Raw genomic sequence first — 72,089 nt, 5'->3', positions numbered from 1 at the left:
ACATGCTTATCAAATTTTCTAACCCGTATATCCTTGGCATACTGGTCCATCGCCTGGGCGAGCCCGCCTTGAGCAGCTCGGATGTATGCATCCCCCGAATTGAAAGCATTAAATGCCTCTTCGGAAAAGATGTTATTGCGAAGTACGACCCGTCGGCGTCGGCGATTCATAGCACTCTCTACTTATCAATTCGTGGCAGAAAGCATATCCGCATCCTCTGTCGGAGGACAATCCGGCATCGGCCCCGGATCGGCCTCCTCTCCCGAAGCCGGTTCTGGAATCTGGCTGGTGGAGGCGTGATCAGCAGGATCTCCGGATATAGTCCGGCAACTCCTCTTTCTGCCATAACACAAAGGGCGCTGTTACATTTCAAACACAATAATTATAGAGAAGGTTTTTACCATACCTCTGTAACGGTGTTTCGGCCCTAACCGCCATCCTCTTAAGCCTGCCTGATTCAGATGCCCTTTGCCGACGAGCCCCCAGGGGCTCGGCGCCGCGTTTCGATGGTCGTCTCTGCAAATATGATATTTTAGGCATAAGGCATGGTATGAGAAAGGAGTCCTCTTCGGAGGACAAGGTTTCGCCTTTGCTTACACGCGATGCAGGTAGCAGTCCGGGATAATCGGCGACAATAGCCAACGAGGCGTCATCACAGCTGGCCTGATAAAATGTCCCGTTGACGAGCTCCATAGTAATATCCGGATCTTCTTAAAGTCTTGGATCGAAGGCCCTTTCGGGGTCCTCTGGCTGCGGGGAGGGGCTGTTGAATCCTTCTACGACCCTCCTTGGTTCCTGCTCAGAAATATCGAGATAAATAATCGTGACAAAGGACGCCAGAATGAATGGAGCGGGGGGAAGAGTGATGACTTACCCAGCTTGGGGGGGTTGCACATAGAAAACCCATCCCGCGGTTTAATATGAAGAAATTCTTCTTCTTCTCATTTATACAAATCGGACAATATCCTCGCCAGAGCAGTGGCAGAGTCCGGACCTTTACGACTGCAGTGGGTGGCATCATCTTCCCCGTTGTAATTCCACATGGGCTTCCGCCGATATTGAAGCGGTTGCACTCCCCGCATTATGCATATTGCTATAACTTCGACTATTGTCAGCCCTGATTTGGCCAGTATCTTTATCCTGCTCATCAGGAAGTGTACTTCTCTGGTATCCTCCTCTTTGGGGCCCTGAGGGCGCCAACTTTGGCGTGCCTTCGGCGGAGCATTACTGAACTCAGGGAGACCCGTCCAGACTGGGTCCGGAAGGGGAACGTCGTCAACATAAAACCACTCCGAAGGTGAGTTTTCAGGTGCCTTCTTAGGAGTACCGGACAGGTATCCGGTCTCGGCGACGCGCCATACTTCGGCTCTGCCCACTTGACATATGGATCCCCCCTAGTTGTGAGGGACGAGGCAGAACAACTTTTTCCATAACCCGAAGTGAGCCTCGCAGCCCAGAAATAGTTCACAAAGGGCAACGTATCCCGCTATGTGCAGCACGAAGGCAGGGGTAAAGTTGTGCAGCTGGAGGCCATAGAACTCCAGGAGCCCGCGAAGAAATGGGTGGATTGGAAACCCGACGCCTCTTAACAGATGCGGGATGAGGCATATTCGCTCCCCCGGGGATGGATTAGGAGATCTCTCCGCTTGCTCCCCGCCATTATAGGTGGCTAGTCCGGCTCGGATAGGAACCATGAACGCCAGTGGAACAAACCCTTGGGTCTGTAAATCTATCAAATGGCTTTGAGGAACTGAACACTCTTCCCAGTCGCCTGGCTTGGAGCGAAGGGAACGGGAAGAGGAGCTGCGGCGACCGGCCATGTTGGAATGGTTTTTTCCGAAGCGCTTTGTTGGATGCTTGCTCGAGGGAAGAAGGTGAGGTTTGGATCTGAGGATCCCCGTCCCTTCAAATAGACGGTTTGCTTGCAGGGCTGGGGTGGCAAATGCAAAAATGCCTCAGCTCCTCGTATTCGCTCAACACGTGGAGATGGCCATTATTGAAGCACAGAAGCCGAGGAGTACAACATTGATGGGAAGTCGGGCACTGTTCGTTGTGATAGGTACTTTGGATTATTCGGAGATGGAACCCGCCTTGCAATGTCGAAGACAAACTGCGCACTGGACTCATCGTCATTGAAGCCTGGTTCAGGGGCTACTGAGGGAGTCCTGGATTAGGGGGTATCCGGACAGCCGGACTATATACTTTGTCCGGACTATTGGAGCGTGAAGATACAAGACTCAAGACTTCGTCCCGTGTTCGGATGGGACTCTCCTTTGCGTGGAAGACAAGCTTGGCGATCCGGGTAATAGATCTCCTTCTTTGTAACCAACTCTGTGTAAACCCTAGCCCCCTCCGGTGTCTATATAAACCAGAGGGTTTAGCCCTTAGAGGCACAATCATAATCATCATAGGCTAGCTCTTAGGGTTTAGCCTCTACGATCTCGTGGTAGATCAACTCTTGTAATACCCATATCATCAATATCAATCAAGCAGAAAGTAGGGTTTACCTCCGGCAAGAGGGCCCGAACCTAGGTAAAACATCATGTCCCTTGCCTCCTGTCACCATTGGCCTTAGACGTACAGATCGGGACCCCCTACCCGAGATCCGCCGGTTTTGACACCGACAGTAACCTCATAGAATCGAGAACTTGTCAAGAGCACATTGGTTTGTGGTCTTTCAATTCAGCTAGGAACTTCTGTCATAAGCAGTTCACGGTACTTGGAAGAAGGATATACTACGATCCTCGAGGACTAATGCAAAGGTTACTAATATCTTAAAGGAACGATCAAACACTATCAACATAAAGTAAGTAGGGTGAATCTCGGGTTCAAAACCCCAGGAATAGAATACTTACTAACTAAATTGCATCACGAGATGCTTTCGAGTAAGATGGCCAGAATGATCACACCGGGAACACAAAACATGGCTAGATTGCTAGGTGATACTCTAGACACCTAGGGTCATAATAATAGCTCCAACATAAATGCCGAGGCAGTAAAGTACCTCAACTCAGCAATTAGTGTGATAAACCTAGCCTAAAGGAGCATCAAAACCAGAGGGAAATGATTTTGCAAATGCATCAGATTGTTTAGAAACCTAGGATGACTTGGACAGCATAACGACTGTAAATGCTCAAAAAGATTTGAAACATACTGCAAGAATGGTGGCATAACCACTCAATCATCATAATATCAAGGTTTTGAGATCAACTATCAATACACGGAGATAGTAGGAAATGAACTGAGGCTTGAATTCATCATTCCTATAAGTCTACAGATTAGTAACACGTGATCCTGATAGAAAGAAGAGAAACTCTAGTTCCTTAACCCGGTAGGAAAGATAGGATGACTCGGATCAGAAGGCATAAGGTATAAGGAGTAAAAAGAGCCTTACGTTCCATCCCACAATCAATTCCCATATATAACTAAAGAGTTTCTAGACTCAACTTCGACCAGTTTGGCTTGGTAATCCGACAGGCAGTCAGGCTCTGATACCAAAGCTGTCAAGACCCCGATCCTAAGCCACATCGATCTAGCATGTAACACATCATATGACTTTGCAGCCTCACGCACGGTATTCCCATGGGTGCCACCTTACCTAGCCCGGGACCATTTGCACCTTTTGGCTCACGTATATGATAGTGTTGCTAGCATCCATATGTCAGAAAACCCGGGCCGACATGACTAGTCGTGAACCCAAAGTGGCACCAACTTACAGGGAAAGACATACATGACCCAGCAACGAACGTGTCGGTCACCAGCGAGTGAATTAGGGCTGTAGAAACTGGGCTAGCAGGACTCCGGGAATTCGAGCTGTAGCAGGCTAAGAGGACTCCGAAAGACACCGCGCGACATTTCCCTGAAGAGACAGACATAGGATCGAAGAAGGACACATGCCGACCAGTCTAAGTGTTCTGGAGTAGTAACAACTGGGCTAATAGGACTCCGGTAAACCGGGCTGTAGCAGGCTACCATGGCTCGGTGGAAGCACTAGACTACATTTCCCCAGAAGAGAGGCTACCAAGGATAAACAACTAGATTGTCAGATCCCACACATACCAAGCATTTCAAATCATACACACAATATGCTCGATATGTCCAAATACAACATGGCATCACAACATAACTCTATGACTCAAGTATTTATTCATTAGGCTCCGAGGAGCCAAGTATTACAAACATGGGTCTGATGACCCAGCATTCAAGTCATACAAGCGACAAGCACAAGCGGAAGCTTAACTTGTCTGAGTACAGACAACTACAAAAGAAAAGGCTAAGAAGCCTGACTATCTACAAGACCCTGCCGAGGGCACAAGATCGTAGCTGAGGTATCAAGCTAAACATCGGAGTCCACTCGGAACTACTAGTGACACCGAGGTCTCTGCAAAAACATAAAATAAGAAAACGTGAGTACAAATGTACCCAGCAAGACTTACATCGGAACTAACTACATATGCACCGGTATCAACAAAAGGGGTGGTGGAGTTTAACTGCAGCAAGCCAGCTTTAACTCGGTGGTTATCCTAACTACAACTGCTTGTAACTCTTTTGAGGTGGCACACACGAGTCCACATATTCACCATATCAGTACACCACTATGGATCCGCTCCCGTCTCCCTAAGATAATGCCATCCATAGAACTCACGCTTATCTGCGCATTTTAGAGTATCCACTTTCACTTGTGTATGAACTATTATAGGCAACCTAGAAGTCCTTTACCACAGACACGGCTATTCGAATAGATCATTTATAACCCTGCAGGGGTGTACTTCTTCACACATGCTCTCACCACTTACCGTTGTTTACACGACATGTACTCGGCAACCTTCAAGCGGAAGCCCAGCGAGGGTGTCGGCCACGGCCTACCTAAACACTCGAGTGTCTAGTCCAGGTTTATGGCCTATTCAAGTTCCATCTGCAGGGAGTCTTGCCGAGGTTTTCACATACGGCCCCGAACAATGTGTATAGGGTTCCGCGACACCAAACGGGCGCCCGACATACCCGGCCACGAGCCTACTGCATCACAGCCCACCCCTCGATCAGCGCTGCGCATGGCCTCCAGCATGCTACAAACACCAGAAACTACTTGCAACTCCTAGACAGAGGACAAGGGTGGTTAAGAAGCCGAGAGAGTCAATTAAGGAGCCCAATGCGTGGTAGTAGCTGTTCATGGATCACAAACACAAAACTCAGTTCCTAAGGACGGCTTCAATGAGCCAACCCACCATGTACTCCTACATGGCCTCTCACCGCTACCTTTATCAAATCGTGTTCACACACTTTGCTCACACATAGTAGGACATATTTACACACCTACGATTCAACCCGATGAATCAGACCTGACTCAACTCTAAGTTGTAGCAGGCATGACAAACAAGCATGAATGAGTAGGCACATCAGGGCTCAAACAACTCCTACTCATGCTAGTGGGTTTCATCTATTTACTGTGGCAATGACAGGTCATTGTCGTGGGGAACGAGCACCTATGGGGCAGGGCCCCTTTTCGGTCCGGCAGGGAGCGGAGGGCGCACGAAGAGCAGATCGAGGTCGAGCACGCGAGGGATTTTACCCAGCTTCGGAGCTCTCCGGAGAGATAAAACTCCTACTGCTGCTTTGTGTTATTATTCTGTTCTTGCATGGGTGTGTTGTAGTTTCGAATGAGTCGAACCCCTTCTACGTCCGCATGGGCCTCCTTTTTATAGTCTAAAGGGGTCACCGACAGGTGGCAACGCAGAGAGAGGGGTAAAAAAGTAAAAACGTGGGTTGGTACAACCGCTATCAATAGTGCCCCCTACCTAACTCTGACGGCAGGGGACAAGGGCATTTAATGCCCGTCCGGTCGCTCCAACAGTGCCGGAAGCGACCGTTAGGGGCGCCACCGATCGCCACGATGGCCTTCTAGTCATCTTCACTTGCCACCTCGCACCGTTGGGCTTCACAGCTACCCGCCACGTGCACCAGGAGCGATCCTGCGGCGACACGTCGTCGGATGTGCTGGAGCGTGGGCGCAGAGCGGTGGCTTCACCGCGGCAAGTGCCTTGCCGCGGTCGTTGACTTGTCGCACTCGGAAGCTCGTCGCTCGCTGGGTCTTGCCGGGACGCGCAGCGCGTCGTGGCAAGTCTCTTGCAATGCCTTGGTTGGCCTTCCCGGCAAGCTCCTCTTGCCGGGGTCTTGTCTTTCCCGGCAAACTCCTCTTGCCGGGGCCTTGTCTTCATAGTTAACACTTTGTTCTTGAATGGCAGAAAATAGGAATGACGAAGGGTCTTGGTGGACGCCCGGCAAGCCTTGCCGCGGGACGCTGCGACTGCCCGTGCACAAGTTCGGGGTACTAAGGTACCCCTACTTTAGTACACCGACAGGAGCCCCCGGGCCTGGGCCATACACGGTGCCGAGCGCTGTTGGGCCAGGCCCAAAACTGGGCACGAGCACACGCGGCCTGGGTCCAAACCAAATCCACTCCGTATCCACCGCGTCCTCCCGTAACGGCACGCGTCAATCGCGGCGTCGTGGGAGAGATCGTGGGCTATATTTTAATCCAGGAAATGCGTAACGTTCGCCTCCCCTGTTTATAAGCAGAGGAAACAGGGCCATTCCCCCACCTTCGCCACTTGCAGTTCCTTCCTCCGAAAGCTCCGCCGCTCCCCTCCGCTCCTCAAGTCGAAAGAGAGCAGCGCTCCGCCGCCCGTCGCCGCCGTCGCCGTCGTCCCCAACACCTCCGCGCTCTCTCGCCGCTTCCGCCATGGCTCCGAAGACCAGCAAGGCCACGAAGTCGGCCGAGGCGTTGCGGCTTGAGGCGCTGCGCAAGGAGCGAGTGCTTTTTCCCCCCGAGCTCACCCCGAAGGCGCTGCGGGAGGAGTTCTACCTCTTCTGGTCGACGGAGACGTGGGCGCATCCGCGCACACCGGTGCTCTCCGCCGAAGCTTCCAAATCGAAGCGGTGCCCAAAAGGGTACTATTTCTTCCCGGTGTTCTTCTATTGCGGGCTCTGCCCACCTTTTTCTGATTTCTTCTGCGACATCATGAATACCTACGGGTTTCACCTTCTTGACTTCACCCCCAACACCGTTCTGACAATGGCGGTTTTCGCACACCTCTGCGAGAACTTCGTTGGCATCCACCCCAATGTTGCTCTCGCCACTATTTTACCCCCCGAGCCGAGAAAGGAGAGCCACTGGCTGGCGGAATCGCCTGGACCTCACGAATCGGCATGAAGGAGGTGTATCTGGATGGCGAGCTTCGCAGCAAGTGGGATGAGTGGAGGGCGGAGTGGTGCTGGATCTGTGATGCCAATCCGCAGCCATTCACCAACCTGCGCCAGACTCTGGTAGTTCGCGGCGGTGACTGCAGCGCTCTGTCGCCGGACGAGGCCAAGCTGAAGATTGCCACCACCCGAATCCTCCGGCTCAGGCTTGCCGGGCTCACAGCAGGGGCGGTTGGCGCGGATTTCCTTCGCCGTCGCATCACCCCTCTGCAGAAGAGGGGGAGGCCCGCCTGGCTGTTTGGCGGCCCGGCTGATATCATGAGGCTGCGTCCAGGCCTCAACTTCAACTTCACAGTTCTGGAGCTTGACGGGATGCTGAAGGAGCTGTTCAAGCGTGACGCCTACCATCCAGAGTGGTTCAGGTTGCCGCAGGGCGTCATCCCATTGTGCAACAACTCCCAGCGCGACCGCATCTGCGCAATGATGCCAGAGTGCGACTCGCACGGGATAAGCCCAACTTGGATGGAGCCCGCCGACAACGTCGTGCAGCAATTCTTCGATGGCTTGACGGAGGTAGCAGTCAATGCCGATGAGAAGAAGCTCCTCACCCGCGACACCACCGACGATGAGATGCGCTATATCGCCACCAGGGCCGAAGAGGCGGCAGCAGCCGCCGCCGCGGGTGAGTTCGGCTTCATGTTGGAGGAGGCAGAGGTGGCCGAGGAGGCAAGCCTTGCCGACAGGGAGGACCTTGCCGGAGAGGTCGTTGGCGAGGGGGAGCCCGAGGCCGAAGCGAGCGAGCCCGCCGAGGGCGTGAGCGGCCAACCGTCTTCGAGCAGCTTGCCGCAGGTTGAGCCCCCAGCACAGCCCCAATTTCAACCAAGAAGCTGCCTCCGTCGAGTTAGAGATACAGCAGGGCGGCAAGCAGGCTAGCAGCCGCAGCGCCGCGGGACGCGCTCTACCGCGGCAAGTACCGTTGCCGCGGGAGCGTCTCAGGCCGTGCCGGCAACTGAGGCGGGGTCTTCCCAGGCTGCTACGCCCGATCCTGCCGCAGCTCCCGACAAACGTCCAAGGGAGCCCAGTCCTCTGCCTCGCCGCGCAGAAAGGGTGCCGGACTTCGACCTCTCTGCGCTGAGCTCCGACGAGGATGAAGAAGAGGAGGAGGAGTAAGGCTTTCTCCTTTCTGTATTTGTTTTTCTTTGATCTTTGTTGTTTCTTGTCTTGCATCTGATCTGCTTCTTTCCGAATCCCTGTTCCATTTCAGGACTCTTGCCGAGAGAGCGGCGAAGAGGGCCAAGGTCCCTGTGGCCGTCATCGAGGACGATCCTGCTGTGATGGCAGAAGACACGTCCGAGACCACCTTGACGGACCCGGTTCCTTCTCCTCGCAGCAGCCCCCAGCATAGCCCCCAGCGTAAGTGTTTGGTTCACTTCCTGTTGTGGGGAGCGCATGGGTGTTTTTTCTCTTTTGCTGAAATCTTGTTTGCTGATTTGTTTGTGTAGGAGCAGAACAGGCCCATCAGGAGCAAGCAGAAACCGCCCCGGAGGTGCTGTCTGCTTCGACTACGCCGCCAAGAGGCGATTCCCCGACAAGGGAGCGCTCCCCGGCAAGGGAGAGGTCCCCGGCAAGGGAAGGAACCAGTGAGCCCCCAGTAGTGGAGCCCATGGTCACGGAGCCCAGCACAGGTAACCCTCCTTGTCGGGAATCTTCCCTTGGGTTCTTCTTTCTGGATCTTTTCTTGACTTCTTCCTTCCTTAGATCCCCCTCTCGCAGACCCGATGGAGACTGAGGCCACCGGCGAGGAAGGCGCACGCGGCAATACTGTAGAGGCCGCCACTGACGAGGAAGAGGCCGGCGCTGATGAACCCGCCGATGAAGAGGCCGCCAAGGCTGCTGGCGCAGGAGCTGGCGAGGAGTCCGGCGACCGTACTGACGACCCGGAGGGCACAGGAGCGCAAGGCGCTGCACCGACCGCCGACTCCTCCACCACTGATGCAGCGCCGGGCTCCGAGGAGCCCCAGCCAGGCGCTTACTTGAAGGCCGGCGAGGGCGTATACATCAAGCTTCCCTGGGCGTCGAGCTCCAGGGCGCCGGTCGAAGGGGAGGAGTTTGATGGAGAAGTACTCGCCTCTGCTAGGTTGGCGGTGGTTGACGCGCCAAGCAGCAGCAGTGTCGAGTCCGAGGAGGAGCAACTGCTCCGGAAACTGGTGTCACTCTACCGCGCCCGTCAGGCGAAGCTTGAGTCCCGGGAAGCACTTGTCGCGCGGGCGGGAGTTGACATAGAGAGGCATGCGGAGGAGCTCAAGAGCCGCAACCAGGAGGCCCTCCGATCCATTGCGGAGGAGAGGGCGCAACTTGACGAAGCGAAGAAGGCGTTCATCCTAGAAAAGGCTGAAGCCGAGGAGCACCAGAGGCTCGCCGCCGAGGAGATGTCCAGGCGTGAAGGTGAGCTGACACAGAAGAAGGTCAATCTGGACAGCCACGAGGAAGAGCTCACCGCACGGGAGCAATCACTTGGCGGGGCACTCAAGGAGGCGAAGGATGTCGCCGCGGCTGCCGAGGCCGCCAAGAAGGAGTTAGAGATGAAGGTGGCGCAGCTGGAGGCGGATGCGGGAAAGAAGAATGAAGAGCTTGCCGCACTCCAGCGCGAACGCGAGAAGGATGCCCTTGCCGATGGCGATCTGCAAGTTCAACTTGCCGACAAGATCAAGGAACTGAATGCCGCCAAGGACTCGAGTGCTGATCTAGAGCTGAAGCTGGCCACCTTGACGGAGACGCTGGACGCCGCCAAGAGGCGAGAGGATGCCTTGAAGAAAGAGATCAAGGGCAATGAGGAGCTGCTGACGAGGGCCACCGAGACTCAGAACACTTTCAAGGCCACGGTGGAGCTCTGGACGGAGGGCCTCGTCAACATTGCCGCATCCATCGACGAGGAGCTGGCGGAGCTGGACTTGGCAGGCTTCGGGTACTCCATCGAGGAAAACCTCCAGCCCAGCGCCAAGCTTACTCTCTTCTTCAAGGGCGTGGTGACGGCCCTCCAGCAACTCCGGGAAAGGATCCCGAAGAAGCTGGCAGACGAGTCGCGCGCAATCTGCGCCAGGGTCTTGGAGAAGGTGCTGGTGAAGATACTCTTCCGCAATCCAGGCCTCGACCTCTCCCGCGTCCTCAAGAAGCTGTCGGCGGGTGCTGATCTTGAAGAACTCAAAGCCATTGTCGCACCCATTGTGGACAAGGTGAATGAGGTCAGGAGGGTTGACGGCGAGCGCGTGGATTAGGCCACTCTTCTTCTCCCTTCCTTCTTCTTGCCGCTGCTAGATATGTCATAGAAACAATCTCTTAGAGCGCGGCAAGTTATTTATTGTAATATAACTTTATTCTGGGTACTGCTTGCTATGTTACATCCTTTATTTGATTCCATTCTTTGTATGTTTTTACCCTTACGCTTTTAGGTAACTTGTCGGTGCAAACACGCTTGCCGCGAGCGCTGAGTGCGGAACATCAGCAGCCTGCCGGCGGTGTTGCCTCCGGCAAGAAACCTTGTCGGGGCTAGTTGCAGCACACTTTCATTGTTGAGCGGACTCGAAACAAAGTAAGGGCTCAACTTAGCTACGAGCCGGTTCCTCCACTCACAGGTTTTCCATACAAGGCACGGTCGCTCAAGGAATATAACTTAAAAAAATTTAAAACTGACTATGCTCAAACTTTGGCAACTTAGCTTTCTGTCGTCCGTGTCCCGGCAAGGCTATGCTTCTTTGAACGACGCTTAGTCCACTTCATTATCTTCTTCTCCCCCCGGTGAACTTGTGTGCGGAGGAATCTTCTTTTTGTGCAAAAGAAAGAAGAGAAAATAAAGATGTGGAGCCCTGAGGCTCGTTATTGCTTACCGGGGGCAAATGCTGCACAAAGTGTCAGTGTATACATGCTAAAAAGAGAAAGGCATGAAATTTGACAACTTTTGCATGGCATATGATCTTTATTTATGCACGGGATCTGCGCCCGGCTTTGTACAAAGGGTTATATGCAATAGCGGTAAGGCTTGTACAAAAGGTGGTTGCCGGGACAGCAGGTTCCGGCAACCGCGCCTTATGGGTAAAACTTACGAAGATGCTCTATGTTCCAGGAGTTGCTCACCGGAATGCCATCTTCGGTCTCAAGGCGGACAGCGCCAGGCCTAGTGACTCGCTTTACCCTATAAGGGCCTTCCCACCTCGGCATCAACTTGTTGGAATTCTTGGCGGATTGAACGCGCCGAAGAACAAGGTCGCCTTCCTCGAAGCTTCTGGCTCTAACTTTGCGGCTATGGTAGCGGCGCAAAGCTTGCTGGTAGCGAGCAGCTCGTACAGCAGCCTGAAGACGATCCTCCTCGAGGAGCAGCGCGTCATCTTGCCGCAGCTGCTCTTGCTCAAGCTCATCATAAGCGAGCACTCGAGGCGATCCGTATACGAGTTCCGTGGGGAGAACTGCCTCTGCTCCGTAGACAAGAGCAAAAGGTGTCTGGCCAGTGGCTCGATTTGGCGTCGTCCTGATCGACCAAAGAACCACCGACAGCTCCTCGATCCAATTTCTTCCGCACTTGTGTAGCCTGTCGAAAGTTCTGGTATTGAGCCCGCGCAACACTTCAGCGTTTGCCCTCTCCGCTTGACCGTTGCTTCTCGGGTGAGCAACAGAAGCGAAGCAGATCTTGGCGCCAAGATCTTGGACGTACTGCATGAAGGTGCGGCTCGTGAATTGTGTGCTGTTGTCAGTGATGATCCTGTTAGGGACTCCGAAACGGCAAACAATTGACCCGAAGAACCTGACTGCTGACTGTGTTGTCACCTTCCTCACTGCTTCCACTTCCGGCCACTTCGTGAACTTGTCGATTGCGACGTACAAGTACTCGAAGCCCCCGACAGCTCGGGGAAAGGGGCCAAGGATGTCGAGCCCCCAGACCGAAAATGGCCAGGATAAAGGGATTGTTTGGAGAGCTTGAGCTGGTTGATGTATATGTTTGGAGTGGAACTGGCACGCTTCACACTTGGTTACTTGTGCAGTTGCATCCTGGAGGGCTGTCGGCCAAAATAAACCTTGCCGGAAGGCTTTGCCGGCAAGTGCTCTTGCGCCAATGTGGTGACCACATATGCCTCCGTGTATCTCCGCCAACAGCTCCTGTCCTTCTTCCCGGGAAATGCACTTCAATTTCACTCCGTTGAATCTTCTTCTGTACAATATGTCATCGACAAACTGGTACATACTTGATTGCCGGGCTACTCTCTCTGCTTCTTCTTGCTCTTCGGGAAGTTCTCCTGTTTGAAGGAAATGGACGATCTGCTGTGCCCATGCCGGAGCTTGTGGCTCGACGACAAGGACTAAAGGCGCAAATGCTGCTGCAGGAACATCTGCTTCCACGGCAAGAATCTGGGATCCTGCCGGAGCATGATGCTCCCCGGCAAGCGTGTCGGGACACAACTTGTCGGGAGCGTATGCTTCAACGAAACAAACCCTAGGGCTTGTCGGAGCAGACTGCCCCTCAGCACTCTTCGTGTTGATCCTGGGGACCTTTTTGGCGGCGGCTTCGGGGAGCTCTACCGGAAAGTAGTCGCCAGTAACCAACTTTCTCTTCTTGCTCTGTCCAGTTGATGGTGTTACAGATGGCTGAGTCAGCTTGAGCACAAAAATACCTGGTTCCACAGGTAACTTGAGTGCGGCGCACTTTGACAGGCCGTCTACAATGTCATTCTGAGCTCTTGGAACATGTTCCATCTGCAGGCCGTCAAAATGCTCTTCCAGCTTCCTCACTTCATCAATGTAAGCTTCCATCAGCGGACTCTGATAATCTTTGTTAACTTGGCGGATGACAAGCTGTGAGTCACCCCTGACAATAAGCTTCTTGATCCCAAGTTCTGCCGCAATCCTGAGTCTGGCAAGCAGGCCCTCATACTCTGCAGTATTGTTTGTTGCTTCCTCCTTGGGAAAGTGCATTTGGATCAGGTACTTGAGGTGCTCTCCGGTGGGTGCGACAAGTAACACACCCGCACCGGCGCCTTGCAGCGAGAAAGCACCATCAAAGTACATGATCCATTCCTTGTTTGCTTCCTTGACGGGGATCCTTGTCTCCGAAGTTTCTTTATATGGTGTTGGCGTCCACTCTGCTATGAATTCTGCCAATGCTCGGCTCTGGATAGTTGAAGTACTTTCAAACTTGAGGCCAAAGCTTGACAGTTCTAGTGCCCACTCGACAATCCTGCCTGTTGCTTCTGGATTATGCAATATCCTTTTCAACGGAAAGCGAGTGACAACTGTGATCTCATGTGCTTGAAAATAATGGCACAGCTTCCTCGAGGCCATGAGAAGGCCGAAAAGCAACTTTTGCACTCCAGAGTATCTTGATCTAGCCCCCTGTAGAAGAGAGCTGACAAAATAAACTGGGCGCTGCACCATCTTCTTCTGTTTCTCTGCTTGCGGCTGCACAGATTCATCCTTGTCGGGACCAGAGCTTGACGGGGAAGCCCCTTGCTTGTCACTGGACCCGCTTGCCGTGTTCGCTGGCTCATCATCCGCCTCCCTCTCCGCTACTAACGCAGCACTAACTATTTGATTGGTTGCCGCTAGATACAGCAGCAACTTCTCTTGTGGCTTAGGTGCGACAAGTACTGGAGTGGAGGATAGGTATCTCTTTAAGTCCTGTAGCGCAGCCTCCACTTCCGGAGTCCATTTCATTGGACCTGCCTTTTTCAAAATTTTGAAAAATGGCAGGGCGCGCTCACCAGACTTAGAGATGAACCTACTGAGAGCAGCAACACAGCCGGCAAGCCTCCGCAGATCCTTGACGCGCTTCGGCGCTTCAATCTGCTCGATGGCTTTGATCTTATCGGGGTTGGCTTCAATCCCTCTCTGGGACACAAAGAACCCGAGAAGCTTGCCAGAAGGAACTCCAAACACGCACTTCTCGGGGTTCAACTTGAGATTGATTTTGCGCAGATTTGCAAAAGTCTCTTCCAAATCTTGAACCAAAGTTTCTTTGTCCTTGCTTTTGACCACTATGTCATCCATGTAAGCTTCTACATTTCTGTGCAGCTGTGGCTCAAAAGCATGACTGACTACTCTTGCAAACGTTGAACCGGCATTCTTTAGTCCGAAAGGCATTCGTACAAAGCAGTATGTGCCACATGGAGTAATGAATGTGGTTTTCTCTTCATCCTCTTCTGCCATGAAGATTTGGTGGTATCCGGAGTATGCATCAAGAAACGAAAGCAGGTCACATCCTGCCGTGGACTCGACAATCTGGTCAATGCGCGGCAAGGGAAATGGATCTTTGGGACAAGCATTATTAACATCCGTGAAGTCAATACAAAGCCTCCACTTCCCGTTCTCCTTGCGCACGACTACTGGATTGGCCAACCACATTGGATGGAGTACTCCTCGGACGAGGCCTCCTGCTTCCAACTTCTTGATCTCTTCTGCTATGAACTCTTGGCGTTCCACCGCTTGTTTCCTGACTCTCTGCTTGACGGGCCGTGCGTGAGGGCAGACGACAAGGTGGTGCTCAGTTACTTTCCTGGGAACACCGGGGATGTCAGATGGTTGCCATGCAAACACATCGACATTCGCCTGCAGGAAAGCAACGAGCGCGCTTTCCTATTTAGGATCAAGCGTGGCACTGATGGTGAAGGTACCACCAGTGCCGTCCTCCTTGGTGGCCACTTTCTTGGTCTCTGGTGCAGCTGTCTTCGCCTTCTTGCACTTGCCGGTGGAGCTCGATGATGCGTCCTCGACGGTAGCGCAGCACTCCGAAGAGGTGCGTTTGCCGGAGTGGGCATCAGAGCTACTCTTGCCTGACTTGGTCTTCTTCTTCTTCCCCCCGGGAGCTTCAGCGGCAAGTGGTTTGCGTTCTGCTACGGCTACTGCTTCCCGGTAGATCTTGTCGGTATAGATAAGTGCATCCTTCTTGTCGCCATGGACAGAAATAACACTTATCGGACCAGGCATCTTGAGCACATTGTAGGTGTAGTGAGAGGCTGCCATGAACTTGGCAAGCGCTGGACGGCCGAGTATCCCATTGTAGGGCAATGGGAAATCAGCAACGTCGAATGTGACTCTCTCTGTCCTGAAATTCAGCTCACTGCCAAATGTCACTGGCAGCATGATCTTCCCCTTCGGCTTGCTCCTTCCCGGATTAATTCCTTGAAAAGTGCCAGTCTCTTCGAGCTCGCTGTCGGGGATCTGGAGCTTGTTGAGCACCGCGGAAGAGATCAGGTTCAGGCCGGCCCCGCCGTCAACCAACATCTTTGTGACCTTGAGGTTGCGGATGGTTGGCGAGACCAACATTGGCAAGCACCCGACCGCAGTGATGCGATCAGGGTGATCCTCAACATCAAAGATGATGGGCATGCTGGACCACTTCAGGGGCTTGCGCGATTCGATCGATGGTTCCGCTGCATTTACCTCCCGCACCCACTGTTTGAGTTGGCGGTGCGAGGTGTGCAGAGAAGCACCGCCGTCAACACACAAAACCTCCATCGCCTTCTGAAACTCCTGCTCATCGGTCTCTCCTCCTCCATCTCATCATCTTCATCCTCATCCTCATCCTTGTCGCGGCCGCGTGGAGGTCTGTCTCCTTGCCACTGCTTGGCCTTGCCGCGGCGCCCTTCCCGGGCGGGACGCTTCTTGCCGGATCCTCCGCCACCTTCCCGGGCCTTCTCCTTGTCGCGACGCTCGTATTCAGCCTTCTGCAACTCTGCCATCTTCTCAACCTTCTTGCAGGCTTGGAGGTCATGTCCCTTGGTGCGGTGGATCTTGCAGTACTGCTTGCCGGAGCCGTCCTGCTTGTCGGCGGCCACCACAGCCTCGCCGGAGTCACCAGCTTTGGCCTTCTCGGCGCCACCTCCGTTGCCGGACTGCTCGACAACTAGCACATCCTTAGCTTTCCTCTTTCTGTTATTCCGCCTCCGGTTCTTCTTTGCCGGAGGGGCGTCCTCACTGTCAGATCCTTCTGCTCCTGCGTTCTCTCCGGGGAGTTTCCTCCCCTCTTCAGCACGTGCACACTTGTCGGCCAGAGCGTAGAGCTCGCTGACATCTCTAATTTTGCACATCGCCATCTCCTCCCTCATCCTGCGGTTACGCACGTTCTAATGGAACGCGCTGATAACCGCGGCAGGGTGGACGTCTGGGATGTTGCGCTGCACCTGGCTGAATCTCTGTATGAACTTGCGCAAGGGTTCTCCTTCCTTCTGGGCGAGCAAATAAAAGTCGCTCTCCTGGCCATGGGGCTTGTGGCCGCCTGTGAAGGCGCCAACAAACTGATGGCACAGGTCCGCCCACGAAGAGATGGAGTTATCCGGCAAGTGCATGAGCCAAGATCTGACGTTAGGCTTGAGCACCAACAGGAAATAGTTGGCGAGGATCTTCTCGTCGCGCCCCTCGACAGCCTGCACCGCAATGGTGTAGACGCTGAGGAACTCTGACGGATGTATCCTGCCATCGTACTTCTTGGGCACATCTGGCTTGAAGTTCTTGGTACTGGGCCACTGGATCTGCCGCAGCTCACGGGTAAATGCAGGGCAACCTACCGCGTACGGCAAGTCGCCTAGTTCCCCTGGCGCATGCATATCAACAGTGGGCCCAGCGCGCTGGTCTGACTGACGCCGCGCTTCTCTTCGATGCTCGATGCGAGTGCGAGCATCTTCGTGTCGTCGTTCTTGGAGAACTTGGCGTTGATCGCGGCGAGCTCGCGGGTCCAACGACGCGGTGGAGTCGGTGTCGAGGCTGGTCCGGCGAGTTGGCGATCTTGGCCTTCGGGGCGGGGAGTGCACGGTGGTGGCACCCCCAACGGTCTTGTCGGCATCGGCTCGCGCCAGGGCGTCTTGCCGGGGCTTCGATGTGCTCGGTTGCCGGGGCTTGTCGCTGGTGGCGAAGCCGATGAGGCTCTGAACGGTGGCCCTCCAGTCGTCGATCTTGTCTGGCGTTGGAGGGTAATCTAGAAGCAGCTGGGCTCGTGCCAGCGCTTCCTCCGGAGTCTTGGGCGGTGGCGGCGAACGACGCGAGGAGCGAGTTATGCTCAGACTTCTAACAGTGTTAGAAGGAGCAACATCTCGTCCAGGCGACCGTACTGCGCTCGTGCCAACGTGCTGACGCGCATGTTGACCTTGAACGTCCCGCGTTCCACCAGCTTGGCCTTGCTCCAACGCGAGTACGGTGCTAGGAGCATCATGGCGTTGTCGATTCTGCACCTCCTGAGAGGGGTGCGGTGTAAGTGCAGACGCCAAAGCTTGCGGGGCCTTGTCCTTGGACCTGGTGACGACGTGAGTCCCCCCGTCGGCGCCCGCTCCTCCGCTGGCGTCTACCCCACCGCCCGCCTGCTCTGGTGGCGGTGGGATCGACGCGGACAGGCCAGCCACCTCCGAAGTCTTCTTCTTCGGTGGCATGTCGATGAAGATGTTGATGTAGCGCGCGTGAAGACCGGATCAGGTTCGCACAAACTCGACGCCCCCCTACCTGGCGCGCCAAAGATGTCGTGGGGAACGAGCACCTATGGGGCAGGGCCCCTTTTCGGTCTGGCAGGGAGCGGAGGGCGCACGAAGAGCAGATCGAGGTCGAGCACGCGAGGGATTTTACCCAGCTTCGGAGCTCTCCGGAGAGATAAAACTCCTACTGCTGCTTTGTGTTCTTATTCTGTTCTTGCGTGGGTGTGTTGTAGTTTCGAATGAGTCGAACCCCTTCTACGTCCGCATGGGCCTCCTTTTTATAGTCTAAAGGGGTCACCGACAGGTGGCAACGCAGAGAGAGGGGTAAAAAAGTAAAAACGCGGGTTGGTACAACCGCTATCAATAGTGCCCCCTACCTAACTCTGACGGCAGGGGACAAGGGCATTTAATGCCCGTCCAATCGCTCCAACAGTGCCGGAAGCGACCGTTAGGGGCGCCACCGATCGCCACGATGGCCTCCTAGTCATCTTCACTTGCCACCTCGCACCGCTGGGCTTCACAGCTACCCGCCACGTGCACCAGGAGCGATCCTGCGGCGACACGTCGTCGGATGTGCTGGAGCGTGGGCGCAGAGCGGTGGCTTCACCGCGGCAAGCGCCTTGCCGCGGTCGTTGACTTGTCGCACCCGCAAGCTCGTCACTCGCTGGGTCTTGCCGGGACGCGCAGCGCGTCATGGCAAGTCTCTTGCAATGCCTTGGTTGGCCTTCCCGGCAAGCTCCTCTTGCCGGGGTCTTGTCTTTCCCGGCAAGCTCCTCTTGCCAGGGCCTTGTCTTCATAGTTAACACTTTGTTCTTGAATGGCAGAAAATAGGAATGACGAAGGGTCTTGGCGGACGCCCGGCAAGCCTTGCCGCGGGACGCTGCGACTGCCCGTGCACAAGTTCGGGGTACTAAGGTACCCCTACTTTAGTACACCGACAGTCATGCAGAGGAATCGTTGTCCTAATGCAGTAAGAGATGAATCGTTGTTGTCCTAATGCAGAAAAAGAGAGCAGGAGCGAGGGAGTGGGATTGTATCAGAATGAACAAGGGGGTTTTGCTTGCCTAGCAGTTCTGAAGATAGTATAGCTCTTCATCGGTGTCATTGAACTCATCATCGGAACCACGTCTATCGAGAGGGGACAAACACCGGCAAACAAGGAAGAACACAATCAATGCAATGTACAATATGATGCACGATCATGACATGGCAATGTGTTGTGGTTTGAGTTAATGCAACTAGCAGCATATTAAATGGAGTTGGTTTGAATCGAACATTCAAATTCGAACTCCATATATGACATTTCAAATGCCATTAATTCAAACTGTCATATACAGTAGCTTTAGGTTGCTCAAACATGTATGAAAGTGCCATAAACAGGTTCTTTGTATTTTTTTGATAATTTTTCATATATAATTTGTTTCATTTGGAGTTACGGTTGATTTAATATGATTTTTAGAAGTTTTGTATATTTTCTGAAATTCCTTAAAAGAATAAATATAGAAAGACCATTTATTGCGTCAGCATTGCGTCAGCAGGTCAACTGGGGCGGTCCAGGTCAAACCTGACCAGTGGGACCACAGGTCTGTGTAACAGGGCAGGGACAGAGGCTGACTAGTGGGTCCGGGTCAATGTTGACGTGGCATGGTCAAACTGACATGTGGGGCCCACTATATTAATCTAAACTAAACAGGGAATAAATCTCGGGGTTAATTAAGGCATGGGGCCCATAGTCGGTGAGAGAGGGGGTTAGTTAGTGGCATCATTAGCCACTAATGACGGCGCCAGGTCGACACGGCGGGTTAAGCCGCCGGCGACCTTCTCGTGCGGTGGAGTCCACACGGGACGGCGCTACAGGATGCGGCTGGGCGAGAGAAGGGCATAGGGAGGAGGACCTCGCTCGCGCGCATCCAACGGAGCAGGTGGGAGGTCGCGGGGTGGTCGGAGCTCGCCAGAAGTGACCTCGCAGCGGCGCCAGAGTTCGGGTGAGTGCGGGGTTGGCGCTGTGGTGCTCGGGAGGGCGAGTTAGCATGTGCGTTAGGCTCCTGGTGGCTTCCTGAGCGCGGTGACATGCTCCGAAATGAGCTCAATCATCTGCAGTGACGGTGGCGACATGGCCGGCAGCTGGGGAAGCTCGGCGATGGCAGTTGCTGATGCTAGGGGTCGAAAGGGACGAAGGTAACGAGGGAGAAAGGACGGAGATCTCACAGCGCGTCGACGGGTAGGCTCTGCGTGCTCAGGGAAGGCTGCAGGCGAGTCGGTGGCGGCAGTAGACAATGTCGACGATTCAAGGCCTCCGAGCTTGCATGCGTCAGGGTGGAGATGATACGGACGTCTGCGGGGCGTCTGGACACAACGAAGAGGCGAGGCAATGTCTATGGCCGCGGCGAATGTCGTTGGTGGCGATGGCGGCGCTCGGGTTCGGGCGAGAGAGAAGGAGCAGTGGGAAGGAGAGCCTCGGGGAAGAGTGAGAGGGGTCGGGGGTGCGTGTCGACGTCCAGGTCGTCTAGAGTGTCGAGGGGGAGCGGCAAGCAGGAGGTGGCTGGGGCGCGTGGACGCGCGCCTGGGGCACACGCTCGGCGTCCTTCTACCACGAGGAAGACGACAAGGGGAAGGCTAGTGGGCTGGGCCGCACAGTGCTGGACCAGCATAGGAGCTGGGCCGGTTGGTGGGCGCCAGGTTAGTCCTTCTCTCTCGCTTTTATTTTTATTTTCTATTTTTGTTATTTTCTTTTGATTTAGTTTAGAAACTAAACCATTTTAAAACATTCTGTAAATTTTTATCTGAGCTCAGAGAGCTAGTCCAAGGTCACATGCAAACTTACAAAATATTTGAAAATTATTTCTTATATAACAGAAATAATTCCAACCCAAATATATTATTGATTTAAATCAAAGGCCAAAAATAAATTATTTCTGTGACTCCAAAAATATTGGTTCGAATTTCACCTCATGCCAATATTTTCGCGGAATAACAGGACCATTTTCTTGGACTCATTTGGTTAGATTTAAATGTTGGATATTTTTGAACTGATTTCTGAGGGTTTGAGAATTCCTCAATTCAAATTTCATTTGAATTTAGACATGGTCCTCACAAGGAAGCTAGCCTAGATCAGACCAGAACTAGGGATGTGACATGTAGGTCATGGTAAAGTTGTGGATGAAGACATCGGCGAAGTCCAGCCAGCTATTGACGTTGTAGGGCTTGAGGTTGTTCAGCCATGTCCGGGTCATGCCCTAGAGCATGAGCGGAACGTACTTCACGGCAACATGCTTGTTGCCATCTGCTATGCTGACTGCCATCGAGTAGTCGATCAGCCAGTCCTCCGGCTTCACGGAGCCAGTGTATTTGGGAGTGTCTCGAGGGAGCGAGAACCCTTTGGGGAAGGGCTCGTCGAGGATGCAGGGCCCGAACTAGGTCGGTCCAATCGTGTCTCCCTCTTCTACCACTTGGGAATGAGCGAGTCGCTCGATCCGGTGGTGCGCGTCGTTCTCCCCGACAACTTCACAGGGGCCCAGCCGGCCTCCGAGAGTCAGATGATCCACAGGCGGCGGAGGGGCTAGCCTCCCCCTGCGAGGGGGAGGCGGACGCTCACCCCGCCGGTCATCCACTCGTGGGCGGCCGTGCTCGATGCGCACAACCGTGAGGTGAGTGCGCCGGCTGCGGCTAACAGCCGGCTCCGGCTCTTGCTGACCGCAACAGCCGCCTGTTGTGGACCGGGAGGTTGCTCCATGCTCACGGTGGGGTACTAGGTTCTCAGCTTGCCGGCCGACTGTTATCGCGCGGTGGCACACGTCTTGCTGCATAGTCGCAACGTCGAGGAGCTCCTGTAGGTGCGCCATCTAGCTGCACCGCTCATCCCCTTCCAGGTTATCCAGCTCTTCTGCTGCCGCCTGGGTGGCATGGAGGTTCTCCACTTTGGTACCGTAGACAGGGCGTCCGACTCCCAGGATGCTGGCTATGGTCCAGCCGCGTTGCCGAACTGTGTCGGCTCAGCTAGGCTTGCCAGTAGCCGGCATGTCGCCTGCGATGCGGTCGATCTCGCGCTGAAGGGCCTCAGCGCGGCGCCTCATGGCCGCCATATTGTTGGTGCTCTCAAGGAGTGTCACACGGAACGCCTCCAGTCGCCCCATCAGCGTTGACAGCAACGGGAGTGGCTAGGCCCTGCATGGCCGCAATGGGTCCTGGGCGGCCCTGCCTGTGTCTTGGTTGTCGCCAGTGACCATCACCTCTGCGATGATGCCAGCATTAGCATTGCTGGCGGCCGGAGGGAGCGGGTCGTCAACAACCACCATGTTGGCAGGGAAGGCATCGATGGAGGCTGCATCGGAGTCGATGAGCATCTCAGAGGGCTCGATGAAGGGGTTGGTGGAGCCGACGGACAGCACTTCGGAGGAGGGCTCGTTGGAGATGGCGAGCTTCTTGAAGAGCACGGAGAGGGGTTTGATGGAGCGGAGAAACTCTGCGTCGGAGGCAGGCTCGTTACAGAGGCCAACCTTGCCGAGGAGGTCGGCGAGGCAGCTCGCTGGGCAGGCTGCTCCCGCGCCGAGTGGCACGCTGGACAGAGCGCTAGAGGGCACGACGGGTTGTCTGATCAGGCCGGCCATGACGTGTGTCAGTGTCAAAACCGGCGGATCTCGGGTAGGGGGTGAGGGAGTCGTGGATTAGGGGTATCCGGACAGCCGGACTATATACTTTGGCCGGACTAATGGACCGTGAAGATACAAGACTCAAGACTTCTTACCGTGTCCGGATGGGACTCTCCTTTGCGTGGAAGACAAGCTTGGCGATCCGGATGATAGATTTCCTTCTTTGTAACCAACTCTGTGTAAACCCTAGCCCCCTCCGGTGTCTATATAAATCGGAGGGTTTAGTCCTTAGAAAAACAATCATAATCATCATAGGCTAGCTTCTAGGGTTTAGCCTCTACGATCTCTTGGTAGATCAACTCTTGTAATACTCATATCATCAATATCAATCAAGCAGGAAGTAGGGTTTTACCTCCATCGAGAGGGCTCGAACCTGGGTAAAACATCATGTCCCTTGCCTCCTGTTACCATTAGCCTTAGACACACTGATCGGGACCCCCTACCCGAGATCCGCCGGTTTTGACACTGACATTGGTGCTTTCATTGAGAGTTCCTCTGTGTCATCGCTTCAAGGCTCGATGGCTCCTTCAATCATCAACAACAACACGGTCCATGGTGAGACTTTTCTCCCCGGACAGATCTTCGTGTTTGGCGGCTTCGCACTACGGGCCAATTCGCTTGGCCATCTGGAGCAGATCGACAGCTACGCTCCTGGCCATCAAGTCAGATTCGGAAACTTGAACTACACGGCTGATATCCGCGGAGACCTGATCTTCGACAGACTTGGGCCTACGCCAGGAGCGCCGAACAGTCCCGATGAGCACGGCTTAGACCTGCTGTCTGACAATACCCGGGATATCGCACCTACAGGAGCTCCAGACCTAAATCCGGGGCAGATCACATCATCCGAGGATGGGTGGATGGAACCCACCCCGGAGGCCGCACTCTCATCAGCGGTAGAGCCGAGCACCGGCTTCACCCCCAAGGATGCCTGTGTCACCAGACCCCCGGACTAGCGTCCGGCTGTAGGTTCTAGTCTGCGCACCCTCGACCCGCCGAATCTGATTGGGCTCCGGTAATGGAGTTCACCGCTGCGGATATCTTCTGGTACTCGCCCTTTGGCGACATGCTGAACTCATTAAAATATCTCTCTTTGTCAGGAGACTCTTGGTCGAACTATGTCCGGCTCAAGGGGGAAGAAGGCGACGAAGGAATTCGTTGCCCACCCACCACCCACTTCATAGCCACTGTCGACGATGTATCAGACATGCTTGACTCCAACTCCGATGATACCAATGGTATGGACGTCAGCGCAGGAGATGATTCAGAACCACCACCAACGGGGCGCTGGACTACCACCTCATCATACGATATATACATGGTGGATATGCCTAAAGAGGACGACGACGACAAAACGGAGGATAATACCCCCGGACAAAAGCCAAAACGACGGCGCAGACGCCGCTCCAAGTCCAGCAACAGTAAAAATAGTGATAACAGGGCTAGAAAGGTCGACACCCCAGTAAACTCTGAAGGCAACAACGACCATATGGACCCAGCGATGGAGCAGGATGAGCCAGGTCACGCTGAACACAGCCCGGAGCAGACGCCCGATCATAGTGATCCCGAGGGACGAACTCATCAAACTTCCCCGGGACAAGAGCACAGTCCGGATGACGATGCATTCATCATCCCGGAAACACGTTTGGAGCGAGATAACCTCCACAGAAGGCTTATGGCCACTGCGAGAAGTCTAAAGAAGCAGAAGCAAAGGCTTAAGGCCGCAAAGGAAATGCTCAATCACAGATGGAATAAAGTGCTAGACACTGAAGAAAAGTACGGCGGCGATCGCCACACAAAGAGCTATCCAAAACGCAAGCTGCTGCCAGAATTCGACGATGAGGCTGTTCCATCGAAGAACAATGCGGCCAGCAGGCCAGACCAACCACTTCGTAACCGCAATAGAGCATCTACCGATGCCGCACACGATTTACGTGAGATCCTGGATAAAAAGGCCGATGCGACCAGGTCCATCTATGGATCTAGAGGACACGCCCAGCACAGGACTATGGCCACCAAAACAATCAGACTGATCGAGTACCAGTTCGGAATCAGCACCGGACACAACAACAGCCGTCGGCATGCCACAACACGTCCAGATACAGAGGGGCTGCTCACCCTCTGTGCTTCACCGAAGAGGTACTGGACCACGAATTTCCACAGGGTTTTAAACCTGTAAACATAGAGGCATATGACGGAACGACAGACCCCGGGGTCTGGATTGAGGATTTTATCCTGCATATCCACATGGCTCGTGGGGACGACCTCCACGCCATCAAATACCTTCCCCTCAAGTTGAAGGGACCAGATCGACACTGGTTGAAAATCCTCCCCGAAAATTCAATCGGAAGTTGGGAGGAACTCGAGGATGCTTTCAGAGCCAATTTTCAAGGGACCCATGTCCGGCCTCCGGATGCGGACGATTTAAGTCACATAATTCAACAGCCCGGAGAGTCCGCCCGCAAGCTTTGGAACAGATTCCTCACTAAGAAGAATCAAATTGTCGATTGTCCGGATGCTGAAGCCTTATCGGCCTTCAAACATAGTATCCGGGACGAGTGGCTCGCCAGACACTTCGGCCAAGAAAAGCCGAGGACAATGGCAGCCTTAACAAGCCTTATGACCCGCTTTTGCGCGGGTGAAGATAGTTGGTTGGCCCATAGAGGCACCAGCGACCCAAGTACATCCAAAATCAGGGATGGCAACGGGAAGCCACGGTGCAATAAAAACAAACGTCAAAACAAGGAAGAAAGTCCGGACAACACAACGGTCAACACCGGATTCAGGGGCTCTCGACCCGGTCAACAAAAGAAGCCATTTAAAGGAAGCAAAGAGAGACCGTCCGTCCTGAAAAAAGTCCTAGATAGACTGTGCCAAATTCATGGCACCCCCGAAAAACCTACGAACCACACTCATAGGGAATGCTGGGTCTTTAAGCAGGCCGGCAAATTAAATGCCGAACACAAGGGAAGGGAAACACCAAGTGAGGACGAGGATGAGCCTCGCCAGCCAAACACTGGGCGACACAAAAAATTCCCACCAGAGGTAAAAATAGTAAACATGATCTACGCGACGCACATACCCACGAGAAGGCGCGAACGCGCACTCAGAGACGCATACGCTATAGAGCCCGTTGCCCCCAAACTTAACCACTGGTCGGCCTGCCCGATCACCTTCGATCACAGGGACTACCCGACTAGTATGCGGCACGGAGGATCAGCTGCCTTGGTTCTCGACCTAATAATCGACGGATAACATCTCACTCGCGTCCTAATGGACGCCGGCAGTAGCCTTAACCTAATATACCAGGACACTGTCCGCAGGATGGGGATAGACCCATCCAGAATCAGCCAAAGCAACACCACCTTTGAAGGGGTGATACTAGGCGTCAAAGCCCGTTGTAGGGGCTGCCTCATACTAGAGGTGATATTCGGCTCCCCAGGCAACTTCAGAAGCAAAGAACTACTCTTCGCCATCGCCCCCCTCCAAAGTCATTATCATGCATTGCTCGGGAGAATGGCCTCCGCCCGCTTCAACGTAGTACCGCACTACGCCTACCTTAAACTCAAGATGCCCGGTCCACGTGGCATCATCACCATTAACGGAAGTACAGAGTGTTCCTTACGCACTGAAGAGTATGCGGCGGCTCTAGCAGCCGGACTCTAAGCGGCCTCTAATATATGAACGCATGATTGGTCATTAAGACCACGGGCACGGTTAGATGAGTCCGACAGCCCAGATAAACCTGAGCTGGGCGCTACACATGTAATCCCATAGAGGACACCAGGTGCTTCAAATATTCAATAAAGCCCACCTTTTGTCCTTGACCCTATTAACAGGCCAATGCCTTACACCTATGCTATTCATTGATAATAGTCAACTCTTCGCACGCTTACGTCATACTCCTCTACATGAGTTTTCCCTTTTTATAGACATCATTCGTGCGATACCCTCCCAGGACACGGCACAACGGAGACAAAGGCGCAGACGTGCAGCAGGGCCCCGCTCAAAGGTTTCTCTTTAGATTAAGCCCCTGTGTAAACCTTTTTTATTGTCTTTTGTTGCTTACACATCCCATGGGTACTACACCCATTGAGGATACTGCCGTTATTGGCATTTCGCCACGACAGACTAATGCATGTAACTGGAAATAAAGGGTTCATAATAAAGGGCGTTACTCAGCCCAGTATATGCTATAAAGCCCGAACACCTTCGGGAGTGTTCGGCGTCACGAGTTTGGCCTTATATGCATCAGCTCCGAATCATGTCTTTGGTCAAATGTTGTGTTTGCCTGGCTCTTGGGTTTGCCGCCTTACGTTTCGTTATTATCGGTTAAGGTGGCCAAAGTAGAACTACTGCAATTGTGCCCTGGTTATTCCGGATGAGCACCTCAATAGAGAAAGCCGAAAACTGATTGTCATTATATAGCGAGAGACTGTTCAACCACTCGAAGACTTATCATAATCTTTAGGATTCCTCCGCATTAACAAAGGACCGTTTCCCGGTCATGTACACACGCGCCCGTATTCGGATGCATGCGAAGGTACCAGGGGCTACATAGTAGCCCCACTGTCAAACTCCTATGGCTAAGTGAAAGTGTTAAAGCTATATAGTCTGGTTGCCTAGTTAGACGTGCGATCACCTCCTTAATGGACCAAGACGTTGGATCAAGTGTGATTATGAATATTCTCGCGAACACCCCCGCATTGCATGCGTTGGGGCTGAAGCCAACGACTGCTAACTTTCATATTACATATATACATAAAACGGTCGCACAGGAGGCACAATAACACTTTCGGGCAAAAAGTATAAACAAAGCCTTCATAATTAAAATAGCATTGTTTTTACAATGAAACGATTTATCACTCGAACATGACATTCTTTGAGCATTGAGCCTCTATTAAGCGAGCACCTTCTGTTACTTGCTCCAAGTAGTGCTCGGCCGGATCCTGGCCTCCCGCCGGATTCTGGGTCGCAATGTTGGTGGCCTCCATATCTGTCCAATATGCTTTAACGCGGGCAAGAGCCATCCGTGCACCCTCTATGCACGCCGACCTCTTCAGGGCATCGATCTGTGATACGGCACCAAGGAATTGTTGCACTAAACCAAAATAACTATCTGGCTTAGGCCCCTTCGGCCATAAATGGTCTATTACAGACCGCATTGCAAGACTGGACAGCCTATGAAGGTCAGCCACAGCAGCCATCCTCTCACCGACGGCAATGGGTGCGTGGGAGCACTGAATTGCGACCAGAACAGCTTCTCCACTTCATTATCTTTTTGATCTTCGAAAAACTTGGCCGCATCATCCGTACTCTTCGCCAAATCCGCATACGCGTTTGCAGGGCTCCAGCGTCGATCTAGGGGAGCATACTTCGGATCTAAAAACTTCATCCCTAATAAATAGGGGTTTCTAGCCGCGATTTCTCCGGCCTGTCGAAGCTCCTCCCGCGCATCCCTGATTTCGGACCGCGTCTCCTTGGCCGCATCAAGTGCCTTCTTCAGGTCACCCGAATTAGCCTGATTCTCTTTTTCAAGGAGCTCACACCGGTCGGTGGCATTTTTCAGCTCCAGAGCCCTCTCGGCTATTTTGTCTTCTCTTCGGCGATGAGCAGCCTGTTCGGCTCCAACTCTTCGACCTCCTTTAGGGCAGCCGCATTGCTAGCCCGGGCTTGTTCCTTGTCCAGGGCAAGTTCCGCCCTCAGGGCTTCCACGACAGCAGCACCGTCTGCAGTCCAAGCATATCGCATTAATATTATGCTCCTCTCAATTTTCCTATAAAAAATAAGGAAAGCAGAGCACATAACTTATGACTCGTTAAGCCGCTCGTTCACAAGTGTGATATCGGCATCAATAACTCCAATCTGCCTCCTCAGTTCGGCAACTTCAACGGACCGGTCGGCTGCCGGATCCTTAGACACCTGCACATAAATACAGCGCGATCATTACTTAACAATGTGATCCTCTGTTTGCCGCCAAGGGCTGGCGACCAGAGTCTCAGGGGCTACTATCCATATGGAGCACACCTAGCGCGTGCGTCACAGTCAAAAATTATGTATTTTCATTACATACCTCAAAGCCTCTGAGTAGGCTCGTAAAGGCTTCATTCAACCCGCTTGTGGCGGATGAAATCTTCTCAAGCACCATGCTCATTAATGAACGGTGCTCCTCCGAGAGAGCAGCTCGCTCTAGAAGGCCCGTCAGTGTGTCCGGCCGGACGCCGAACTGTGTCGGACCCTTCTTATCGCCCCCTGTGCGAGCCAAACGCTCCGGGCTCAGGGCGGCCGAAGTATTAGCTTCTGGCTTCGGCTGATCTGGACTCCTCCGTGACGACACCTCGGGGTTGCTCGCCCCATGAGGCGGAGAGGTTGGTGGGGTCTCACTCTCCATCATCTCTGGAAGGAGATCCCCCAAAGATGAACTCTGTCGAGAAGAGCTGCTAGCCGGACTGCAAAGAATGAATCCTGGTTATTGTTCTCGGAGAAGGAAGCAGTACCTTTGTATTTATGATTAACTTACAGCTCGGTTGAGGTCTGGCCCGTTGGCGGGCATGGCGCGGTGAGGACGCCCTTCGGGGCAGGGCCCCCTGGTGAAGCTTTCTTCCCTTGTCTGGGCACCTCCATCTCCAAGTCTTCGGAGGCGGCCCTCTTCTTCTCGCGATGGGAGGAGGCCTTAGATTCCCCTCCCAGACTATCCTCCTTTGGGGAGGTAGCAATTCCCCCGGTTTGGATGTGCAATGTGTGAAGTTCTGCTTCTCTGTTCTTCCCTTCTTCTTTCCCCGAGGGCACTTTATTTACCACATGACCAAGCATCTTGGCTATGGTGGGACTAGGCGAGCCTTCGGGAAGTGGCGCCGGACACCTGATTCTCTCCGCCTTGCTGAGCCATTCCTGGCCAGGGAGGATTTTCATAATAATGTTATGATAAAAATAAACAAAGTGTTTGGTTTCTCGGTTGCTTACTTGGGTATCTGGGCGATTGTAGCTCAGGCCCGCATCCTCGGTGGTGTCCGGACACTTTACTTGTGGTCCGAAGAATAACTTACACATCCCTTCAAGCGTGATGCCGAAGAAGTGCAGAATAGTCCGCGGACCTTCCGGATTGAACTCCCACATCCGGAGAGGCCAGCGTTTGCACGGCAAGATCCGTCGGAGTAGCATTACCTGAATTACACTTACAAGGCTGATGTCCCCCTCAAGAAGCTCCCGTATGCGGCTCTGCAATGTTGGTACAACATTAGCAGGCCCCCAATCCCGTCCTATGTTGGCCCATGACGCCAGTTGACGTAGAGGGCCAGAACTGAAGTCGGGGGCCACCACCCACTTTGTGCCTCTGGGAGCCGTGACGTAAAACCACCTCTGTTGCCATAGATCGGACACCTCTGGGAAGGAGCCCTCTGGCCATGGGGCGTCGGCGTTCCTGCTTATTACAGCACCTCCGCACTCCGCGTGTCGCCCCTCAATCATCTTCGGCTTCACATTGAAGGTCTTGAGCCATAAGCCGAAGTCCGGGGTGACATGGAGAAAAGCTTCGCACACAACAATGAACGACGAGATATGAAGGATGGCGCCCGAAGCTAGATCATGAAAATCTAGCCCGTAGTAGAACATGAGCCCTCTCACGAAGGGATCAAGAGTGAAGCCTAAGTCGCGAAGGAAGTGAGAAACAAATACGACGCTCTCATTGGGCTCGGGGAGTAGGGATTATCTGCCCTGGAGCAGGGAGCCTGTGCCTAATGTCGTCGGTCAGGTATCCGACCTCCCTAAGCTTCGCGGTATCCTCCTCTATGACATAGGAAGCCACCCACCGGCCTTGAAGGTTGGATCGGACATGATTGAAGATCCGGAGGGCTTAAGCTTGGGCTTCGGGTGTTGGAACTCGAGATGCGAAAAGGCGCAAGCATGGTAGAGAAGAGGGATAGGCCGCGGCCCCTCTATAAAGGGGTGAATATGAAGCATCCTCAGCATAACCGCTTGGGGCTTACCTAAGAAACACGGAGTCATACCAACAGTCGTCGTGGGGTTGCGCACGCCCGTATTGATGGAAGATCCCGCGATAAGGGGAACACGATCTCTACTTTGGCAAGGCGTGCTAATAAAACCACCTCGCAACGTGTATCGAGGCAGGCCAAGAAAAACCGGTTTGTGTTGGACCAGACCACGGCGTAAGAGCACACCATACAAAAATTGCCATAGATCAAATTCATGAAGTGCTATGCTGTCTATGGAGGTGTGCGGAAATTATCTCGCAAAGCTGGACACAATCCTTGAATCTACTTCAGAGTATTCGAAGATGGAACCCGCCTTGCAATGCCGAAGAAAATCTACGCGCCGAAATCATCATCATTGAAGCCTAGTTCACGGGCTACTGAGGGAGTCCTGGATTAGGGGGTATCCGGACAGCCAGACTATATACTTTGGCCGGACTAATGGACCGTGAAGATACAAGACTCAAGACTTCGTCCCGTGTCCGGATGGGACTCTCCTTTGCGTGGAAGACAAGCTTGGCGATCCGGATGATAGATTTCCTTCATGGCGATCCGGAGGGTTTAGTCCTTAGAAAAACAATCATAATCATCATAGGCTAGCTTCTAGGGATTAGCCTCTACGATCTCGTGGTAGATCAACACTTGTAATACTCATATCATCAATATTAATCAAGCCGGAAGTAGGGTTTTACCTCCGTTGAGAGGGCCCAAACCTGGGTAAAACATCGTGTCCGTTGCCTCATGTTACCATTAGCCTTAGACGCACAGATCGGGTCCCCCTACCCGAGATCCATCGGTTTTGACACCGACTGGGGGTCCCGAACTGTGCGTCTAAGGCTAATGGTAACAGGAGGCGGGGGACACAATGTTTACCCAGGTTTAGGCCCTCTCTATGGAGGTAATACCCTACTTCCTGCTAAATCGATCTTGATGATATGAGTATCACAAGAGCTGATCTACCACGAGATCGTAGAGGCTGAACCCTAGAAGCTAGCCTATGATTATGATTGTTGTCCTTGTCCTACGGACTAAACCCTCTGGTTTATATAGACACCGGAGGGGGCTAAGATTACACAGAGTCGGTTACAGAGAAGGGAATCTACATATCCGAATCGCCAAGCTTGCCTTCCACACAAAGGAGAGTCCCATCCGGACACGGGATGAAGTCTTCAATCTTGTATCTTCATAGTCCAACAGTCTGGCATAAGCATATAGTTCGGCCGTCCGAGGACCCCCTAACCCAGGACTCCCTCAGTAGCCCCTGAACCAGGCTTCAATGATGATGAGTCCAGCGTGCAGATTTTCTTCGGCATTGCAAGGTGGGTTCCTTCTCCGAATACTTCAAAGTAGATCTTGAACACAAGAATCGTGTCCGGCTCTGCAAAACAAATTCCACATACCATCGTAGAGAGTACAATATTCCTCAAGTCTAATCTGCTGACAACTTTTACCCAGTGTGACATCACGCGGTGACCCGGTTACTATTCGAACCTTTTTTCCAACCTGCCACTACATATTTTGCAAGGTGGTTTTATTGGCATTTCTTGTCGAAGCAGAGATCGTGTGCCCCCTATCACGGGATCCTCATCAATACGGGCGTGGGTAATCCAACTGCTCCATTAAAACGACTCCTTGGTTTAGGCAAGTTCCAAACGGCCGCACGGAGGACGCTTGACATTCAGCCTCTTTATAAAGAGGTCAAGACCTATCCTTTTCTTTCCAAGCCTGATCCTTCCCTTCTCCTACCTCGAGTTCCAACACCCGAGTTTTAGTCCAAGCGCTTTGGACCTTCAACCATGTCCGGACCCAACCTTCAAGGCCGGTGGATGGCCTCCTCCGTCACATAGGAGGACATCAAGAAGCTTAGGGACGCTAGGTATCTGACCACTGAAATCCTTCACAGGCTTCCTGCTCAAGGGCAGGTTATTCCTACTCCCAAACCCAACGGAAGCGTCGTATTCATCTCCCACTTCCTCCGAGGGCTAGGCTTCGGTATTCACCCCTTCGTTAGAGGGCTCATGTTCTTTTGCGGGCTAGATTTTCATGATCTAGCTCCAGATTCTTTCCTTCACATCTCCATGTTCATCATTGTGTGTGAGGCCTTCCTCCGCACTACTCAGCACATCGGCTTATAGCTTAAGACCTTCAATGTGAAGCCGAATATGGTCGACGGGCGACATGCGGAGTGCAGAGGTGCTATAATAAGCAAAGGTGTCGATGCTTTATGGCCAAAGGGTTCCTTCTCGAAAGTTTACGACCTATGGCAACGGGAGTGGTTCTACATCACAGCACGCCGAGGTAGGAACTGGGTGGCCGCCCCAGACTTCCGCTTCGCTCCTTCGCCACAGCTTGCATCATGGGTCAACAAGGGGCTGGACTGGGGATCAGTTGATGACATGCGGACATTGCAACGCCGCATTCTAGATCTCATCGAGAAGGACCTTAGTCTCGTCAAAGTGATTCAAGTAATGTTAGTTCGCCAAGTCCTGTTGTGCCAACGTCGACCTCTCCGTATGTGGGAGTTCAACTCGGAAGGACCGCGAACTGTTCAGCACTTCCTTGGCAGGATGCTCGAAGGAATGTATCATTTATTCTTCGGATCACGAATAAAGTGTTCGGACACAACAGAGGATGCAGGCCTCAACTGCAACCGTCCAGACACCAGGTAAGTAACTCCGTGACCGAACACATTGTTATTATATTTGTCACAATATTATTCTGAAAAACCACCCTCGGCCAGGATTGGATAAGAAAGGCGAAGACGATCAGGTGTTTGGCTCCTCTTCCCAAAGATTCGCCGGATCCTGTACTGGCCAGGATGCTGGCGTGCGCACCTTATCAAGTGCCATCAGGGGAGGACAAGGAGAGGAATGGGAAAGCCAAAAGTGGACTTCATGCTAGAGGTACGTCACGCATCCTGACTGGGGAAATTAGTAGCCCCGTCTTGGAGGATGAACGGGGAGGAGGATCTAGCATCCCTTCCCCCCACGGGCAGAAAAGGATTGCCCCCGAAGACTTGGAAGCAGAGGTCTCCAAACGAGGGAAGAAACTTTCACCAGGGGGCCCTGACCTGGAGGGTAACATCGCCACACAGCGCCTACAGAGGGCCAGCCGTTAACCGAGCCGTAAGTGAAAAAAGGTGCTTAGTAAGCATACCCCGTTCTTTTCCTGAGAATAACGATCGAGACATATGTTTTGCAGTTCTGCTGATAGCCTCCCTCAACAATCTTCGTCCTCGGGGGATCTTCTTCCGGAGATGATGGAGAGCGAAACGCCTCCTCTTACTTCTCCGCCTGATAAGGCGGACGACCCTGAGGTGTCGCTGTAGGTGTCAAAACCGGCGGATCTCGTGTAGGGGTCCCGATCTGTGCGTCTTAGGCTGATGGTAACAAGAGGCAAGGGACACAATGTTTACCCAGGTTCAGGCCCTCTCGATGGAGGTAAAACCATACTTCCTGCTTGATTGATATTTATGATATGAGTAGTACAAGAGTTGATCTACCACGAGACCGTAGAGGCTAAACCCTAGAAGCTAGCCTATGATGATTATGATTGTGAACGTCCCTCTAAGGACCAAACTCACCGGTTTATATAAACACCGGAGAGGGCTAGGGTTTACATGGAGTCGGTTACAAGGAAGGAAATATAATATCCGGATCACCAAGCTTGTCTTCCACGCAAAGGAGAGTCCCATCCGGACACGGGACAGAGTCTTGAGTCTTGTATCTTCACGCTCCAATAGTCCGGACAAAGTATATAGTCCGGCTGTCCGAATACCCCCTAATCCAGGACTCCCTTAGTAGCCACTGAACCAGGCTTCAATGACGATGAGTCCGGCGCGTAGTTTTGTCTTAGGCATTGCAAGGCGGGTTCCATCTCCGAATACTCCAAGGTAATGATCGAACACTTGAACCATGTCCGGATCTGCAAGATGATCTTCACATGCCACCATGGGGGGGCATAACATAAATCTGATCTGTTAGCAATCTTTGTGCGTCGTGTCCTTGTACCGTGGCTCGGCCCAACATGAACCGGTTTTTTTAGCCAACCTCGATACACATTGCGAGGCGGTTTTATTGGCACGCCCTGCCAAAGCAGAGATCGTGTTTCCCCTTATTACGGGATCTTCCATCAATACGGGCGTGCGCCACCCCACGACGACTGTTGGTATGACTCCGTGTTTTCAGATAAGTCTCAAGCAGTCACGCTGAGGACTCTTGATATTCACCCCCTTTATAAAGGGGCCGAGGCCTATACCTCTTTTCCACCACCCTTGCGCCCTTCGCATCTCGAGCCCTAACACCCGACACTCAAACTCAAACACCCCAAATCATCCACTATGTCCGGATCTAACCCTCAAGGCTGGTGGGTGGCTTCCTTGATCAAAGAGGAGGACAGTGCGAGGCTTAGGGAGGTCGGATATCTGACTGCCGACATCGAGCACAAGCTTCCTACTCCAGGGCAGGTCATCCCTACTCCCGAGCCTAATGATAGCGTCGTATTTGTTCCTCACTTCCTCCGCGACATGGGCCTCACCCTTGATCCCTTTGTGAGGGGGCTCATTGATACGTCTCCAACGTATCTATAATTTTTGATTGCTCCATGCTACTTTATCTACTGTTTTAGGCAATATTGGGCTTTATTATCCACTTTTATATTATTTTTGGGACTAACAATTAACCGGAGGCCCAGCCCAGATTTGTTGTTTATGCCTATTTCAGTGTTTCGAGGGAAAGGAATATCAGACGGAGTCAAAACGGAACGAAATCAACTGGAGAAGTTAATTTTGGAAGGAAACCAATCTGTTGGGCTTGGAGTGCACGTCAGGGGATTCCCGGGCTGTACATCAGGGTGGGGGGCGTGCCCCTCCCCCCTAGGCGCGCCCCCCTACCTCGTGAGCCCTCCGGAGGTCCATCGACGTACCCCTTTCACCCATATATACCCATGTACCCTAAAACTTCCAAAACAGAAGATAGATCGGGAGTTCCGCCGCCGCAGGCCTCTGTAGCCACCAAAAACCAATCGGGACCCTGTTTCGGCACCCTGCCGGAGGGGGATCCCATCACCGGTGGCCATCTTCATCATCCCGGCGCTATCCATGACGAGGAGGGAGTAGGTCACCCTCAGGGCTCAGGGTATGTACTAGTATCTATGTGTTTGATCTCTCTCTCTCTCTCTCGTGTTCTATCTATGGAACGATCTTGATGTATCCCGAGCTTTGCTATTGTAGTTGGATCTTATGATGTTTCTCCCCCTCTACTCTCTTGTGATGAATTGAGTTTCCCCTTTGAAGTTATCTTATCGGATTGAGTCTTTTATGAACACTTGATGTATGTCTTGTCGTGATTATCTGTGGTCACAATGGGATATCATGTGCCACTTGATGTATGTTTTGGTGATCAACTTGCGGGTTTCGTGACACTTGGGAACCTATGCATAGGGGTTGGCACACGTTCTTGACTCTCTGGTAGTAGCTTTGGGGCACTGTTTGAAGTACTTTTATGTTGGTTGGACGAATCTGAGATTGTGTGATGCATATCGTATAATCATGCCCACGGATACTTGAGGTGACAATGGAGTATCTAGGTGACATTAGGGTTTTGGTTGATTTGTATCTTAAGGTGTTATTCTAGTACGAACTCTTTTATAGATCGATCCGAAAGAATAGCTTTGTGGTGGTTTCGTACCCGACCATAATCTCTACGTTTGTTCTCCGCTATTAGTGGCTTCAGAGTGACTCTTTGTTGCATGTTGAGGGCTTGTCATATTATCTATCTATGTTATTATTGTTGAGAGAACTTGCACTAGTGAAAGTATGAACCCTAGGCCTTGTTTCCTATCATTGCAATACCGTTTACGCTCACTTTTACCGCTCGCTACCTTGCTGTTTTTATATTTTCAGTTTACAAAAACCAATATCTACTATCTATTTTGCACTTGTATCACCATCTCTTCGCCGAAATAGTGCACCTATACAATTTACCATTGTATTGGGTGTGTTGGGGACACAAGAGACTTTTTGTTATTTGGTTGCAGGGTTGTTTGAGAGAGACCATCTTCATCCTACGCCTCCTACGGATTGATAAACCTTAGGTCATCCACTTGAGGGAAATTTGCTACTGTCCTACAAACCTGTGCACTTGCAGGCCCAACAACGTCTACAAGAAGAAGGTTGTGTAGTAGGCATCAAGCTCTTTTCTGGCGTCGTTGCCGGGGAGGCTAGGTAAGTGAAGGTATATCTTTAGATCTTGCAATTGAATCTTTTTGTTTCTTGTTTTAGCACTAGTTTATTTTATAAAATAAAACTACAAAAAAATGGAGTTGAGTTTGTCTCATACGCTTCACATTTTTAATATCTTTCGTGAGTATGATGGAAAGGATAATTGTGCTCAAGTGCTAGAAGAAGAAATCTTTAAAATGTTTGGCACTAAATATGTGAATGATGAGCATGATGGCAATGTTGTTAGTATGAATTCCTTGAATATCCATGATGCTAATGATATGCAAAGCCACAATCTTGGGGAAGCTATGTTTGATGAATATGATATATTTTGTCCCCCAAGCTTTGATGAGAAAATTTACTATGATGAAAGCATGCCCCCTATCTATGATGATTATTGTGATGATACGTATGCTATAAAGAAGAAGTTTGCTTATGTGGAGAGTAGAAAATTTTCTATGCTTATAGATCACGAAAAGAATGCTTTAGGTGCTGGTTATATAGTTGAATTCATTCATGATGCTACTGAAAATTATTATGAGAGAGGAACATATGCTTGTAGGAATTGCGATAATATCAAGTTTCCTCTCTATGTGCTTAAATTCTTAAATCTATGCTTGTGTTACCTTCCTATGCTAGTTGATTATTGTTCTCATAAGTTGTTTGTTCACAAAATCCCTATGCATAGAAAGTGGGTTAGACTTAAATGTGCTAGTCATATGCTTCATGATGCTCCCGTTATGTTTCAATTCTTATCTTTTATGTGAGCATCATTGTCATCATCATGCCTAGCTAAAAGGCATTAAAGAAAAGCACTTGTTGGGAGACAACCCAATATTTATCTTTACTGTTTTTGTGTTTCCACATGATTATGCTACTGTAGTAATCATGTTTTATAGCTTTTGTTTCAATAAAGTGCCAAGTAGAACCTTTGGGAAGACTTGGGTGAAGTTTACGTGATCTTGCTGTGAAAAACAGAAACTTTAGGGCTCACGAGATTAGCTTCCATTTTTTACTGGAGAGTGATTTTAGGTTGATTCTTTTTGCAGATGATTAATAGACAAATTTATCAGGTCCAGAAATTTATCTCATAATTTTTGGGGTTCCAGAAGTATACGTTTTATATAGATTAGTACAGACTGTTCTGTATTTGACAGATTCTGTTTTCTATGTGTTGTTTGCTTATTTTGATCAATCTATGAGTAGTATCGGAGGGTATGAACCATAGATAAGTTGGAGTACAGTAGATATTACACCAATATGAATTTAGAATGAGTTCATTACAGTACCTAAGTGGTGGTTTTATTTTCTTATACTAACGGAGCTTACGAGTTTTGTTTTGAGTTTTGTGTGGTTGAAGTTTTCAAGTTTTGGGTAATGATTCGATGGACAATGGAATAAGGAGTGGAAAGAGCCTAAGCTTGGGGATGCCCAAGGCACCCCAAGGTAATATTCAAGGACAACCAAGCAACTAAGCTTGGGGATGCCCCGGAAGGCATCCCCTCTTTCGTCTTCGTTCATCGGTAACTTTACTTGGAGATATATTTTTATTCGCCACATGATATGTGTTTTGCTTGGAGCGTCAATTTATTTTGTTAGTTTTTGCTTGATGTTAGTTATAATTGTGTTTTGCCTCTTTAGTTTCAATAAAAAAGTCAAGGATAGCCTTTGCCATGCTTATTTTGCTAGTTTGCATGTTGCTGTTTGAAAACAGAAAGTTTACCGCTGTTGCAAAAATTCCCTAGAAAAGTGAGAGCATGGTATAACGTTGAATCTTTTTGCATGCTGAGCTACGATAAATTTATTACAGTGGAAATTTTAGGTCATAATTTTTGGAGTCAGGGAAGTATTGATACTCTTGCATTCTTTACAGACTGTACTGTTTTGGCAGATTGCTGTTATGGTTGCATTGTTTGCGTATGTTTGCTTGTTTAATGATTCTATTTGAGGATAGGAGTATTAAATATACAGAGGCATTTAGTATGCAATGTTGAATAATAATTTAATTGATTTTTTACAGTATAATATGATAAGGTTTTGCATTGGTTTATACTAACCTATCTCACGAGTTCTTGTTGAGTTTTTTGTGAATGAAACTTTTGATAAAAAGAGAAACCATGATATGAGAGGAATTAAGGAGACACAAAAGATCAAGCTTGGGGATTCCCAAGGCACCCCAAGATAATATTTCAAGAAGTCTCAAGCATCTAAGCTTGGGGATGCCCCGGTAGGCATCCCACCTTTCTTCTTCAACAACTATCGGTTAGCATCGGTTGAGCCTAAGTTTTTGCTTCTTCACATGAGTTGTGCTATCCTTGCAATGTAGTTTTCTTTAGCTTTGCTTGCTGTTTGAATAAGTATAAAGATCTGAAATTCTTTAATGAGCGAGAGCCTTACACAACTTGGAATTTGATAGTTTTTGCTCATAGTACTTCACTTATATCTTTTGAGCGTGATAATTTTTGCTCTAGTACTTCACTTATATCTTTTAGAACACGGTGGTGGATTTGTTTTAAAGAAACTATTGATCTCTCATGCTTCACTTAGATTATTTTGAGAGTCGTTAATAGCATGGTAATTTGCTTAATGTTAATATACTTGGTATTCAAGATATGTGAAACTTTCTTTTGAGTGTGTTGAATACTAAGAAAAGTTTGATGCTTGATAATTGTTTTGAGATATGGAGGTGATAATATCAAAGTCGTGCTAGTTGGGTGATTATGAATTTGAGAAATACTTGTGTTGAAGTTTGCAAATCCCGTAGCATGCACGTATGGCTAAAGTTGTGTAACAAATTTGAAACATGAAGTGTACCTGGCTTGTGCATCCTTATGAGTGCCGATCGGGGATGAGCGATGGTCTTTTCCTACCAATCTATCCCCCTAGGAGCATGCGCGTAGTACTTGGTTTTTGATGACTTCTAAATTTTTGCAATAAGTATATGAGTTCTTTTGACTAATGTTGAGTCCATGGATTATACGCACTCTCACCTTTCTGCCTTTGCTAGCCTCTTCGGTACCGTGCATTGCCCTTTCTCACCTTGAGAGTTGGTGCAAACTTCGCCGGTGCATCCAAACCCCGTGATACGATACGCTCTATCACACATAAACCTCCTTATATCTTCCTCAAAACAGCCACCATACCTACCTATCATGGCATTTCCATAGCCATTCCGAGATATTTTGCCATGCAACTTCCATCATCATCATCATGACATACATTACTTTTGTCATATTGCCATTGCATGATCATGTAGTTGACATCATATTTGTGGCAAAGCCACCATGCATTATTTTTCATACATGTCACTCTTGATTCATTGCACCATCCCGGTACACCGCCGGAGGCATTCATATAGAGTCATATCTTGTTCTAGTTTCGAATTGTAATTCATATGTTGAAATGAAAGTGTGATGATCATCATTATTAGAGCATTGCCCAAATAAAAAAAGAAAGGCAAAAAAAAAGAAAGGCCCAAAAAAAGGGAAAGGCCCAAAAAAATAAAGGCCCAAAAAAAATGGCAATGCTACTATCTCTTTTCCACACTTGTGCTTCAAAGTGGCACCTTGTTCTTCATGTAGTGAGTCTCATAAGTTGTCTTTTTCATACTAGTGGGAACTTTTCAATATAGAACTTGGCTTATATATTCCTACGATGGGCTTCCTCAAATGCCCTAGGTCTTCTTGAGCAAGCAAGTTGGATGCACACCCACTTGTTTTCTTTTGTTGAGCATTCATAGCTCTAGTGCATCCGTTGCATGGCAATCCCTACTCCTCATGTTGACATCAATTGATGGGAATCTCCATAGCCCGTTGATTAGCCTCGTCAACGTGAGACTTTCTCCTTTTTTGTCTTCTCCACACAATCCCCATCATCATATTCTATTCCACCCATAGTGCTATATCCATGGCTCACGCTCATGTATTGCGTGAAGGTTGAAAAAGTTTGAGATTATTTAAGTATGAAACAATTTCTTGGCTTGTCATCGGGGGTATAGAAGTTGGTAACATCTTTGTGTGACGAAAATGAAGCATAGCCTAACTATATGATTTTGTAGGGATGAACTTTCTTTTGCCATGTTATTTTGAGAAGACATGATTGCTTTGATTAGTATGCATGAACTATTATTATTTTTGTGTCAATATGAACTTTTGTCTTGAATCTTTCGGATCTGAATATTCATATCACAATTAAGAATATTTACATTGAAATTATGCCAAAGTGTCACTCCACATCAAAAATTCTTTTTTATCATTTACCTACTCGAGGACGAGAAGGAATTAAGCTTGGGCATGCTTGATACGTCTCCAACGTATCTATAATTTTTTATTACTCCATGCTACTTTATCTACTGTTTTAGGCAATATTGGGCTTTATAATCCAGTTTTATATTATTTTTGGGACTAACCTATTAACCGGAGGCCCAACCCAGATTTGTTGTTTTATGCCTATTTCAGTGTTTCGAGGAAAAGGAATATCAGACGGAGTCAAAACGGAACGAAATCAACTGGAGAAGTTAATTTTGGAAGGAAACCAATCTGTTGGGCTTGGAGTGCACGTCAGGGGATTCTCGGGCTGCCCACGAGGGTGGGGGCGCGCCCCTCCTCCCTGGGCGCGCCCCCCTACCTCGTGAGCCCTCCGGAGGTCCACCGACGTACCCCTTTCACCCATATATACCTATGTACCCTAAAACTTCCAGAACAGAAGATATATCGGGAGTTCCGCCGCCGCAGGCCTCTGTAGCCACCAAAAACCAATCGGGACCCTGTTTCGGCACCCTGCCGGAGGGGGATCCCATCACCGGTGGCCATCTTCATCATCCCGGCGCTATCCATGACGAGGAGGGAGTAGTTCACCCTCAGGGCTCAGGGTATGTACTAGTAGCTATGTGTTTGATCTCTCTCTCTCTCGTGTTCCATCTATGGCACGATCTTGATGTATCCCGAGCTTTGCTATTGTAGTTGGATCTTATGATGTTTCTCCCCCTCTACTCTCTTGTGATGAACTGAGTTTCCCCTTTGAAGTTATCTTATCGGATTGAGTCTTTTATGAACACTTGACGTATGTCTTGCCGTGATTATCTGTGGTGACAATGGGATATCATGTGCCACTTGATGTATGTTTTGGTGATCAACTTGCGGGTTTCGTGACACTTGGGAACCTATGCATAGGGGTTGGCACACGTTCTTGACTCTCCAGTAGTAGCTTTGGGGCACTCTTTGAAGTACTTTTATGTTGGTTGGATGAATCTGAGATTGTGTGATGCATATCGTATAATCATGCCCAGGGATACTTGAGGTGACAATGGAGTATCTAGGTGACATTAGGGTTTTGGTTGATTTGTATCTTAAGGTGTTATTCTAGTACGAACTCTTTTATAGATCGATCCGAAAGAATAGCTTTGTGGTGGTTTCGTACCCGACCATAATCTCTACGTTTGTTCTCCGCTATTAGTGGCTTCAGAGTGACTCTTTGTTGCATGTTGAGGGCTTGTCATATTATCTATCTATGTTATTATTGTTGAGAGAACTTTCACTAGTGAAAGTATGAACCCTAGGCCTTGTTTCCTATCATTGCAATACCGTTTACACTCACTTTTACCGCTCGCTACCTTGCTGTTTTTATATTTTCAGTTTACGAAAACCTATATCTACTATCTATTTTGCACTTGTATCACCATCTCTTCGCCGAAATAGTGCACCTATACAATTTACCATTGTATTGGGTGTGTTGGGGACACAAGAGACTTTTTGTTATTTGGTTGCAGGGTTGTTTGAGAGAGACCATCTTCATCCTACGCCTCCTACGGATTGATAAACCTTAGGTCATCCACTTGAGGGAAATTTGCTACTGTCCTACAAACCTGTGCACTTGCAGGCCCAACAACGTCTACAAGAAGAAGGTTGTGTAGTAGACATCACTCATGTTCTATTATGGGTTAGATTTTCATGATCTAGCGCCGGACGCTATCCTCCATATCTCGTCGTTCATCATTGTGTGCGAGGCTTTTCTCCACGTCACCCCACACTTCGGCTTATGGCTCAAGACCTTCAATGTGAAGCCGAAGATGATCGAGGGGCGACATGCGGCATGCGGAGGTGCCATAATAAGCAGGAACACCGATTCTCCATGGCCGGAGGGTTCTTTCCCAGAGGTGTCTGATTTATGGCAGCGGAGGTGGTTTTACGTCACGGCTCCCAGAGGCACAAAGTGGGTGGCTGCCCCCGACTTCCGTTTGGGCCCTCCGTCACAACTGGCATCATGGACCAACGTGGGACAGGATTGGGGGTCTGCTAGTGATGTACCAACATTGCAGAGCTGTATCCGGGAACTTCTTGAAAGGGACATCAACCTTGTCAGCATAGTTCAGGTAATGCTAATCCGACGGATGTTGCCGTGCGAACGCCGGCCTCTCCGGATGTGGGAGTTCAATCCAGAGGGTCCGCGGACGATCAAGCACTTCTTCGGCCTGAAGCTCGAAGGGATGTGTAAATTATTCTTTGGATCACAAGCAAAGTGTCCGGACGCCACCGAGGATGCGGGCTTAAGCTGCAATCGCCTAGATACCCAAGTAAGTAACCCCGAAACCGGACACTTCATTTATATTTATCATAATCATCATTCTGAAAATCCTCCGTGGCCAGGAATGGCTCAGCAAAGTGGAGAGAATCAGGTGTCCGGCGCCACTTCCCAAAGGCTCGCTTGGTCCTACCACATCGAAGATGCTTGGCCGGGTGCTTAGCAAAATGTCGTCAGGGAAAGATGAAGGGAAGAACAGTGAAGCCGAACTTCACACACTGCGCATCCGAACCGGGGGAATTGCTTCCTCCCCAAAGGAGGAGAGTCGGGGAGGGGAATCCAAGGCCTCCTCCCCGCACGGGAAGAAAAGGGCCGCCTCCGAAGACTTGGAGACGGAGATGCCCAAACAGGGGAAGAAAGCATCACCAGGGGGCTCTACCCCGACGGGCGCCCTCACCGCGTCATGCCCGCCAACGGGCCAGCCCTCCACCGAGCTGTAAGTTAACTGTAAATTCAAAGGTACTACTTTTCTCCGAGTACAATAACCATGATCCATTCTTTGCAGTCCAGCTAGCAGCTCTTCTCGGCAGAGTTCGTCTTCGGGGGACCTCCCTCCAGAGATGATGGAGAGTGAGACCCCACCAACCTCTCCACCTCACGAGGCGAGCGACCCCGAGGTGTCGTCACAGACGAGTCCGGATCTGCTGAAGCCAGAAGCTACTCCTTCGGCCGCCCTGAGCCCGGAGCGGTCGGCTCCCAGGGGGGCGGTGAGAAGGGTCCGGCGTAGGTCGACGTCCGGCCGGACATACTGATGGGCCTTCTGGACCAAGCTGCACTCTTGGAGGAGCACCGTTCATTAATGAGCACGGTGCTCAAGAAGATTTCATCTGCCACAAGCGGTTTGAATGAAGCATTTACGAGCCTGCTCAGAGGCTTTGAGGTATGTAATGAAAATACATAATTTTTGGAAGTGAGGCACGCGCTAGGTGTGCTCCATATGGATAGTAGCCCCTGAGACTCTGGTTGCCCGCCCTAGGCGGCAAAAGGAGGATCATACTATGTAAGTAATGAATGCACTGTATATATGCGCAGGTGTCTAAGGATCCGGCAGCCGACCAGTCTGTTGAAGTTGCCGAACTAAGGAGGCAGATTGGATCTATTGATGCCGATATTACGCTGGTGAATGAGCGGCTGAACGAGTCACAAGGTATATGCTCTGCTTTCCTAAATATATTTTATATGAAAATTTGGGAGGGGCATGATATTAATGCAATATGTTTGGACTGCAGACGCTGCTGCTGCCGTGGAAGCCCTGAGGGCAGAACTTGCCCAGCCAAGGAACAAGCTCGGGTTAGTAATGCGGATGCCTTAAAGGCGGCCGAAGAGTTGAGAGCCGAACAGGCTGCTCATCGCCGAAGCGAGGACAAGATAGCCGAAATGGATGTGGAGTTAAAAAATGCCGCCGACCGTTATGAGCTCCTTGAGAAGGAGAGTTTGGTTAACTCGGCTGACCTGAATAAGGCACTTAATGCGACCAAGGAGATGCAGACCGAAGTTAGGGATGTGCGGGAGGAGCTTCGACAGGCCGGTAAAATCACGGCTGGGACCTCCTACCGACTGCGGATGAAGTTTTTGGATCCGAAGTATGCTCCCATGGATGGACGCTGGAGTCCTACAGACGCGTATGCGGACTTGGCGAAGAGTACCGCTGATGCAGCCAAGTTTTTCGAGGATCAAGTTGATAAAGAAGTGGAGAAGCTGTTCTGGTCGCAATTCAATGCTCCCGCGTGCCCGCTGCCGTTGAGTGAGAAGATGGCTGCTATGGCGGAGCTTCATAGGTTGTCTGGGCTTGTAATGCGGTCTGTAATAGACCATCTTTGGCCGAAGGGTCCTAAGCCGGACAGTTACTTTGGTTTGGTGCAACAATTCCTCGGTGCCGTATCTCAGATCGACACCATGAGAAGGTCAGCGTGCATAGAGGGTGCACGAATGGCTCTTGCCCGCGTTAAAGCATATTGGACAGATATGGAGGCCACCATTGTAGCAACCCAGAATCCGGTGGGAGGCCAAGATCCGGCCGAGCACTATTTGGAGCAGGTAACAGAAGGTTCCCGCTTAATAGAGCGTAGTGCTCGAAGAATGTCTTGTTCGAGTGACAAATCGAGTCATTGTAAAAACAATGTTATTTTGATTACAAGGCCATATTTATACTTTTTGCCCGAAAGTATTATTGTGTCTCCTGTGCGGCCGTTTTTATGTATATGTGTAATCTAAAAGTTAGCAGTCGTTGGCTTCAGCCCCCACGAATACAATGCGGGGGTGTACGCAAACAATATGCGTAATCATACTTGATCCAACGTCTTGGTCCATTAAGGAGGTGATCGCACGTCGAACTAGGCAACCGGACTATATAGGTGTAACACTTTCGCTTAGCCATGGCAGTTTAACGGTGGGGCTACTATGTAGCCCCTGGTACCTTCGCGTGCATCCGAATACGGGCGCGTTTGTACATGACTGGGAAACGGTCTTTCGTTAATGCGGAGGAATCCTAAAGATTCCGGTGAGTCTTCGAGTGGTTGAATAGTCTCTCGCTGTATCATGACTGTCAGTTTTCGGCTTTCTCTACTGAGGTGCTCGTCCGGAATAACCAGGGCACAATCATAGTAGTTCTCCTTTGGCCGCCTTAGCCGATAAGAACGGAACGTAAGATGGCAAACCCAGGAGCCGGGCAAACCCAACATTTGACCGAAGACATGATTCAGAGCTGATGCATATAAGGCCAAACTCGTGACGCCGAACACTCCCGAAGGTATTCGGACTTTGCAACATAAAATGGGCTGAAGAATGCCCTTTCTTTATGAGCCCTGTAGTTCCAGGTACATGCATTAATCTGTCGTGGCGAAATTCCAATAACGGCAGTAACCTTTGTGGGTATAGTACCCATGGGATGTAAAAACAACAAGAGACAATAAAAAGGTTTACACAGGGGCTTAATCTAAAGAGAAACCTGTGGACGGGGCCCTGCTGCACGTATGCGCCTTTGTCTCCGTTGTGCCATTTCCTAGAAGGGTATCGCATGAATTGTGCCTATAAAAAGGAAAACTCGTGTAGAAGAGTATATCGTAAGCGTGCGATGGATAGTAAAAGTGTAAGACATTGGCCTGCTAATAAGTTCAAGCCAAGAGTGGGGTTGTATCAAATATCTAAAGACCTTGGCGTCCTCTATGGGATTACATATATGGCGCCCCAGCTCGGGTTTATCTGGACTGCCGGACTTGTCTAACCGAGTCTGTGGTCTTAACGACCAGCCATGCTTTTTGGTATTGGAGGCCGCTTAGAATCCGGCCGATGGGGCCATCGCGTATTCCTCCGCGCGTGAAGAGCGCTCTGTGTTTCCGTTAACGGTGATGACGCCTCGTGGACCGAGCATTTTGAGTGTGAGGTAGGCGTAATGCGGCATTGTGTTGAAGCGAGTGAAGGCCGTTCTCCCAAGCAATGCGTGATAGCCGCTCTGGAAGGGTATGATGGTGAAGAGTAGTTCTTCGCTTCTGGAGTTGCCTGGGGAGCCGAATGTTACCTCCAGTACGACGGAGCCCCTGCCGTAGGCTTCAACGCCTGGTATCACCCCTTCAAAGGTGGTGTTGCTTTTGTTGATTCTGGATGAGTCTATCCCCATCCTGCGTATAGTGTCCTGGTATATTAAACTGAGACTACTGCCGCCGTCCATGAGGACGCGAGTAAGATGGTATCCGTTGATTATTGGGTCTAGCACCAAGGCGTCTGATCTTCCGTGCCGAATACTAGTCAGGCAGTCTATGTGACCAAATGTGATCGGACAAGCCGACCAGTGGTTAGGTGTGGGTACGATGGGCTCCATAGCGTATGCGTCTCTGAGTGCACATTCTCGTGGTGAGTCACGTGGATCATGTTTACTATTTTTACCTCTGGTGGGAATTTTTTCAGTCCCCCAGTGTTCGGCTGGCGAGGTTCATCCTCGTCTTCACTTGGTGTTTCCCTTCCCTTGTGTTCAGCATTTAATTTGCTGGCCTGCTTGAAGACCCAGCATTCTCTATGAGTGTGGTTTGTAGGTTTGTCGGCGGTGCCATGAATTTGGCATAGTCTATCCAGAACTCTGTTCAGACCAGACGGTCCCTCTTTACTGCCTTTAAATGGCTTCTTTTGCTGACCTGGTCGAGAGCCCCTGAATCCGGCGTTGACCGTTGTGTTGTCCGGGCTCTCTTCCTTATTTTGACGTTTGTTTTTATTACGCCGTGGCTTCCCGTTGCCATCCCTTATTTCGGATGTGCTTGGGTCGCTGGTGCCTTTACGGACCAACCAGCTATCTTAACCCGCGCAAAAGCGGGTCATAGGGCTTGTTAAGGCTGCCATTGTCCTTGGCTTTTCTTGGACGAGGTGTCTAGCGAGCCACTCGTCTCGGATGCTGTGTTTGAAGGCCGCTAAGACTTCGGCATCTGGACAATCGACAATTTGATTCTTCTTAGTGAGGAAGCTGTTCCAAAGCTTGCGGGCGGACTCTCCGGGCTGTTGGATTATGTGACTTAAATCGTCCGCATCCAGAGGCCGGACGTAAGTCCCTTGGAAATTTGCCCTGAAAGCATCCTCGAGTTCCTCCCAACTTCCAATTGAATTTTCGGGGAGGCTTTTCAACCAGTGTTGAGCTGGTCCCTTCAGCTTGAGGGGAAGGTATTTGATGGCGTGGAGGTCATCCCCACGAGCCATGTGTATGTGCAGGATAAAATCCTCGATCCAGACCCCTGGGTCTGTCGTTCCATCATATGCCTCTATGTTCACAGGTTTAAAACCCTGTGGAAATTCATGGTCCAGTACTTCTTCGGTGAAGCACAGGGGGTGAGCAGCCCCTCTGTATCTGGACATGCTATGGCATGCCATCAGTTGTTGTTGCGTTCGGTGTTTATTCCGAACTGGTATTTGATTGGTATGATCGTTTTGGTGACCATAGTCCCGCGCCGGGGTGTGTCCTTTAGATACATAGATGGACCTAGCCGCGTCGGCTTTCTTATCCAGGAGCTCGCGTAAATCGTGTTCGGCTTGGTAGCTGCTCTGTTGCGGTTATGGAGTGGTTTGTCCGGCCTCCTGGCCGTGTTGTCATTTGGTGGAACGGCCTCGTCGTCGAATTCTGGTAGCAGCTTGCGTTTTGGGTAGCTCTTTGTACGCAGATCGTCGCCGTACTTTTCTTCAGTGTCTAGCACTTTATTCCATCTGCAATTGAGCGTTTCCCGTGCGGCTTTTAGACGTTGCTTCTGCTTCCTTAAACTTCTCGCAGTGGCCATAAGCCTTCTGTGGAGGTTATATCGTTCCGAGCGTGTTTCTGGGATGATGAATGCATCGTCATCCGGACGGTGTTCTTGTCCCGGGGCAGTTTGGTTAATTCGTCCCTCGGGATCATTTTGATCGGGCATCTGCTCCGAGCTGTGTTCGGCGTGACCTGGCTCATCCTGCTCCATTGCTGGGTCCATATGGTCGTTGTTACCTTCAGAGTTGACTGGGGTGTCGATCTTTCTGGTGCTCTTGTCGCTATTTTTGTTGTTGCTGGACTTGGAGCGGCGTCTGCGCCGTCGTTTTCGCTTTTGCCCGGGGGTTTTATCTTCCAGATTGTCGCCGTCGTCCTCCTTGGGCGTGTCCACCATGTATATATCATATGACGAGGTGGTAGTCCAGCGCCCCAGTGATTCTGAGTCTTCTCCTGCATCATTGTCCATACCGTCGATGTCTTCGGAGTCGAAGTCAAGCACGTCTGATAAATTGTCGACAGTGGCAATGAAGTGGGTGGTGGGTGGGAAATGAATTCCTTCATCGCCTACTTCTCACTCGAGCCGGACGTAGTTCGGCCAAGTGTCTCCTGACAAGGAGAGAGATTTTAACGAATTCAGCACGTCGCCAAAGGGCGAGTGCTGGAAGATATCCGCCACCGTGAACTCCATTACAGGAGCCCATCCAGGTTCGGCGGGCTCAGGAGCGCACGGACTGGAACCTACAGCCGGATACGAGTCTGAGGGTCTGGTGTCACGGGCTTCTTTAGGGGTGAGGCCTGTGTTTGGCTGTAACGCCGATGAGTGGGTGTCCCGCGGGACGGGGTCTATCCAGCCGTCCTCGGGCGACGCAATCTGCTCTGGATTTAGGTCTGGGGCCACCGCAGGGGCGACATCCCGAGCATTGTCCGACAGCAGGTCTAAGCCATGCTCATCGTGACTGTCCGGCGCTCCTGGCAGTCCGGAATCTGTCGAAGATCAAGTCTCCGTGGATATCAGCCGTGTAGTTCGCGGTTCCAAACCTGACCTGGTGGCCAGGGGCGTAGCTATCGATCTGCTCCAGTTGGCCAAGCGAATTGGCCCGCAGTGCGAAGCCGCCGAACACGAAGATCTGTCTGGGGAGAAAAGTCTCACCCTGGACCGTGTTGTTGACGATTGAAGGAGCCATCAAGCCTTGCGGCGATGACACAGAGGAACTCTCAATGAAACCACCAATGTTGGTGTCAAAACCGGCAGATCTCGGATAGGGGGTCCCGATATGTGCGTCTTAGGCTGATGGTAACAGGAGTCAAGGGACACAATGTTTACCCAGGTTCGGGCCCTCTCGATTGAGGTAAAACCCTACTTCCTTCTTGATTGATATTGATGATATGAGTAGTACAAGAGTTGATCTACCACGAGATCGTAGAGGCTAAACCCTAGAAGCTAGTCTATGATGATTATGATTGTGAATGTCCCTCTAAGGACCAAACTCTCCGGTTTGTATAGACATCGGAGAGGGCTAGGGTTTACCTGGAGTCGGTTACATGGAAGGAAATATAATATCCAGATCGCCAAGCTTGTCTTCCACGCAAAGGAGAGTCCCATCCGGACACGGGACGGAGTCTTGAGTCCTGTATCTTCACTCTCCAATAGTCCGAACAAAGTATATAGTCCGACTATTCGGATACCCGCTAATCCAGGACTCCCTCAGTCGCCCCAGAGGATCTCTCCTGATCCGCAAAGACCAGAAGGTAACTCTTCGGCCGCCCGAAGTCGGGGGTGTTCGGCTCCTAGAGAGACCAACAAAACAAGCCCCGGACTATCCGATATACAACCGGACACACTGACGGGTCTTCTGCGGCAAGCGGCTATCTCAGAGGCACATCGTACCTTAGTAGGTACGGTGGTTGAGAGGATTCCATCCGCAAAAAGCTGGTTGAATGAAGCTTTTACGAGCCTGCTAAGAGGCTTTGAGGTACGCAAAGTGATATACATTTTTTTATTGTACCGTAAACATGAGAGGCAAGTTGTATAGATAGCAGCCCCTGCGACTTTGGTTGCCATCCGGACGAGGCAAGCAGAGGATCATAGCCTCAGGCAATAATGGTGCCAATTTCGTATGCAGGCGGCTGCGGCTCCAGCAGCTACCTGGACGGCTGAGTTTGCCGAACTGAAGTGGCAACTTGATGTGGCAGATGAAGATATCACGCTTGTGAACAAGCGGCTTGATGAGGCACAGGGTATGTATATTTGGCTGGTCAGCGAATATTAATAAGAGCATGACGCTAGGATTTATGAAATGCTTTGACTGCAGATGGTGTTGCCGCCGTGGAGACCCTTAGGGCAGAGCTTGCCCGGGCCAAGGAGCAAGCCAGAAGAAGCAATGCAGCTGCCATGAAGGCAGCTGAGGAATTAAAAGCCGAACAGGCTGCTCGTCGCCAAAGTGAGGATAGAATGGCCAACATGGCTCTTGAGCTACAAAATGCCACAAGCTGATACGAGCTTCTTGAAAGAGAAACCAAGCGAAGATGTCTGACCTAGAAAAGGCCTTACAGGCAGCGAAGGAAACCCACTCTAAGATCAGAGAGGCTCGGGAGGAGCTCTGGCAAGCTGGTGAGATCGCGGCTGGGAAGCCCTTTTTATTGCGAACAAAATTCGGCGATCCGAAGTATGCCCCTCTTGATCAGTTATGGAGCTCCTCAGACGCATACTTGGATCTGTCAAAGAGTGATGCCGATGCGACACAGTATTTCCAAGATCAATAAGATCATGAAGCGGAAAGATTGTTTTGGTCGTAGTTCAGTACTCCAAGGCGTCCGCTGCTGTTGAACGATCAAATGGCCGATTGGGCCGAGCTCCATAGGTTATCCGGACTTGCCATGAAGGATGTTGTGGATCACCTATAGCCGAAGGAACCAAGTCTGGATAGCTATTTTGGTTTGGTGCAACGATTTACTCGTGTTGTGCCGTATATCGACGCTATCAAGCGGTCGGCGTGCATAGAGGGGGCGCGGCTGGCCCTTGCCCGCATTAAGACATACTGGGCGAAGATGGAGGGCACCGCTATTGCAACCAGGTGTCCGCGAGGAGTCTAGGACTCGCCCGAGCACTATTTTGAGGAAGTCTTAGAAGGTGCATGTTTAACAGAGGCTCCGTGCTCAAAGAATATTATGTTTAAATAACTGGCATCCTGATTGTAAAAACAATGCTTTTGATAGTAAAGGCTATATTTATACTTTTGCCCGTAAAGTATTTTGGTGCCTCCTGTGCAGCCGCTTATATATGTATGAATATAACCTGAAAGTTTGCATTCGTCGGCTTCAGCCCCCTCGCATATAACGCGGGGGTGTTTGGTAAAAGCGCGTCATCACACTTGATCCAAAGTCTTTGTCTGTTAAGGAGGTGGTAGCGCGGCGAATGAGGCAATTGGACTATATAGCTTTAACACTTTCACTTAGCCATAGGAGTTTGACGGTGGGGCTACGATATAGCCCCTGGTATGTCCGTGTTTGTACGAATACGGTGCGTTTACATACATGACCAGAAAACCGGTCCTTCGTATTGCGAAGATTCCACTAAGTCATCGAGTGGTTGACCAGTCTCTCGCTTTATCATGACAGTCAGTTTTTGGCTTTCTCTACTGAGGTGCTCATCTGGAAGAACCAGGGCACAATCGCAGTAGTTCTCCTTGTGCCACCCTAGCCGATAGAGCGGAACGTAAGGTAGAAAAACACGGGAGCCGGGCAAACCCAACTATTGACCCAAGACATGATTCGGAGTTGATGCATATAAGGCCAAACTCGCGACGCTGAACACTCCTGAAGGTATTCAGACTTTACAACATATACTGGGCTGAATAATGCCCTCGATAATGAGCCCTGAATTTCAAGGTACGTGCATCAATCTGGCGTGACGAAAGAGCGCCTGTGGTGAAGCATAGATCTCAAAAACACACTGGTTCATGTGTCTATTTTAGAGCGGAAAATCATAAGCTTGCCGATAACGCCGGTGTCCCTCTTGGTTATTTTAAGTGCCAGGAGGGTGTGAGACAACAAGAAACAATAAAAAAACGTTTACACAGGGTCTTAATCTAAAAAAGAAACCTTGGAATGGGGCCCTGCTGCACGTCTGCGCCTTTGTCTCCGTTGTGCCGTATCCTTGAAGGGTATAGCACGATGGTCATCTGCAACAAAAAGAAAAACCCAAGGTGAAAGATTTTGGTGTGACCGTGCGTAAAGTCGGTTAATCTTAATGAACCGTGAAAATTAAATTTCTTGATTGTAAATAGGGTCAAGCCGAACTATGGGCCCTTTACATGCGGGCAGCCCCCAGCACCGCATATGGGGGCATAGCGGTTAATTAAGCTCAGGTTTATCTAGGCTACTATAACTAGTGGTGCGCCGGACACGTCTAGCCGTGTCCGTGGTCTTGAAGACCGATTAGTTACTCAGGTTGGAGAGGCCGTTTAGTGGCTCAGCTGCTAGAGCCGCCACGTAGTCTTCCGCGTGAAAGGAACGTTCTGTGTTTTCTCTGATGGTGATGACACCGCGTGGACCAGCCATCTTAAGTTTGAGATAAGCGTAATGCGGTACTACATTGAAATGAGTGAAAGCCGTTCTTCCAAGTAGTGCATGATAGCCGCTTCGGAACGGAATGATGTCGAAGATTAGTTCTTCGCTTCGAAAGTTGTCGGGAGAACCGAATACAACCTCTAATGTTAAAGATCTCGTGCAGCGGGCCTCTACGCCTAGTATTACTCCTTTAAAGGTAGTGCTGCTTTGGTTGACTCTTGACGGGTCTATCCCCATCTTGCGGAGAGTGTCCTGATATGTCAGATTAAGACTACTGCCGCCATCCATGAGGACTCGGGTAAGATGGTATCCGTCGATTATTGCGTCGAGCACCAAGGTAGCCGAACCTCCATGTCGGATACTAGTCGGATGATCCCTGCGATTGGAAGTGATCGGGCAGGCCGACCATGGGTTGAATTGGGGGCGACGGGCTCTATAGCATATATGTCTCGTAGTGCACGTTTGCGCTTCCTCTTTGGTATGTGAGTGGCGTAAACCATGTTCACTATTTTGACCTCCGGTGGGAATTTTTTCTGTCCCCCAGTGTTTGGCTGGCGAGGCTTGTCCTCATCTTCACTTGGCGGCTCCCTCCCTTTATGTTCGGCGTTTAGCTTGCTGGCCTGCTTGAAAACCCAGCATTCTCCGGTGGTGTGATTCACAGGTTTCTCGCGGGTGCCATGAATCTGACAGGACCTGTCTAGAATTTTGTTTAGGCTGGACAAACCATCTCTGCTGACTTTGAATGGCTTTTTCCGTTGACCGGGTCTAGAGCCCCTAAATCCGGCGTTTACCGTTGTATTGTCTGGGCTGTATTCATTACTTTGATGCTTACTTTTCTTGCATCGCAGCTTTCCATTGACAACCCTGATTTCGGATGTGCCTGGATCGTTGGTGCCTCCGCGGGCCACCCAACTGTCCTCGCTCGCGCAGAAGCGGGTCATAAGAGTTGTTAGTGCTGCCATTGTCCTCGGCCTTTCCTGGCCGAGGTGTCTGGCAAGCCATTCGTCCGGGACACTATGTTTGAAAGCTGTTGGGGCTTCAGCATCTGGACAGTCAATGATTTGGTTCTTCTTGGTGAGAAATCTGTTTCAAAGCTTACGGGCTGACTCTTCGGGTTGTTGAAATATGTGACTTAAATCGTCTGCATCCAGAGGTCAGACATAGGTCCCTTTAAAATTAGCCCTGAAAGCATCCTCGAGTTCCTCTCAACTTCCAATTGAATTTTCAGGGAGGCATTTCAACCAGTGCCGAGCTGGACCTTTCAACTTGAGGTGCAGGTATTTGATGGCATGGAGATCGTCTCTGCGAGCCATATGTATGTGAAGAATAAAGTCCTCAATCCAGACTGCAGGGTCTGTCGTTCCATTGTATGCCTCGATGTTTACGGGTTTAAACCCCTCTGGAAATTCATGATCCAGCACCTCATCGGTGAAGCAAAGGGGGTGTGCAGCGCCCCTGTACTTGGATGTGTCATGGCATGGGTTTGATGGCTGTAGTGTTCGGTATTGTTTCCGAGCTGGTAGTCGATCAGTGTAGTCGTTTTGGTGGCCGTGATCCTGTATAGGAACACGTTTCCTAGATCCATAGACGGGCCTGACCATACCAGCTCTTTTGTCCAAGTGCTCACGTAGATCGTGTGCTGACTTGTGTGCGGTGTCATTAGCCGCTCTGTCTCGGCCATGGGGTGGTCGGTCCAGCAGATCGGCCGTATTGTTTTTAGGCGGAATGGGCGCTATAGCCTCGTCGTCGAATTCGGGCAGTAGCTTGCGTTTTGGGTAGCTTTTTGTGTGGCGATCACTGCCGTATATTCCGTCAGTGTCGAGCACTTTGTTCCATTTGTGGTTGAGCATATCCTGCGCGGCCTTAAGCCGTTGCATCTGCTTCTTCAAGCTCCTCGCGGTGGCAATAAGCCTTTGGAGGTGATCTTGTTCCAAGTGCTTTTCCGGGATGATGTGTGCATCGTCCTCCGGACTGTTCTCCTCTCCGAAGACAGGTTTATAAGTTTTGTCTTCGGCATTGCTGTGATCGGACAGGGGCCCCGGATTTTGTTCGCCGTCTCCTTGCTCGTCCTGCTTCATCGCTGGGTCTGCGGGGTCGTCGTTGTCTTGGGCATCGTCCGGGGTGTTATTCTTTCTTCCACCAGTGTTGCTGTTTTTGCTAAGGCAGAGTTAAGAGCGGCGCCTCTGACGTCGGTGCTTTGGCTGCTTCTCCGAAGTTGTTCCATCCTTCTGTTCCTCGCCATTATTTTCTTTGGGTGCGACCACCATGTATATGTCATATGATGAGGTGGCTGTCCAGCGCCCTGTGGTCGCTGGTTCCCGTTCTTCTCCGGCATCGTCGTCCATGCCGTCGATGTCTTCAGAGTCGAAGTCAAGCATGTTGGTTAAGTCGTCAACAGTGGCTGTTAACTGGTGGGTGGGTGGGTAGCGAATTCCTTCGTCGTCCGCTTCCTAGTCAAGCCGGACACAGTTCGGCCAAGACTCTCCTAACAAGGAGAGAGATTTTAATGAATTTAGCACATCGCCCAAGGGCGAGTGCTGAAAGATATCCACGGAGGTAAACTCCATGATCGATGCCCAATTAGATCTGATGGGCACGAATGCATGCAGTTCGGAGCCTATGGCCGGAAAGGAGTCCGAGGGTCCGATGGCGCAGACTTCATCGGAAGTGAAATTTGTGTTCGGCTCTATTGCCGTTGAGTGTGAGGCCTCCGTGGCGGGGTCCATCCTCTCATCCTCGGGTGGCACGATCTATACTGGATTTAAAGCCAGGGCAGCTGCAGGTGTAATCTCCTGAACCTCGTCTGATGGCAGATCTAGGTCATGCTCATCGCGACTATAGGGTGCACCTGTCTTGGGTTCGAACAGGTCGAAGATCAAGTCTCCATGGACGTCAGCAGTGTAATTCAGGCTTCCAAACCTGACCTGGTGGCCAGGGACGTAGCTATCGATCTGCTCTAGATGGCCAAGCGAGTCGGCCCATAGTGCGAAGCCGCCCAATACCAAGATCTGTCCGGGGAGGAAAACCTCACACTGGACCACATCGTTGTAGATGATTGAAGGAGCCATTAAGCCTTATGGTGACGACATAGTGGAACTCTCAATGAAAGCAGCAATGTTGGTGTCAAAACCGGCGGATCTCTGGTAGCGGGTCCCGAACTGTGTGTCTAAGGCTAACGGTAATAGGAGGCGGGGGACACAATGTTTACCCAGGTTCGGGCCCTCTCTATGGAGGTAATACCCTACTTCTTACTTGATTGATCTTGATGATATGAGTATTACAAGAGTTGATCTACCACGAGATCGTAGAGGCTAAACCCTAGAAGCTAGCCTATGATTATGATTGTTCTTCTTGTCCTACGGACTAAACCCTCCGGTTTATATAGACACCTGAGGGGGCTAGGGTTACACAGAGTCGGTTACAAAGAAGGGAATCTACAAATCCGAATCGCCAAGCGTGCCTTCCACGCAAAGGAGAGTCCCACCTGGACACGGGACGAAGTCTTCAATCTTGTATCTTCATAGTCCAACAGTCCGGCATAAGCATGTAGTCTAGCTGTCCGAGGACCCCCTAATCCAGGACTCCCTAAACGTGCTCGCCAGAGAGGAAAAGGGTTCCCTTCCAGAACATGTTTCCTATCGATGGTGCGCTACGCCCCATGGTGGGCGCCTACTGTCGGAGTATTCTCGCGACAGATGCTAGGGGGTATCTTATCATGGATAGGGATAGGAGTATGCCGTCGGGCCCTGGAAGTGGGAGTGAGTCTTACCCAAGTTTGGGGCTCTCCGACGAGACAACACCCCTATTCCTGCTCTGCGGGGTCTCCGCATGATGACTATGATCAAGTCGTAGCAACAAGCTTGCTCCTTGAGCAATGTTGCCAGAGGAAGAAGAAGGGCAAGCCTAGCTCCTTTGCTTCTCCTAGCTATGCATGGGTGAGCCTGGGGGTCTATGAAAGGAACGAGAAGAGGTGTCTAGAGGGGGGTGAATAGATCCACAACACACGAAGTTGGCAGTTTTTAAGTTCTTCAAGTTAAGGTGGTAGATTAACACAATTTCAAGCATACACAATACAATTCAAGCAAGCATGCAAAGAGTATACGAGCAGCGGAAAGTAAAGCATGCAACTTGCAAGAAAGTAAAGGGATGGGATTGGAGTGTGCAAACGCAATAGGAGACACCGAGATTTTTGGCGTGGTTCCGATAGGTGGTGCTATCGTACATCCACATTGATGGAGACTTCAACAAACGAAGGGTAACGGTTGCGCGAGTCCACGGAGGGCTCCACCCACGAAGGGCCCACTAAGAATAAACCTTGTCAATCCCACCATGACCATCGCTCACGAAGGACTTGCCTCACTAGGGTAGATCTTCCCAAAGTAGGCGATCTCCTTCCCCATACAAACTCCATGGTTCAACTCCACAATCTTGACGGAGGCTCCCAAGTGACACCTAACCAATCTAGGAGACACCACTCTCCAAAAGGTAATAGATGGTGTGTTGATGATGAACTCCTTGCTCTTATGCATCAAATGATAGTCTCCCCAACACTCAACTCTCTCTCATAGGATTGGATTTGGTGGAAACAAGATTTGAGAGGAAAGCAACTTGGGGAAGGCTAGAGATCAAGATTTATGTGGTTGGAATGGAATATCTAGGTCTCAACACATGAGTAAGTGGTTCTCTCTCAGAAAATGAGTGTTGGAAGTGTAGGCTTGTTCTGATGGCTTTCTCCACGAATTAAGAGAGGGTGGAGGGGTATATATAGCCTCCACACAAAATCTAACCGTTACACACAATTTACCAAACTCGGTGGGACCGAATCATAAAACTCGGTCGCACCTATTTAGTTCATAATGTGACCGTTAGGCGTTTCGGTGGGACCGATATGATCTACTAAACAGAGCAAGAGCAGCAAACCACAAGAGTACCAAGATTGGGATGACATATGTAGAGAGTGAGTACTAGGTACTCTATTTGAGTGTAGACATGTCAATGAATTCGAAGATTTCCTTCCCTTAGTGTCTTGCTCCCCCTGAATCTTATGTGGGATACTGGGAGAAGATAAGGAATAGGAAATCAGAGCAAAGCAAACACACAAACAACATAAACAACATGAACATGTCTTTCCCCTCTAAAGACATGTGACTTCTCTCCTCTTTGAATACCAAGCATCTGGGGTCTCTCTTCGATGTAATTATTTATCTCCCTTTCCCCCTTTTGATATGATTAAGCTTTGATGTGAGCTCTCTCTCTCCCCCTTTGAGAACAATTTCCAAGGGATCTTCTGGAGTGTGAGTCAAAATAGGTTTGGTCCTTGAGTCACGTCGCAAAGTAGCAGGGAAAAATAAGGTGCTGGTAGAGGATAAGAATCATCGAGTGGAGTTGGACAAAATGTGCAGGATGCAAATGACAAAGTATCTCCTCAGCATGTGAAATCGGTAACACCGAGTTGTTGTCTTCGGTGGCACCGAGATGATTCGGTTTGACCGAAAGAGACAAACCGGCGTGTCCGAGTTCACTACAGAGAAAAAGCACTTGTCACCTCAGCTCACTAAGCAAATAAGATCTCACAAGGATTTGCAAGGAATTAACTAAAGGATTTGCAATGAATTGGATGCAGGAATGCAGAATAAGAAATAAAAAGAGAAGAAATCTAGATGATGTTTTTTTTTTGAAAAGGGAAACAAATATGCAAAAGACAAATGCAAGAACAAGGAGAAACACTAGAGAACATCATCTAGAATTCGTCGGCGACAAAGTCACCTATGTTAGAGTATATTGACTTAGGAGTCAAGTGAAGACACTTGATCATAGGTCATACTCATCGTTTAAGCTCAAAATGGGGTTGCCATTTTTCGTTTAAGCATTTTGATGTATTCACATCTTGTTGAGCTGCTTTGACCCAAGACTTGGGGTAAAGCTTCTCTAAGATGGAATAACATACCTTGGGTGGTGGTGTTGATCTTGATCATGCAGTTGAACTTGCGTGGGATGCTCAATGTTGATGTAGTTCATTTGGAGCACCACTTGTAACTGGAATTCATCTACCTACATGAATTAGTTTTGCAAGGAGGAGCACAGTGTATCTAAAGTTTCAATCATGAAGTATGATGCTAAAAGAAATTTGATATATATAAATTGTCAAAGGATATGTTTGAAGGGTTTCATGCTTCCTTGTCTTCAACCACCATATTGTAGAGACTTGGTGATGTAGAGATTGCTCAAGATGTGAGTGAGTTGGAATCTCATATATTTTGATTCATCCAAGTACCTACAAGGGTTAGATAACATGCAAGAGTGCAAATATATCCAAGACATATGATTATCATCATAAGAGAAATATCAAGGATTAGTCAAAGACTCATGCCTTGCATGTATCCAAATGGAGTTCCTACTCCAAGTTTGAAGCATCAATGATGTTCAATTCACCTCTCAACTGGAAAAATACATTCTCATCAAGCAATTTGGTGAATATATCCGCCAATTTCTTATTGGTACGAACATGCTTAAGGTCAATGTCTCCTTTAGCAACATGATCTAGAATGAAATGATGATGAACCTCAATATGCTTAGTTTGAGAATGTTGCACGGGATTATGAGAAATATTAATTGCATTTTCACTGTCACAAAGCAATGGAACATGTTTCACATATATCCCATAATCTTTAAGAGTTTGGGTCATCCAAAGTAATTGAGCACAACATGAACCAGTGGCAATGTATTTCGCTTCGGCGGTGGATAAGGATACCGAGTTTTGTTTCTTGGAGGACCAAGACACAAGAGATCTCCCAAGAAATTGACAAGTACCCGAAGTGGACTTTCTATCGACCTTGTCTCCGGCATAGTCCGAATCGGAGTAGCCAACAAGATCAAAAGAAAACTTCTTTGGATACCAAATGCCAAAATTAGGTGTATGTATTAAGTATCTCACTATCCTTTTCACAACCTTAAGATGTGGGCCTGCTTGATATCGTGTGCACATGCACACATTTAGCATAATATCGGGATGAGAGGCACATGGATATAACAATGAACCAATCATAGAGAGGTAAACCTTTTGATCATCGGTTTCACCATCTTTATTCAAGTCAAGATGTCCACTAGTAGGCATGGGTGTATTCGTACCTTTGCATTCTTGCGTATTGAACTTCTTGAATAATTACTTGGTGTACTTTGTTTGAGAGACAAAGGTAACTTCCTTAGTATGCTTGATTTGCAAATCAAGAAAGAATTTGAGTTCACTCATCATAGACATCTCAAACTTCTCCGACATAAGCTTTCCAAACTTCTCACTAAAATGAGGGTTAGTTGAACCAAATATAATATCATCAACATAAATTTGGCACACAAATAATTCTCCATTAACCCTTTTAGTGAAGAGAGTAGAATCAATCTTTCCAATCTCAAAGCCTTTTTCAATAAGGAACTTGGTCAAGCATTTATACCATGCTCTAGGAGCTTGTTTAAGACCATAAAGAGCTTTGTGAAGTTTGTAAACATGATTGGGTTTCTTAGGATTAACAAAGCAGGGAGGTTGTTTAACATAAACTTCCTCCTCAATTTCACCATTTAGAAAAGCACTTTTAATGTCCATTTGGTACATGGTGATATCATGGTGATTAGCATAGGCAAGTAATATGCGAATGGACTCAAGTCTAGCAACGGGGGCATATGTCTCACGATAGTCCATACCTTCGACTTGAGTGTAGCCTTGGGCGACGAGACATGCTTTGTTGCGAACTACTTGTCCATCTTCATCTTGCTTATTGCGAAACACCCGTTTGGTACTGATGATGTTGTGGTTGTTATCGAGCTTCTCGACCAATGTCCACACTTGGTTTCTCTGAAAGTTGTGTAGCTCTTCATGCAAGGCATTTATCCAATACGGATCTTCCAATGCTTCTTCAACCTTCATGGGTTCAATGCTAGAGATGAATGAATAATGTTCACAGAAATTAGCCAAACGAGATTTACAGCGAGTGATTCTCCCAGTTTGGATATCATTGTAGATTTCCTCGACGGGATGGTCTCTGGCGCGAACTCGTGAGAGCTTTTGTTTTGGGGTGGAACATCTTCTTCGTCATCTTGTTCTTCTTCTTGGCCTTCTTCATTGTTGACGTTGTCGTTCTCTCGTCGTGGTGGAGAAGGAGGTTGATGAGGTTCATCTTGGTGTACTTCCTCGTTTTCTTCATCTTGGTGTGTCCCACTTGTGGATGCTTCCATATCAACTCTTGGTTCACCTTGTCGTGAGGTAGAAGCTTCCACTTGGATGGACGAGGTACTCTCCTTCACCTCCATTGGACGGATCTTGCCAATAGAAAAATCTTGGATTGCTTCCAAAGGGTCTTTATCTCCTACATCAATTGGCAATTGCTCTACTTGCGAGCCATTAGATTCATCAAAATTCACATCTACCGTCTCTTCAACCTTTCAGGTGAAATTGTTGCAGACACGGTAAGTGTGAGAGTTTGAGCCATAACCAAGTAGGAAACCTTCATGAGATTTGGGAGAAAATTTATAATGACGATGTTGATCAAGAATGTAGCACTTTGAGCTGAATACTCGAAAGTATCTAACTTGGGGTTTGTTACCGGTGAGGAGCTCGTATGACGTCTTGCCGAGTAGCTTGTGAAGATGCCAGCGATTTGTTGTATGACAAGATGTCTCAACTGCTTCCGCCCAAAAGTGTTTTTGCGTCAATTATTCATCAAGCATCATTCTCGCCATTTTGATGAGTGCCCAGTTCTTCCTCTCAACAACTCCATTTTGTTGAGGTGTGTACGTAGCCGAGAACTCATGTGAGATACCTTCTTTGTCAAGAAAGGTGTCCACATTGGCGTTCTTGAACTCTGTTCCCTTGTCGCTGCAAACTTTCTTGATCTTCACTTCAAATTGATTTTGGGCCTTCCTAGTGAAGTTCTTGAAGATCCTTTGGACTTATGATTTCTCATCAAGAAAGAACACCCACGTAAATCTTGAAAAATCATCAGCTATAACTAGACCAAATGAGTTTCCACCAAGACTTTTGTAGGCATTAGGACCAAAGAGATCCATATGAAGTAGCTCAAGCGGTCTTCTCGTGGTCATGATATTCTTCACGGGGTGGCTTCATCCAACCTGTTTTCCTGCTTGGCAACCGCTGCAAAGTCTATCCTTATCAAATATGACATCTTTAACACCAAGGATATGATCACCTTTAATAAGCTTGTCAAGGTTTCGCATGCCCACATGACCTAACCATCCATGCCACAACCAGCCTTTGCAAGATTTATCAATTAAGCAAGTTCTAGGTTGAGCCTTTTTAGTGAAGTCAACAATGTATAGATCACCTCTATGTATGTCGGTAAAGACCATTTTATGATTATCTCTATGAAACACTTGGCAATCTACTTTAGTAAATAGGACATTGAAACCAAAGCCAGCTAGTCTAGATACAGGAAGCAGATTATAGCCAAGAGATTCAACGAGCATGGCATTTTGTATGGAGCTATCATGTGAGATGGAAACCTTACCGAGGCCAACCACCTTACCCTATGAGTCATCACCAAAAGTGACATACTTTCGAGGGCCGTCATTTTCAGCAAGCTCATGAAACATATCTTTATCTCCGGTACATCCACTATCAAGGACCCCTTCCTTTCCTCCTGCCATGTAGCCGCGAAGATTAGCCATAAGACCAAAGTGTCTCATTGCATCATCAAGATCATAGTCACTATCAACATCCTCATCATAGTATCCATGTTCAACATCGTCATGTGATGGATCAATCCCCAGAGAGAGTGATTCATTAGATAAATGATCTTGACAATAATCATCTTAATGAAATCTAATGGCTTTGGAGATAATATTGCTAATGATTCCAACATCTCCTTTGGCACGCATAAGGTCACGAAGCTCAAACAGACAAACATCAGACTTAGGATCACTAGTACTCATTTTATTTAAGGCAATTGACTTATGAAGACTCTCATCTAGACTTTGCAAGGAATAATTTGGAAATCTTTCCTCAAGAAATCTCCATATGGTATAAGCACATTCAAGAGTAGGCAAGTGACCAATCAAATTTCTAGGCCTTCCTCTAACGATAAGATTGATAGTTCTAAGATTGCAAATCATGTCAAGATCCACATCGGGAGTGGGATGAAAAGGATCAACAAGGCAAGCACAAGCGTTGGTAATGTACTTGCTCAAATGATATTCATTGAAAATCTCAAGCATCTCATTTTTCCACTCATGAAAGTACTCTCCATCAAGTATAGGCACTCTATGTCTAAGACTCCCCAACATAGACTCATCAATCTTCCTCCAATGGTGATTAAACCAAAACAATGGAGAGCAAAGCTCTGATACCAATTGAAAGCAGCGAGAAGAGGTGTCTAGAGGGGGGTGAATAGACCCTCAACACACAAAGTTGGCAGTTTTTAAGGTTTTCAAGTTGAGGTAGTAGATTAACACAATTTCAAGCCTACACAATACAATTCAAGCAAGCATGCAAAGAGTATATGAGCAGCGGAAAATGAAGCATGCAACTTGCAAGAAAGTAAAGGGATGGGATTGGAGTGTGCAAATGCAATAGGAGACACGGAGATTTTTGGCGTGGTTTCGATAGGTGGTGCTATCGTACATCCACGTTGATGGAGACTTCAACCCACGAAGGGTAACGGTTGTGCGAGTCCATGGAGGGATCCACCCACGAAGGGTCCACGAAGAAGAAACCCTATCTATCCCACCATGGCCATCACCCATGAAGGACTTGCCTCAATAGGGTAGATCTTCACGAAGTAGGCGATCTCCTTGCCCGTACAAACACCTTGGTTCAACTCCACAATCTTGATGGAGGCTCCCAAGTGACACCTAACCAATCTAGGAGACACCACTCTCCAAAAGGTAATAGATGGTGTGTTGATGATGAACTCCTTGCTCCTGTGGTTCAAATGATAGTCTCCCCAACACTCAACTCTCTCTCATAGGATTGGATTTGGTGGAAAGAAGATTTGAGTGGAAAACAACTTGGGGAAGGCTAGAGATCAAGATTTATGTGGTTGCAATGGAATATCTTGGTCTCAACACATGGGTAGGTGGTTCTCTCTCAGAAAATGAGTGATGGAAGTGTAGGCTTGTTCTGATGGCTTTCTCCACGAATGAAGAGAGGGTGGAGGGGTATATATAGCCTCCACACAAAATCTAACCGTTACACACAATTTACCAAACTCGGTGGGACCGAATCAGAAAACTCGGTCGGACCGATTTAGTTCATAATGTGACTGTTAGGCATTTCGGTGGGACCAATATTATCAAATCGGTAGGACCGATGTGCTAGGGTTAGGGTAAAACCTCATCTCAGTTTGACCGATTACACAAACTCGGTTGGATCGATTTTGGTAATAAGTGAAACAGAGAGTTGGTCAAGCAAACTCGTGGGACCGATTGCATATTCTCGGTGAGACCGAAATTATAGGAATAGGCAACAGAGAGTTTGCAAGCCCATCTCGGTGAGACCGAGATCCCATCGGTAAGACCGAATTGACTAGGGTGGTAGTGGCTATGTCAAAAGAACTCGGTGGCGCCAGATAGATCAAATCGGTGGGGCCGAGTTCGACTTTTGGTTTGAGACATATGTGGATATGAGAAAGTGGTTGAGGGATTTGGAGCATATCACTAAGCACTTTGAGCAAGCAAGCCATTGAACAACACCTCATCCCCTTTTAATAGTATTGGCTTTCCTATGGACTCAATGTGATCTTTGATCACTGAAAAAGAAAATGTAGAGCCCTGAGCTTTGAGCTTGAGCCAATCCTTTGTCCTTAGCATCTTGAAATGTTCCACATCCTCTTGTCCATGCCACTCCACTGTTGGACTTATCTGAAATATACTAGATAAAAGTATTAGTCCAACAAGAGATATGTTGGCATTAATTACCAAAATCACCTAGGGAGCACTTGTACTTTCAGTTTATATAGGCCTACCCCCAAGGGTACAATGGTAATACGGTTGGGTGTAGGACCCAGACATCAGTGTCTTAAGGTGCCGGGTTCTCCGCCGGCTGCTTGGGCCCGCCGCCTGGTGGGTCCCGCTGGCTACCGCGAACTCGGCCGACAAGTAGGGCCCGTTGCCTGCTAGCCACACTGATTGCCTTTTGCTGAAGCCTCGCCTTTGATGACGGAGGCCTTATCGGGGGCGCATGGCTACAGTCCCGCAGCCTGGTGGGCGCTCACTCTAGCCATGCTCCGTTTCATCAGATTAATGGCAAGTGGACCCCGAGAGGAGGGAGGGCCGGCTGCTGGAGGCCGGCTCGCCCTCAAGGACGTCTTCCTGTGATGCGTCGTCTTCTGGTTACTCATGGACAGGTAGGGCCCACTGCCTGCGGGCCGTACCGACCACCCGTCGTGGGAGCATGGACCCTGCTGACAAGGGTTGCGTCATGATCCGCATGGCTACAGTGCCGCGCCGGGTAGGCGGGTGATCGCTTGGTCAGTCCGCATTGTAGCCACGCTCCTCCATGATCCGAGGAAGGGGGAGGCCCTGTAGCCATGATACGTCTCCAACGTATCTATAATTTTTGATTGTTACATGCTATTATATTACCCTTGTTGGATGTTTATGGGCTTTATTTTACACATTTATATCATTTTTGGGACTAACCTACTAACCGGAGGCCCAGCCTGTATTATTGTTTTTTTGCCTATTTCAGTATTTTGAAGAAAAGGAATATCAAAAGGAGTCCAAACGGAATGAAACCTTCGGGAGCGTGATTTTTCGAACGAACGTGATCCAGAGGACTTGGAGTGCAAGTCAAGAAGAAGCCGAGGCCTCCACTAGATAGGAGAGCACCCCCACCCCATAGGGCGCGCCCCTGTCTCCTGGGCCCCTCGGGCGTCCACCGACATACTTCTTCCTCCTATATATACCTACGTACCCCAAAAACATCTAGGGAGAGAACGAAACACAATTTCCACCACCGTAACCTTCTGTATCCGTGTGATCTCATCTTGGAGCCTTCACCGGCACTCTGCCGGATGGGGAATCAACCATGGAGGGCTTCTACATCAACATCCTTGCCCCTCCGATGAGTTGTGAGTAGTTTACCATAGACCTACGGGTCCATAGTTATTAGCTAGATGGCTTCTTCTCTCTTTTTGGATCTAAATACAATGTTCTCCCCCTCTCTTGTGGAGATCTATTCGATGTAAACTCCTTTTGCGGTGTGTGTGTTGAGATCCGCTGAATTGTGGGTTTATGATCAAGTTTATCTATGAGAAATATTTGAGTCTTCTCTGAATTCTTTTATGTATGATTGAGTTATCTTTGCAATGCTCTTCGAAATATCAGTTTGGTTTGGCCTACTAGATTGATCTTTCTTGCCATGGGAGAAGTGCTTAGCTTTGGGTTCAATCTTGCGGTGTCCTTACCCAGTGACATAAAGGGTTGCAAGGCATGTATTGTATTGTTGCCATCGAGGATAACAAGATGGGGTTTATATCATATTGCTTGAGTTTATCCCTCTACATCATGTCATCTTGCTTAAAGCATTACTCTATTCTTATGAACTTAATACTCTAGATGCAGGCAGGAGTCGGTCGATGTGTGGAGTAATAGTAGTAGATGCAGGCAGGAGTCGGTCTACTTGTTGCGGACGTGATGCCTATATACATGATCATGCCTAGATAATCTCATAATTATTCGCTTTTCTATCAATTGCTTGACAGTAATTTGTTCACCCACCGTAATACTTATGCTATCTTGAGAGAAGCCACTAGTGAAACCTATGGCCCCCGGGTCTATCTCTTATCATATTTGCTTCCAATCTACCTTTATTTGCATCTTTACTTTTTGCATCTATATTATAAAATACCAAAACTAGATTTATCTTATCTTACTATCTTTATTAGATCTCACTTTCGCAAGTGGCCATGAAGGGATTGACAACCCCTTTATTGTGTTGGTTGCGAGTTCTTTAGTTGTTTGTGTAGGTGCGTGGGACTTTTGAGGAGCTTCCTACTGGATTGATACCTTGGTTCTCAAAAACTGAGGGAAATACTTACACTACTATTGCTGCATCACCCTTTCCTCTTCAAGGAAAACCAACGCAAGCTCAAGTCGTAGCAAGAAGGATTTCTGGCGCCGTTGCCGGGGAGGTGTTCGCTCAAGTCAAGACATACCAAGTACCCATCACAAACTCATCTCCCTCGCATTTACATTATTTGCCATTTGCCTCTCATTTTCCTCTCCCCCACTTCACCCTTGCCGTTTTATTCGCCCTCTCTTTCCCAATCTCCTCCTCTCTTTTCACTTGCCTTTTTCTGTTTGCTTGTGTGTTGGATTACTTGTTGCCATGGCGCAAGATAATACCAAATTGTGTGATTTCTCGAATACCAATAATAATTATTTCCTTAGTACTCCGATTGCTCCTCTTAATGATGATGAGTCTTGTGAAATCAATACTACTTTGCTGAATCTTGTTATGAAAGATCAATTCGCCGGCCTTCCTAGTGAAGATGCCGCTACTCATCTAAACAACTTTGTTGATTTGTGTGATATGCAAAAGAAGAAAGATACGGATAACAATATTGTTAAATTGAAGTTATTTCCGTTTTCACTTAGAGATCGTGCTAAAGTTTGGTTTTTGTCTTTGCCTAAAAATAGTATTGATTCTTGGAACAAGTGCAAAGATGCTTTTATCTCTAAGTATTTTCCTCCCGCTAAGATTATCACTCTTAGGAACGATATTATGAATTTTAAACAACTTGATCATGAGCATGTTGCCCAATCTTGGGAAAGAATGAAATTGATGCTTCGCAATTGCCCCACTCATGGTTTGAATTTATGGATGATCATACAAAAAATTTATGCCGGTTTGAACTTTGCTTCTAGAAATCTCCTAGATTCGGCCGCGGGAGGCACGTTTATGGAAATCACGTTAGGGTATGCTACAAAACTTCTTGATAATATTATGGCTAAGTATTCTCAATGGCACACCGAAAGATCTTCTAGTAAAAAGTGCATGGTATAGAAGAAATCAATGTTTTGAGTGGAAAGATGGATGAACTTATGAAGTTGTTTGCTACTAACAATACTCCTCTTGATCCCAATGATATGCCTTTGTCTACTTTGATTGAGAACAATAATGAATCTATGGATGTGAATTTTGTTGGTAGGAACAGTTTTGGAAACAATGCTTATAGAGGAAACTTTAATGCTTGACCGTTCCCTAGTAATTCCTCTAATAACTATGGAAATTCCTACAATAATTCTTATGGTAATTTTAATAAGATGCCCTCTGATTTTGATAATAGTGTGAAAGAATTTATGATTTCTCAAAAGAAATTTAATGCTTTGCTTGAAGAAAAATTGCTCAAAGTTGATGATTTGGCTAGGAACGTTGATAGACTTTCGCTTGATGTTGATTCTCTTAAACTTAGATCTTCTCCTCCTAAGCATGATATCAATGAGTCTCTCAAAGCAATGAGAATTTCCATTGATGAGTGCTAGGAAAGAACCGCTAGATTGCGTGCTAAGAAAGATAGCTTTGTAAAGGCGTGTTCTTCTAGTTTCCATGAAAATAATGATAAGGATCTTAAAGTTATTGATGCGTCTGCTATTAGATCTATGTTTTGCAATATGAATCTTGATAATTATGGGACTGATGATGAGTCAACTTTGCCTAGAATGCATCCTAAGAATTCAGAGTTTTTAGATCTTGATGCTAAATTTGGTAAAAGTGGGATTGGAGAGGTCACAACTTTAAATAGTATTGAACCCACTATCTCGGATTTCAAGGAATTTGATTATGATAATTGTTCTTTAGAAGGTTGTATTTCCTTATCGCAATCCGTTGTTAATTCTCCTCATGCTTATAGTCAAAATAAAGCTTTTACCAAACATATCGTTGATGCCTTGATGCAATCTTATGATGAAAAACTTAATTTGGAAGTTTCTATACCTAGAAAACTTAATGATGAGTGGGAACCTACTATAAAGATTAGAATTAAAGTTCATGAGTGTTTTGCTTTGTGTGATTTGGGTGCTAGTGTTTCCACAATTCCGAAAACTTTATGTGATATTCTAGGTTTCCATGATCTTGATGATTGCTCTTTAAATTTTCACCTTGCGGATTCCACCATTAAAAATCCAATGGGAACGATCAATGATGTTCTCATTGTTGCAAATAGAAATTTGGTGCCTGTAGATTTTATGGTTCTTGATATAGATTGCAATCTTTCTTGCCCTATTATTCTTGGTAGACCTTTCCTTAGAACGATTGGTGCGATTATTGATATGAAGGAAGTGAATATTAGATTCCAATTTCCATTAAAGAAAGGCATGGAGCACTTTCCAAGAAAGAAAGTCAAATTACCTTATGAATCTATCATGCGAGCTACTTATGGATTTAGTGCCAAAGATGGCACTCGTTAGATCTATCTTCACTTTTATGCCTAGCTAGGGGCGTTAAACGATAGCGCTAGTTGGGAGGCAACCCAATTTTCTTTATGTTTTTTGTTTTTGTTCCTGTTTAGTAATAAATCTTGCATCTACTTTCTGTTTAGATGTGTTTTATCTTTTAATTAGTGTTTGTGCCAAGTAGAACCTATAGGATAACCTATGATGGTAGTTCATTTGATTCTTCTGAAAAACAGAAACTTTGCGCGCATAGTTTTGTTAAATCACAGAAACGTGATTTTGCGTTGATTCTTTTTGCTTCTTAACAATAAAACAATTGTCCAGTACTTCCTATTTTGGTAGGAATTTTAGAGTTCCAGAAGTTTGTGTTAGTTACAGATTGCTACAGACTGTTCTGTTTTTGACAGATTCTGTTTTTCGTGTGTTGTTTGCTTATTTCGATGCATCTATGGCTAGTAAATTAGTTTATAAACCATAGAATAGTCGGATTACAATAGGTTTAACACCAAAATAAATAAAGAATGAGTTCATTACAGTACCTTATGTGGTGGTTTTGTTTCCTTTCACTAACGGAGCCTATAAGATTTCCTGTTGAGTTTTGTGTTGTGAAGTTTTCAAGTTTTGGGTAAAGCTTTTATGGACTATAGAATAAGGAGTGGCAAGAGCCTAAGCTTGGGGATACCCAAGGAACCCCAAGATATTCAAGAATAGCCAAAAGCCTAAGCTTGGGGATGCCCCGGGAAGGCATCCCCTCTTTCGTCTTCGTTCATTGGTAACTTTACTTGGAGCTGTATTTTTATTCGCCACATGATATGTGTTTTGCTTGGAGCGTCGTGTATTATATTAGTCTTTGCTTTTTAGTTTACCACAATCATCCTTGCTGTACACACCTTTTGGGAGAATCCTACTTTATTAGGATTTGCTAGAATACTCTATGTGCTTCACTTATATCTTTTGAGCTTGATAGTTTTTGCTCTAGTGCTTCACTTATATCTTTTAGAGCACGGTGGTGTCTTAATTTTGAAGTAATTGCTAGTCTCTCATGCTTCACTTATATCTTTTTGAGAGTCTTTTAGAACAGCATGGTATTTGCTATGGTTACAAAGTTGGTCCTAGAATGATGAGCATCCAAGTTGGGTATAATAAAAACTATCATAGGAAGTGAATTGGATGCTATGATCAATTTGATACTTGATAATTGTTTTGAGATATGGAGGTAGTGAAATTAAAGTCATGCTAGTTGAGGTGATTATGAAAATTTCCTTGTGTTGACGGTTGTGATTCCTGTAGCATGCACGTATGGTGAACCGCTTTGTGATGAAGTTGGAGCACAATTTTATTTATTGATTGTCTTCCTTATGAGTGGCGGTCGGAGACGGGCGATGGTATTTTCCTACCAATCTATCCCCCTAGGAGCATGCGATTAGTGCTTTGGTTTTTGATGACTTCTAAATTTTTGCAATAAGTATATTAGTTCTTTTGACTAATGTTGAGTCCATGGATTATACGCACCTCACCCTTCCACCATTGCTAGCCTATCTTGTGCCGTGCAACTTTCGCCGGTACAATACACCTACCATATACCTTCCTCAAAACAGCCACCATACCTACCTATTATGGCATTTCCATAGACATTCCGAGATATATTGCCATGCAACTTTCCACCGTTCCGTTCATATGACATGCATTACTTTTGTCATATTGCTCTTTGCGTGATCATGTAGTTGACATTGTATTTGTGGCAAGGCCACTTTCATAATTTTCATACATGTCGCTCTTGATTCATTGCATATCCTGGTACACCGCCGGAGGCATTCATATAGAGTCATATCTTGTTCTAGCTTTGAGTTGTAAATCCATAAAACTGTGATGATCTTCATTATTAGAGCATTGTCCTAGTGAGGAAAGGGTGATGAAGACTATGATTCCCCCACAAGTCGGGATGAGACTTCGGACTTTACAAAAAGAAAAAAAAAAGAAAGAAAAAAAGGGTGGAGGCCAAAAAGAAAAAAAGGCCAAAGAAAAAAAGAAAAAGGAAAAGGAAAAAATAATAAAATGAGAGAAAAAGAGAGAAGGGACAATGCTACTATCTCTTTTTCCACACTTGTGCTTCAAAATAGCACCATGATCTTCATGATAGAGAGTCTCATATGTCGTCACTTTCATATACTAGTGGGAATTTTTCATAATAGAACTTGGCTTATATATTCCAATGATGGGCTTCCTCAAAATGCCCTAGGTCTTCGTGAGCAAGCGAGTTGGATGCACACCCACTTAGTTTATTTTGTTGAGCTTTCATATACTTATAGCTCTTGTGCATCCGTTGCATGGCAATCCCTACTCACTCACATTGATATCTATTAATGGGCATCTCCATAGCCCGTTGATACGCCTAGTTGATGTGAGACTATCTTCTCCTCTTTTTGTCTTCTCCACAACCACCATTCTATTCCACATATAGTGCTATGTCCATGGCTCACGCTCATGTATTGCATGAAAGTTGAAAGAGTTTGAGATTATTAAAGTATGAAACAATTTCTTGGCTTGTCATCGGGGTTGTGCATGATTAAATACTTTGTGTGATGAAGATAGAGCAACAGCCAGACTATATGATTTTGTAGGGATAACTTTCTTTGGCCATGTTATTTTGAGAAGACATGATTACTTTGATTAGTATGCTTGAAGTGTTACTATTTCTTTTATCAATATGAACTTTTATTTTGAATCATTTGGATCTGAACATTCATGCCACAATAAAGAAAATTACATTATGAATTATGATAGGTAGCATTCCACATCAAAAATTTCTTTTTTATCATTTACCTA

Source organism: Triticum aestivum, chromosome 6B, assembly GCF_018294505.1.
Source record: "Triticum aestivum cultivar Chinese Spring chromosome 6B, IWGSC CS RefSeq v2.1, whole genome shotgun sequence".
NCBI classification, from domain to species: Eukaryota; Viridiplantae; Streptophyta; class Magnoliopsida; order Poales; family Poaceae; genus Triticum; species Triticum aestivum.
The sequence above is the reverse complement of the archived record's forward strand: the minus strand, read 5'-3'. Positions refer to the sequence as shown.